At 41.1% G+C, this 72,089-nt stretch overlaps 1 protein-coding gene across 11 annotated transcripts; it reads right to left on the bottom strand.

Moving 5' to 3' along the window:
* Positions 1-40,989: 40,989 nt before the first annotated feature.
* On the bottom strand, positions 40,990-68,625 carry LOC147639593 (uncharacterized). 11 transcript variants are annotated; one of them, XM_086825780.1, is made up of 18 exons: positions 68,318-68,625; positions 67,335-67,722; positions 67,094-67,201; positions 66,929-66,978; positions 66,548-66,637; positions 66,331-66,414; positions 66,178-66,234; positions 66,011-66,099; positions 59,106-59,236; positions 58,871-59,004; positions 58,579-58,694; positions 58,437-58,488; positions 58,203-58,344; positions 57,876-58,066; positions 57,509-57,683; positions 56,503-57,412; positions 41,708-42,050; positions 40,990-41,559 (listed from the first exon to the last, which is right to left on the bottom strand). In XM_086825780.1, exons 1-18 carry the CDS (start codon positions 68,350-68,352, stop codon positions 41,250-41,252), a joined length of 3,405 nt encoding a protein of 1,134 aa, XP_086681906.1. In that variant the 5' UTR covers positions 68,353-68,625; the 3' UTR covers positions 40,990-41,249. The 11 variants fall into 11 exon arrangements, with proteins under 11 accessions (XP_086681906.1, XP_086681918.1, XP_086681897.1 ...); XM_086825792.1 differs by having other exon boundaries at positions 41,708-42,044; XM_086825771.1 differs by having other exon boundaries at positions 66,178-66,237; positions 68,318-68,624.
* Positions 68,626-72,089: the final 3,464 nt, after the last annotated feature.

Here is a 72,089-nt window from a genome sequence, read left to right as displayed (position 1 = left end):
TCTCTAAGGAGGAGGATGTGGTCTTTGTGGGGATCTTCACCTTTTCAAATGTGCTTGGAGTGTTTTTTCTTTCTGGATGTGGCACATTCATTGCTGTCTGGGACAGTGGATATCTTCCCATGTTGAACACTCAACACATTGAGGGATGGCATGCCTTCGATCGTGGAGTGAGAAATTGATTGCAAAGGACAATCCTTGAAGTAATGGTTGATCCCACTCCGTGACATTGTAGTGTCAATGGGAGGTTTTTCTTCTGAGGGCATTCAACCATTCTATGTGTTCCATGGCAAAGGAAACACTGAAGAGGTGGTTTCCTTGCAGGTGCACCTATGGTGTGCACAATTGGTTTAGGGTCCAATGGAGGCACAAGCAAGGGAATATTATGTGTTATGGGTCCCTCAGGGGTGTCGGAGCGCATGGGTTCCATGGGCTTGGTGAGGGACCAAGTTTTGATCTTTCATGATCAATTGGTGAGGGGAAATGGTTGGAATGGAAAGAAAGCCACTGTAGATGGTCGTGGTGGATCTATGTGTGAGTGGTCGGTTGGGGGCGGTGCCACCATGAATGCATGGTGCCCAAGAGGAGATGACAGCAATGTTACAAATGGGTTTTGGGTTTTCATTGGCTTGGTGGCCAATTGCATGGAATCACTTTCTCGCATATTTTTATCGAGAAATATCAGTGACACCCATTTGTAGGCTTGATCAAAGGTTAAGAGGTCCTTCAATTAACAGATAGTCGTGAAGTTTTGGATTGTGCAAACCCAAGAGAAAACGGTCCATTAATTGCTTGTCACTCAATCATTCCCTTTCTTCACAATGCAAATCGAGGTACTTAATGTTTGTGCCCGTAACTTTGACCAAAGTTCTCACACTGATACACATATATCTACCACGGCCTACATCATCAGTGGCTCAGAGGTTGTTTTACTCTATTGGGGTAGGTTACATTGGGGGTTGTGGGGTTCTCTCTCTCTCTCTCTCTCTCTCTCTCTCTCAGAAAAGAGCTTCTAACTCCTCTGTCTTAGGAATCTCCATAAAGTTTACCGATGTTGATCCTTCTTCATTTGGTTTATTGTAACAGTCTCTAGCCAAGTGTCATGGCTTCCCATAGTTTCGACAAGTGTTCCTTCCTCCTCCCCTACCTCACCCTCATCCTCGTGAGAGACCTCGTGTGAAGAATGTTTTCTCCTATCCAGTTGTTGCTGGGTCCAATGCTTTTTGTGCTCTTACTCTAGTAGAGCTCCTTCTATCTCATACAACTTCAAATCCGGTACATTCTTTAAGGTTGCCACAATGTTCTCATACTCTCCCTTGTCCACACTCTTTAGAAGCACTACTAATGCCTCATCATCTTCTACTTTCTTCCCAATGTCTGCAAGCTGTTGTTTGATGCTTTTGTATTTTTTCAAGTGTGTGGTTAGAGGTTCACTTTCCTTCATGTCAAGTTTATAAAATTGCATTAGTAGATTTATCTTTGAATTCTTTTCTTGAGTGCCAAACAATTTGTTAAGTTCATCCCATGCATCTTTAGCCCTTTTTATCCCTGCAATGTGGTGAATAACCATCATTTAGACTAAGTGAAATGAGTTATAATGCCTTCTCATTTCTTCTCTTCCACTCATCCTTCACATCCTCCTCTAGACATTCATCTCTTCCTTCAACTAGCTCCCATAGATTCTTTCTCATGAGCAAATACATGGTTTTTGTTTGCCATGTATGGAATTTCTCCCCGTTGAATTTAGCTACTTCTTGTGCAATACTCATGATGATGTGAAGGGGGTCTTACCTCTTGATCAATTCAAGATTCAAGGGCAATGTCTACCCTTTTACAACTCCAAGTTTACAAGCATGAATACACCAAAAATTGCATAATGCCAAGGATAGTTGGTTTTGTACTGGATGGTTGGGACATCAAACCAACTTCAAATTGCAATCTAAAGTGATAGAGGTCTATATCAGATAATTGCATAATGCCAAGGATAGTTGGTTTTGTACTGGATGGTTGGGACATCAAACCAACTTCAAATTGCAATCTAAAGTGATAGAGGTCTATATCAGATAATTGCACCAAACTTTAGTGATTAGTGTTAATTAATCAATTAGTGAGATTAATCCCATGTTTTGTGTACAAAAAATAGAGTGTACGAGGAGGCTAGATCTGGTGCCTTAGGGTTCAAATGAGCTCAAATCCTTTAAAGGAAATCAATATCAATTAATCTAGTAGAGGATCAAGTCCAAAACATAAGATTTAACTAAATAATGAATGCTTAATCTCTGTTTTACCTCAGTCACTTATTACAGATTTGATCTAGAGCTTGATGTAGCTTCTCCTTGACAAATTTCGAAATTCTTAGGCCACCAGCATGTTCAACATAGCCAAAAACCCAAGGCTAGCTCCAATGCTTCCAATTTGAAGGCGTGATGGTGATTTTTTGATTTTTCTCAGAAAAAATGGCTCCAATAAATTGACGCCTCTCGGTTGCGTTCGTCTTGGCGGTTTGAGCTTTTGAGGTGCCACACCTAAGTGCTAGGGTGTTGGCAAGAGGGCGTGTGAAGGTTGTAGGCAATAGACTTGTGTGGAGGGAAATATCTAGTGTGGGTGTTGCAGAAAGTGAAAAATGGCTTATAAGGTGATTAACACCTAATTAGTAATTAAGAGGGTGATTAGGCTTAAAACAACAGCTGAATCCTAAGCTAGGCTCTAATACCAACTTTGATTTTCAAGAAATGATGGGCTATGGTGGATCAAATGCAAGAATCATCATGATTAGGCAAGCAATTAGCAAGTGATTAAAATAAGATTAGTGTAAGGTTAAGCTAATAGCATAATGTAGGCTTGGATTCACAATAACCAACTAATTCTCATTAGGCCAATGCCTCAATTTATAGTGTTTACATCCACAAGGTGCCAAGCTACCACTCCCCAACCACTGATTTCTCCCTGATTTGTGCCACCTCCCCTACCTGGGGGGGGGACCTTTTCCCTGATTTGCTCCATTTGACCCTAGAATCTCTCCACACTCCTATATTCACTCATGCTACCCTTGAATCTCTCATCTAGTAGATTCTTCTCACCTTTTCACTGCTACCTACTCAATTACAGACTCCCTTTTACAATCTCTAGCTTAGAGCTAGTTCCCACACACACCCTATTCACTTGCCTATTTCAACACCTTTGTGTTGAGGGTCTAGGATTGGAACTATTGCACCACCTTGCAATTCTTTTTCCCAAAGCGTACGCTTAGGAATGAACAACTGCGGGCTTAGGAGTGAACTGCCACACTCATTGGCTCATCTGTGCACACTCATGGCTTAGGAGTGCATGTTTTTTTTCCAAAAATAAATTCCAAACCATACGTGTGTATGCTTAGGAGTGAACGACTGTGGGTTTAGAAGTGAACATCCATGGGTTAATGTGTGAATAGCTGTGGCTTAGGAGTGCACATATTTTTTACAAAAAAGGTTTTTTTAAAGCGTATGTTCATACGCTTAGGAGTGAATAGCCATGGGCTTAGGACTGAATGGGAGTGGGTTTATGTGTGAATGGCCGTAGCTTAGGAATGCACATTTTCTTTTAGATTTTTTTTGGGAAGCATATGTCCGTATGCTGAGGAGTGAACGGCCGATCATTGCATGCTTAAAAGTGAACGGCCATGGGGTTCATGTGTAAATGTGCATGTTTTTTTTAATTATTTTTTTTAAAATTTAACGTCTGTATGTCCGTATGCCACATGATTTCAAACCTAGGGTGGGTGAAGATTTGAATTTTGAGTGGGGCATAACTAAGATTCCCTCTTAATGAGTAGGTGAGAAGAGGCTAAAGTTAGAGGTTAACTCTAGATTAGTTGTTTTCAACTAATCTAGAGACACTCTAACTTAACTACTAAAAATTAGTTCACCTTAATCTCATTATTTATCATCCTTTAACCTTTTTCTTTGCTCTCTAATTACTCTTTAACCTTTTTCTTTGCTCTCTAATTACTCTTTAATGGGTGAGGAGTTTTGAGATGAGGATTGAATAGGTGGATTAGCAATGTCAAGGGTAATATGATGATGCTATCATCTCTAATTAACCCTTCTAATTAAGTCTCTAATTAACCCACTCAAAAGAGAGAAAATTAGGCAAATGAGACCCAATTAGTGCTAATTCTCACTAATTGTGACCTAATGGGAGTGGTCTAAGCATGGATTTAGGTCAAGATAAGTATTTAGAACACTAATATCACTGCAATTACAAGCAATTAGGCTCATTGTTTTGGTTTTTTGCTGAGAGTAATCAAATTAACTAGTCGATTAGTGATCATTAGAAAACTAAGAGATACTTTGTGATTTTTTGTGTTTTTTGGTTGGTTAGGGTTCTACCTTACATTCATAGCTTGTCTATATACACAAATATAACAAAAAACATGATTAAAATTTAAAATTAGCAAAAAAAACTCTAGGTTTAAGCAAAATCCCTCTCTTTTAAGCTCTCTAATCACTCAAATCTCTAGTTTTTTAGATTAAACACTTGCTAATCCTACTCCCAACCATAACCTAGATTAAACACTTGTTGCTAATCCTACTCCCAACCATAACCTATGCACAAAATCAAAACAAAAACAATAAAAATAACCAAAATAATCAATTAAAAAATTTAAAAAACCTAAAACTGAATGCCATAATTACTTGCTTGACACCAGGCAATGGAGACTTCGTCGGATTCGAACAAGGAAGGCTTTGATAAGAAGAGGATTGGCGCTCCCCAACGGAGCAGCACCTAAGATGTTAAGCTCACCCTAACCTATCATGGCGGAAAGTTTCCAGTCCACCAAGTTCGATCTATGCTCAAGAACTCCACCGTGCGTGTGGATAGCCACCGTGCGTGTGCCCGCGATCCTCCCTGTTGAACTATAGATAGAATACCTAATATTTACCTAATAGTTGCTTAGTCGGATATATGTATCTTTGCTCAGTCGGATTGTTGCTCAGTCGGAATTCTACTCAGTCGGATTATTGATCAGTCGGAGTTTGTTATGATCTGGTTAGTCGGATATTATCTGTTAATGTCTTGTGACATTCTAGTTACAACTGTTTAAAACTGACTGAAGTCACCTATTTATAGGGACTTCGTAGTCGTCTTTTTCAAGTAGTAAGTAGTAAGAGAAGAAGGAGAAAGCAATGTATGATTCATCTTGATCAATCAGATATGGTATTTCAGTTCTGTTCTGTTATTCTCTATCTTGTTTAGCAAATTTCTACTCAATTTGTGTTCTCTATGCTCAGTTTTATGTTTAGCCTGATGTGGGAATTTAAGTTAGTGTTACCTAATGGGGTTGTCTTTGCTGTGTCAGTAGTAGTTAGTTGTGTTGTGTTTGTGAACCCCAAACACATTGGCGATCCTGCTGGTCCCGTTCTGTTACGAGAAGGGAAATGAATGTCAGAGGGGGACAAAAGAGTAGGAAGGGTTTACTATACCAGGGCTCAGGCCCGAATTGGTAACCCTGACCCGTTTCATTATGCTGACGAGGGTGAAGATGATCAGGAACACCAAATCCCTGAAGAAATTGTTGTAGGCCAAGGGGGGGAAAGTTCAGTTGCACCAGAGAGGAGGCTCGTGGGGGGACTTCTAGGCGCCCTAATCCTGACAGGAAGGTCTGCAGGAGTTAGAAGGAGTCTTCAGTTCAACCCATTAAGGGGGGCTACCAGGCAAAGACCTAGGAAACCACCTCAGCCACCGATGGCTCAACAACTACCCAACCCCCCTAGGGTGAAAGCAGCTAAATTCAGTGGAGGATCTAAGGAGGATGCTGATTGTCATGTAGCTCAGTTTGAGACAAAATGGGAAGCAAATGGTTATACTGTGTTGTACAATGATGCAGTTAAATTGCAGCAATTTGCAACAACTCTAGAAGGGAAGGCCATGAGTTGGTTTAGCCAATATGGCATACCACACTTCCCAACATATGATGATCTTAGAATCGCTTTTTTACAGAGATTCAGGAGGGAAAAGACTCCAACAGACATTTTAAGAAAACTCCGAGACATCAGACAAAAGAAGATGCTTGTAGAGGACTATGCTCAGAAATTCAAAATTCTGGTTGAAAGGTTACAGGGAAATGAGAGACCCACCAATGAGATGCTGGCCGGTTATTTTCTGAAAGGATTGAGAAGTGGGCTGAAAAATGCAGTGGCTAGCATTGATATTGCAGGTGGAATTAATGATTTGGTAATTGCAGCAGCTAGAGTAGAGAAAAGACTTGGAAGCGGCAAGGGCAAACACACCAGAAAGAATGATTCGGATTCAGATGACCAGCCAGAGTCAGCATCAGATTCTGAGCAGGAGGATTCAGAAGTAGGGTCCGACAGTGAGGAAGAAGAGGTGAAGACAAAGAAAAAGCACAAGACCAAAGCAAAGCAATCCAAAGAGGAGGATTTGGTAAGTAAATTGAGAAAGATAGGTTATTCTGTTGCAGCACCAAAAGAAAAGAAGTTCTGTGAAATTTGTGATAAGGATGGGCATACGACAGCTTTATGTTGGTATAATCCCAAGAACAGGGGTCAGACTACACCTTATGCAGGAAGAGGCAGGGGTGAGGTTGCAGTAAACCAGGCTGTTCCAATTCGGGGCAGAGGAGGATTTCTGAGAGCAAGATCTGATAGACCACCATTACGGGAACAGGAAAACAATGAAGGAAGACAGGCAAGAGTCATGCCTTGTGTTTATTGTTCAGCACCAGATCATTGGATAGGGCCAAATTGTGCCTTATGGGTGAAACATAGAGAAGAAAGAGGTGTCCCAGTGCTTAGGTACAATCAGAATAACCAGCAGGGGCAGCAGCAACCACAGAATCAACCAGCAGCTCAAGCAAATGTAATCATGATTCAATTAGAAGATGAACAGGTACAGCTCAAGCAAGGTCAAAACATACCTGAGCAGCAAAGCAAAAAGCATACTGAGGATATTGAGGATATTGAGGTATTGGCTGTTACCAGGTCTAAACAGAAAGGACCAATTGATTGGAAGGAACAAAAAGGCATTAGGGACCAGGTACAAAGAAGAATTTTGAAGAATCAGGACAAGCAAGAAGAATCGGAGTTGGAGGATGAAGAAGAGTTAGTTCTGCATCAGTCAGAAAGTAATGTGAAGGTGAAGGATGAAAGGGATAAAGATTGGTTTGAGGTACTCATAAATTCTCCCTTGCAATTGTCATTAGATCAGTTGTTAGCTTTGGTTCCAGCATTTAAGGAAAGATTGCTTAAAAGACTTCAGGATCAGCAGTCAGGAGATAATCCGACTTTGGTTCCAGCAGTTAATAGCATTGATCCAGCAGATGTTGACTTTGTGGTTCCTGTCATTAAGGTTGAGTACCAGGGTAGGGTTTTTGATGAAGTTCTTTTGGATGGAGGATCAGGGGTTAACATTCTCCCTGAAAGTGTATACAAAGAAATGGGTGCAGCAAATTTAGCCCCAGCACCATTTCAGGTGAAAATGGCAGATCAAACCAGGGTGCAACCATTGGGAATTTTGAAGCAGCAGGAAATTGAAGTGGCAGGTATGGGATTCTTGGTAAATTTTGTGGTAATCAGAATGTCAGAATCACTATCACCTTATGAAATGTTACTGGGTAGGCCTTGGTTTAGAATGGCTAAAGTTAAACAGGATTGGGGATTGAATGTGGTGGTTCTGACCAAGGGGAAAAAGAAGATTACTGTAACCATGCAGGGTAAGAGAAATATGTCTCTTAAAGAAAAGCCATTGTTTGCACAGACAATTAATCTTGCTGAAGAAATAGAAGATGATGAGGAGGAACAGTTTTTAATGGCTAATCCAACAGTGGTGCCACTATTTGATGTTGATGTAGAGAGAATATTGCAGCCTGTGGAATATCAGACTCAGGAAGAGTCTGAGTTCTTGCCAGGTCAAGAGATTGAAGGGACAGTATTCAGACAGTTGCTGGAACAGCAAACTGAGATTGCTACCAAGGAACAGATGGAACACGAGCAAAAGGAGGCAGGAGAGATGGCTGTAAGGATTTATGACAAGAAGTATGGCACGTCCAGTCGGGTTAAAGAAGATGATCTTAAGGAATTGAATTTGGGTACAGATGCTGCACCAAGGATGGTGAAAGTAAGTGTGCAGGTGGAAGGACAATTTTTGGAGGATCTTTTGCAGTTGTTACAGGACTATATAGATGTCTTTGCTTGGGAGTATTCTCAGGTCAAGGGTATAGATCCTGCATTACATCAGCATCGGATTAATTTAAGAACAGATGCAGTTCCAGTGGTGCAGCAAAGGTATAGGATGAATCCGAATTTTGCATTGCAGGTGAAGGAAGAAATAGATAAGTTGTTAGCAGTAGGGTTCATTAAACCTGTGAGCCAGGTGACATGGTTATCTCCAATCATTGTGGTGCCTAAGAAAAATGGGAAGCTGAGAGTATGTGTTGATTACAGGAAACTCAATGCAGCAACCATAACAGATCCTTTTCCAATGCCATTTTGTGATGCAGTGTTAGATGCTGTAGCAGGTCATGAAATGTATAGCTTTCTGGATGGATTTTCAGGTTACAATCAGATTAGTGTTGCTGAGGAGGATCAGCATAAGACTGCTTTCATTACTGAGTTTGGTGCATATGATTTTACTGTCATGAGTTTTGGTTTGAAAAATGGACCACCATCCTTCAATTATGTGGCACATAAGGTTTTTGAGCCACATTTACAAGACTTCATGAGAGTATTTGTTGATGATTTCTCTGTTTTTGGTAAGAAGGACTTACATCTGATGCATCTAAAGTTGTGTTTAGAGAGGTGTAGGCAGTTCAGACTGGTCTTGAACCCTTTCAAGAGTGTGATTGCTGTGAAGAGTGGGATTTTGTTGGGCCATGTGATCTCACAGGAAGGCATGGCAATTGATGTGAAGAAGGTTGAGGCTATTCAAACAGCAAAGTCTCCTACTAATGTGAAGGAAGTAATGAGGTTTGTGGGTCAGATTAAATGGCATGCCAGGTACCTCAGATATTTAGCCAATATTTGTGCACCATTGACCCATTTAACTAAGAAGGATGTACCTTTTGTGTGGGCTGAGCCTCAAGAGAAGGCATTTCAATTGTTGAAGAAGATGGTAGCTGTTGCACCAGTTTTGCAGCCACCAGATTGGACTCTACCTTTCCATATTTTTGTTGATGCCTCAGATGTAGCAGTAGGGGCAATTCTGATGCAGGAGAAGGTGAAAGGATGGTACAGGCCTGTATTTTATGCCAGTCGGATATTATCATCTGCAGAAAGGAATTATGCTGTGACTGAAAGAGAAGCCTTGGGGATGGTATATTCCTTGAATAAATTCAGGCATTATTTGTTGGGGAACAGGGTAATATTTCATGTGGATCACCGAGCCCTGCTGTATCTGATTAAGAAGCCATTGTTGACAGGAAGATTAGCCAGGTGGATGCTTTTGTTACAGGAGTTTGACTTTGTGATTGTCCATACTCCAGGGAAAGAGCATGCTATTGCTGATTATTTTAGCAGGTTGGAAACTGGAGAAGCACCAAGTGGGGTGGATGATGATCTACCAGATGCCCCATTATTTGAAGTTCAGGCTGCTGAGTCGGATTCCTGGTATGATCAGTTTTTGACCTTTTTAACTGAGGGATTTATGCCAGTAAAATTTACTCCAGATCAGAGAAGGAAGTTTGCTTTGAAGAGTAGACCATTCTTAGTGATTGCTGGAGCATTGTACAAAAAGGGAATTGACCAGGTGATAAGAAGATGTGTACCTGAGTATGAACAGAAGGCAGTAATTCAGGAAGCACATTCCGGAACAGCAGGAGGACATTTCTCAGGGGATATTACAGGAAAGAAAATATTGCAGGCTGGTTTGTGGTGGCCTACAGTTTTGAAAGATGCCCATGAATATGCCAAGAGATGTGTGATTTGTCAAAAGCTTGGACAGCCAGATAATTCAGATAGGATATCAGATCATCCTATTTTGCCTTTGGAACCATTTCAGAAGTGGGGAATTGATTTTGTGGGACCTGTCAAGCCAACCACTCCAAGAGGTAACAGGTATATCCTTGTTGCTACTGATTATTGTACAAAATGGGCTGAAGCTGTAGCTCTGAAGGATAACAAGGCTGCAAGTGTTGCCAAGTTCTTGTATCACAACATCATGACCAGGTTTGGGTGTCCTGTAGAATTGGTCAGTGATAGGGGAACTCACTTTCTGAATGATGTAGTTTCTGAACTAACAAGAACTCATATGATTATGCACAAAAAGTCTACAGCTTATCATCCCCAGGCCAATGGACAAGCTGAGAGTACCAATAAGACATTGGTAAGGATCCTCAAGAAGATTGTGCAGGATAACCAGAAAGATTGGGACTTGAAGCTGGACTCTGCTTTGTGGTCTTATAGAACAGCTTTTAAAGTTACCACAGGGATGACACCATTCAGGTTGGTATATGGATTAGAAGCAGTTGTGCCTATGGAATTTGTGGTACCAAGTTTAAGAGTAACTGCTGAGAAAATGTCTCCAAGTTTGTCAGTGAAGTACAGGAGCAGGTATTTGATGCAGTTGGAGGAGGACAGATTAGTTAGTTCTTACATCACTGAGGTGATTCAAAGAAGAAGACAGGCTTGGGTGACTATGAATGTCAAATTTAAGGTGTTTCAGGTTGGTGATTGGGTGATGGTGTACAATTCCAGGTTGGGACCTCATCCTGGTAAGCTAACACTGAGATACAAAGGGCCTTATCAAATTGTTGAAGATCTGGGGCAAGGAACCTTTATTGTGGCTGATGTTTTTGGGACTAGGGTTGAGAAACCAATTAATGGGTTCAGGTTGAAAAAGTTTCAAGGAACACCACCACATTTGGATTGGGCAAGTTCAGCATTGATACAGGTAGCACAGGTGAAAATAGATCCAGAAGAAAGTCCGACAATACAGGGATATGGGTTTGCATCGGATTCGGACTCAGTCGGATTTTGCTGGGTCGGATCTCAGATAGTCGGAGTTTTTGAAAATTTTGCATGGTGCCTTGATTTGAGTGGTGAATGGACACTTACGGAGAGCATCATTTCGAGGCAGCCGGAGTTTGATCGCACTTTTCGCGCGTACCAGAGTGTGCGAGGTCCTTTCTTTCCAACATCCATGCAAGACCATTCGCGCATTTTCTCTGCGCTTTCCTTGCACTCGCCTATCACCATGCCGAAAGCTAAGAGCTCTGCAGGCATGCAACCACCAGCGGAGGACGAGCAGAGGGATGTTCTGAAGAAGAGGCTTCGAAGGAAGGGAGCACCCATGAGAGTTGAGGTTAGCAGCTCTGAGGAAGAGGAGCGTGTGGCTGAGGAAGACGATGAGGTTCCTACACCGTTGTCTACCGGCAAACTTACACAGTCGCTGATGGATCCCTACACCGATTTCAAAGTCGAGCTCGACAAGGCAGCACCCGGGAATGCAACATGGTTGAAGCAGGTCGGTTTGCGGGAGTTTGCAGGCTTGCCATGGGATGACTGGAGAAATAACTTCTATGCTAAAAGTCAGGTGGAGATACTCCGAAAAACAAAAGGCGCAATTTCTTCAAAGGTGAGTCTTACTGTGGAAATGGTTGCAGAAGTATTTCAATTACCCTATGTTTCGGATACTGTGATCCCAAAATGTCGTGATGAAGTCTTGAAAAAGGAGTTTGGTCCCAGAGAAGGGGGTAGACAGTATTATATGTTAAGGAATGTTAACTATGCTAGGAGGGAACAGCTCAAATGGTATCTTGAAAGACTGTGCTCTATTATCAAATTTGATTACATGTCAAAGGAAAATTATGCACCATTGTCTTGGGCAGAGAAAGGAGAGGAGGTTAGTTGGGCACATTGGTTATTTGACAAGCTTCATGGAGAAATATTTGGGTCGGACAAGAGAAAGACACAATCCAATAGCAGGTTGAGTGCTTATGTAGCTGCAATGTTTCAGTATGCACAGAAAGTGGAAGTGGGAGAGATTATGTTGCCAGATAAAGAAAAATACAGCAAAATAGAGAGAGAACAGCAGTCCGAGAAGGTGGTAGAGCAGAGGTCGGAATGTGATGAGTTGGAACCTGACAAGAAGGAGCTGTATCAGAGTATGCTTACAGTTGGGTACAGTCCGACAGAGGCCTTTAAGGTAATATATGGAGCTCCGAAAAAACCGTATGTTGAGGATGTAGAAGTGCAGCCTTTGATTGATGTATCAGGTTCACAAACACCCAAGATGTTGGGGAAGAGTTTCACACTGTCCAAGAAGAGGAAACTTGAATTGGGGGGAACCAAGTTAGTTGCAAAACTTGACTTTGGAGCACAGGTGGTGAATCAACCAGGGTTTGTAGTGAAGGATGTAAGTACTGCTCAGCAGTATCTGAAGGAACTTCAGTATTTCATCGAGAGTCAGCAGGAGAAGATTGAGCAGCAGCATCTTCTGAATGAGATAGTAACTTCAGACGATTACCAGGATAAAAGTGCGCAGGTGAAGCAGCTTGAGGAGGAATTAAAGCAGACAAAGGAGATGCATATTGCTGAAAAGGCTCAGTTATTGGAACAACATGCATTGGAGATAGCTAAGGTTAAGATGTCTTTAGGAATTTTCAAGGAATGGACAGCAAAAATGGATGATAGGGTTACATCCGAGTTGGATAAAATGGCTAAAGATAATGCAGAAATGAAGGTTGATAATGAAGTAATGCAATTGAGACTTCAGCCTTTACAGGTGTTGGAAAAACAGATGTTGATGAATGAAGAGTTGGATGTAAATGGAGTGCTGATGGCACAAGGGGATGTACAGATTCTGAAGCAACAAATGCATAGCACTATGCAGGATTCTTGGGGAATGATCAAGGAGAGGATGTCAACAATGATAAATTATCCCTATGAGGTTATGACAACAGGGTTTGTAACTCAGCATGAGGCAAGTTTGATAGAAGAGGTTGGACAGTTAAAGAAAGAACGTGAGTATTGGATTCAGCAGGTACAGGAACTGAAAGAGATGCAGAGTGTGAAGATTCAGAGTGATAGGACTGTGGAGGAGATCTTTCAGGACCTAGAAGTTCAGGTGGAAGTACCTATTATCAATTTAAGTGTACAAATAGCAAGTCAGAGTGAGCAGCCAGTGGAGACTTCAGTGGAAGATAAATCAGCAGAGATGACTGAGGTTTTGAAGGAGGTTCCAGTTGTTGAAGGGATGCAGGCTGAGCAGCAAAGTGATGTAGTACCTGACATTTGAAGAAGCAGCATCAAATTTTGTCATGTGGCCAGTATTTTCTGATCAAGGGATTGTGAATTCAAGTCCGATTTCCTTGAAATCAACCACCGGGCTGTGCCATGTGTTGAACTATAGATAGAATACCTAATATTTACCTAATAGTTGCTTAGTCGGATATATGTATCTTTGCTCAGTCGGATTGTTGCTCAGTCGGAATTCTACTCAGTCGGATTATTGATCAGTCGGAGTTTGTTATGATCTGGTTAGTCGGATATTATCTGTTAATGTCTTGTGACATTCTAGTTACAACTGTTTAAAACTGACTGAAGTCACCTATTTATAGGGACTTCGTAGTCGTCTTTTTCAAGTAGTAAGTAGTAAGAGAAGAAGGAGAAAGCAATGTATGATTCATCTTGATCAATCAGATATGGTATTTCAGTTCTGTTCTGTTATTCTCTATCTTGTTTAGCAAATTTCTACTCAATTTGTGTTCTCTATGCTCAGTTTATGTTTAGCCTGATGTGGGAATTTAAGTTAGTGTTACCTAATGGGGTTGTCTTTGCTGTGTCAGTAGTAGTTAGTTGTGTTGTGTGAACCCCAAACACTCCCACACTTGTTCCTCACACCGAGGTGGTTCCCAATCCTACAGGTGGTGCAACCTTTTTGGCAAAGATAAGGTGGGATCTCTGTAGCAGCAGAAGACAATCGCACAGTGATAGCCTAATCACTCAAGGAAGAGGGAGAGAAGAAGCAAGAGAGAACGAGCGATTAACACTAATCACACCCAAATCCTAACCCTAAGCATACCAAGAGAGAACGAGCGATTAGCACTAATCACATCCAAATCCTAACCCTAAGCATACCACACATGCTAGATTAGAGTTGCAAGAGAGAGGGAGAGAGATCACTCCACTTCTATTGCATAAATGGGAGAATGTCTTACAAAGAAGAGAAGTTGGCTTTTATAGTTCCAAGCCTTTTCCCACTAGGCCGCCTAGGAGTAAGTGATCGAGGTGCCCAAAACATAGTTACAAGAAGGCTTTTCTTTATGGTTTGGCCAGCTAACGGAGATCCTCTTGTATGCCCTTTGAAGCTCAAGATTTGGGAGCATCTTTAGGGTGTTTCCCTCTTCAAATTATGGAATTTACAATATAGTACGGGTGTCCATCATATAAGTGTGCGGACATAGTTGTCATGGAAATGTGTTAACCACGTGGTTAACAACGCCGGTGGCAGCGCAGTCCCTAACAAACCCCTTTCTTCAGGAAAAAAAAACAATAAAGCTTTGAATACTTAAATCTTCTCAAATTTTTTGTTTAAGTTTAGCAAAAAGTCTTTGAGAGTGAAATAGCCGATGTAAATGCAAAAAAAAGAGATGGAATTTTCAGATGGCCGACTGGTAGCACACGGAGAAACAAACTAATTTTTTATTATTTTTGAAATAAATTAATGGATAAAAGAATCTTCCTTAGCTGTTGAAATACCCAATTTCTACATTTTCAAGCTTTCAAAATTTTGATGATAGGAGAGTGATCCTCTTTCCTTGCTGAACACATCCATAAGGCTTGATCTTGAAGAGAATGAGGGAATGGAAAGGTGGTTTTGAAATCTTGAAGGTGATTTTAAAAATAGACAAGTGTTTTTCCACTTTGAGAAGACCATTGGAAAATAGATTTATGGGTTTTTGCTACCCATTGGACATAAATTGTCCTTTCTTGAAAAACCTAAGACTTTGTATGCTTTGAATGGAAAATTTTACCTTTGGCCAAGATCTTCTACTTCTTATCCACTAGCTCTTCACCACTTTAATCAATTGCACAATCACTCAATTACAATCACTCTTGGCTCTGATACCATTATTAAAATATTGAAGATAAATAGAACAAACAAAATATTAAATACACAATATTGGGTCCAATTTGTCCCCACAAAAGGAGTCCATGCTTCCTCTTGGTGTACTTAAATATATTTCATGGGTTGCTTTTGGTGCTCAAAATAGTATATTTACAAAAATGTCAACTTCTTCAAGAATAGTATTCTTCAAAAGTGGCTTGCTTCAAAAATAGCTTTCTTGAGCGTGCAAGCTAGGATTAAAATAGGTGTGAGCCTTGAACCTTATAAAAGTGCACGTCTGGAAAAATAAAATATGCATAAGGGAGCTTTCACATGTCCCAACAATTAACATATTCACATTGCTAATAAATATGAATAGCGTCCAAATAAATTAATGGTGTTTGTCGTCACAAAATCAAATATTATTTGTCCATATTCAAAAATTGGCCATCTCAAGATATTTTCCCGACTAACACTAGCTCTTCTCCATTATTTGGTCCAATGATCTGCACTTGCATCAACTAAGCCAATCAATCAATAAATTATTTGAATAAAAATAAACATCCATATGAAATTTAATATCAATGATATTGAGATGTCAAGCTCAACACGAGTTGACACTTATGATATGCCTGGGTGACTATTTTTACCACTTACATCACTAGCGTGTTTGATAAGTTGTTGATATGATAGATCTTTGCTAGTGACTCTACAACTAGACTATACCAGCTACTAGTCTACCATTGAGTTATGGCATACTTATCTTACCATCTCACTCACTTAGCGTATTCACATTATGGAATGCATGAACATAGTACTTTGCCATCTCACTCACTTAGCGTATTCACATTATGGAATGTATGAACATAGTACTTTAGTACTTATGTTGTATTTCCCTTATCTTTGGTAGAACCCTTTTGTTGAGAAGAATAAGAATAATAATTTTCAGCCTCTCATCTTGTGTGTTCTCTTCTAGGATTTATGTGAGTGTGTGTGTATGCTTGCAAGAGCTCAAGATCTCTTCCTCCCTGCATCTTGTCATGGTATCATAGCCTGGTTCATGCTAAGAAGCTGAGTGGCAAGCAAGAGAAGTACAAGAAGTGATACGAGGGTAAGAGGTTCACCTACTCTTCCCTCATTGTGTTGGTTACTATACTCTTGTCGTGAGCTCTTTGGGAGGCATTAGCAAACGAACTCCAATTGAGGAGCTATCTTCAAAGGAGTGGAGTTCTATACCATCCATTGGACAACATTTTGGCAACTGAAAATCTTGACCTCCGTTTTTCATTTCGCGGGCGTTCACATGCACTGCGAGTAAGTTTTGATTCTCTACAGAATTCTGTTTTTCATTTCGCGGGCGCTCACATGCACTGCGAGTAAGTTTTGATTCTCTACAGAATTCTGTTTTTGGAACTACAAGAAGAGAAATTGGCTGTGCAGACATTGTGTGTACTACAAAGAGGTCTTGAAGTGCTATTGGGTTTATGTATGCAAATTGAGGTCTCATTGGTTGTGACAGTTTGGGTGTAGTATAGTACTGCTACTACAGAGAATACAACACTTTATGCAGGATAAACAAGAGTGCTATTTTGGGTGTAGTATAGTACTGCTACTACAGAGAATACAACACTTTGTGCAGGATAAACAAGAGTGCTATTTTTGGTGAGTTTGTGTTGCAGATAAGATATCAAATGATGTAATTAACCACATTGTTGTAAAGAATCTTTACAAGAATAACTTCCATTCCTGGAGGTTTAGATTAATTTTTTTTTTTGGAAAGGAGTGGTACGCATGTACCTTATCTGGTCAGGGGTAGCATGGGTGTCCACCTAGCGGTACATATGGACCACATAGTGGGCGGTTGTCCTTTGGTTCTTGTGCGGCCATTGTACGGGCACCCTAGTAAGTGTCTATGATCTAAATTTTGGGGCGGGATCTCCAAATTTGGGACGCCAACCTCGATTTGCGTGCCAGATCGCCCCGAGAGATATTTTTTTTTGGTCTGGGATGTTCTCCTAGTCGTTGGGGTGCAGACCGTTCGTCAATCAGATGCCCGGCCGTGCATTTATTAAGGTTTAAAGGTCATCGCTTTTTAACAAAAAATGACTGAAATTTGCATATAAGCTTGATCCGGTGTCCGTTTTGGATGCTGTAAAATCCTATATTAGGGTAAAATTGAACGCAGATTCCAAATTTGGGCTAAGAATTTAAAGAGTCTAAGTAGAAATGACTCATTTAATAAAATCATTGATTTTTATACCATAAAAACTCATAAATTTATCTATTACATGAACATTTCTTTATTAGTTGAAGATGGGTATGTTACATCCTTTCCCCCTTAAAGAAATCGAGATGTCCTCATCTCGTCATGAATTGGGGATAATCCTTTAAGAGTGTAGCTTCATCTTCCCAAGTTGCATCCTCTTCAGGGTAATCTTTTCACTGTACTAGATGTTCTACAAGAGTTCTATTTCGGAGTTGCCTTTTCCTAGAATCTATGATGCTACTGGGCTGTAATTCAAGGACTCCTTGCGTAGGGATTACAACTTGTTCATCATCAAGAATATGATCGAGACTGGGTACATAAGGTTTTAACAAACTTACATGAAATACATTGTGGACGAGCTTATAGGCACTTTTACCTATACACTTGATAACTGTATAGGGACCACAATACCTAGGGCTGAGCTTCTTATATTTCCCAAGTGATAGAGAACTTCGTTTGGGTCGCACTCGTAGAAGAACTTTGTCTCCTTCCTTGAAGATCCTTCCAGACCTCTTGGTGTCAGTATAATGCTTTTGTCGATCTTGGGCAGCTTTAATATCCTTTTGGATTGCCTTGGTTTGTTCCTCCATCTCTTCAGCATTTTCCTGGATGCCTCAACTCTTATGATCGGATTAGAGAAATTTAGAGGAGACAAGCATTCTTGCCCATAGAGTGCTTTGAATGGTGACATTCCTATGCTCTGATACCAATTGTAAGGTTCCCCCCTTCTAAAATAGGGAAAACACTTAAGATAGTCCACTAAGTCTTAACTTGGAGAAAATTTCCTATTCATCGACACCTTGACCAATGTAGAGATTCAAGGATACGATTCATCGGTAAGACCTAGTCCTATCCCGCAGGGGGAGCGTGATCTTCTAAAAATCAAATAACCCATAGGGCAATTGATCATAAATCGGGCAACTACTAGACTTGATTTCTAGAGGCAACACTTTTTTCCTCATCCATGCAAGGCAAAGCCGCTGGCCTAGTCTTCTAGAATAGAGTTGCCCAAGAACTTATTTATCTAGCATAGGGCTTTCTCTTAATCTGTTGGAAAGCTACCCGACTAATCGGGTCCACCCATCCGTCCGTAGGATGGTGCCGTTAGGGCATTCCATCCTCCCACTTTCCACCCTACTCATGCGTCAATTCGTTTTCTAACTAATCCTACCACACTGTTTGACATAAATAAACATGAGCACTGGGATGTTGAAAATACAAGTGAATAGGGTGTGTGCGGGAACAAGCCCTTGGTTAGAGACTGTAAAAGAGAAGATGTAAATGTGAAAGAACCTGTGAAAAGATGAGAAGAATCTACTGGGAGAGAATAAAGGGTAGCATGAGAAGATTTAGGAAGTGTGGAGATATTCTGGGAAAAGTGAAGAGGTGGAGAGAATCAGGGAAAAGAGGTGGAGTGAATCGAGGTGGAGTGAATCATGGAGAAATCAGTGGGATTTGACACTTGATGTAAACTCTATAAATTAAGGCATTGCCCTAATGAGAATTTGCTGGTTTTTGAGTATCCATGCCTACATTAATCTATTTGCTAATTACCCACTAATTACATCTTAATTATTTATTAATCACTTTATTAATGATGTTGATTCTAGTGTTTGATCCACCATAGCTCATCACAATGCTCAAATTTCAACATGGTATCAGAGCCATGCCTAGAATCCATCAGGTTTATAAGTCCATTATCTAATTAATCAAGATTAGTAGATAATTAGAAAATAATCAATTTTAAGCTATTTTCAAGAAGCTTTCTGTACCCCCAGTCGATGGAGGAGCTCTAGCTCCTTACATACTTTAAATTAGGCCAAACCCTTCTAGCCCTAGCTAGGTATCTCACTTGCCTTCAAGCTGATCAAATCAGCGCAGCAAACCGTCGAAGCGTTTAGGAGAAATCGTCATTTTCGCTGGCACCAATTTTCTAGGGAGTTTTTGCCATTACTGCTTCATCAAATCAAATCTCTCCAATTCCTCTTAGCCTCGGGGGTTTTCAAGCATGCTCTACACGTTGGTGAAGACAGAATTCAGTTTCATCAAGTCTACAGTGAGATCCAAGCTCTTCATCAAATCTGCACAGGTGACTTTGGTAAAACAGAGATTAAGCTTTCAATATTTGGTCAAATCTTGTGTTTCTTGGCTTAATCCTCTATAGACTCATTGCTATTGATTCCTTTGAAAGCATTTGAGCTCATTTGAAGTCTAAGGCACCAGATCTGGACTCCCCACGCATACTCTGTTTTTTGCACACAAAATAGTGGATTAATTTATTAATTAGTGATTAATCAGTAAAATAATCAATGTATTTTGGTACAATTGAGAGTTCAAACTAACCATTAGGTATGTGATACAGATCCCTATAACTTCAGATTTCAATTCGAAGTTGGTTTAATACTCCAACCATTCCGTACAAATTGGTTACCCTTAATTTAATGTAATTTTTGGTGATTTTATGCTGATAAATTTGTTGTAATCATCTATTAAACACCAGATTGAGTTGTAAAAGGGTAGACACTGTCCTTGAATCTTGAAATTGAATCAAGAGGTAAGACCCCCTTCACATCACGATGAGTACAGCACAGGAAATAGCCAAATTTAATGGGGAGCAATTTTACACATGGCAGACAAAAACCATGTATTTGCTCATGAGGAAAAATCTGTGGGGATTAGTTGAGGGAAGAGATGAATGCCTAGAGAGAGGAGAAAATGAGTGGAAGAGTAGGAATGAAAAAGCATTGGGACTTATTGCACTCAGTTTAAATGATGAAATCATTCATCACATCATCACAGGGATACAATGGGCAAAAGATGCATGGGATGAACTCAATAAATTATTTGGCACACAAGCAAAAAATTCAAAGATAAATCTGTTAATGCAATTCTACAAATTGGACATGAAGGAAAGTGGACCTTTAATTACACACTTGAACAAATATAAAAGCATTAAGCAATAGCTGGCTGCTATTAGCAAAAAGGTAGAAGATGATGAGGCACTGCAGTGCTTCTGAAGAGTGTGGACAAAGGTGAATATGAAAATATTGTAGCATTACTAAAGAATGTACCTGAATTGAAGCTACACAAGATAGAAGCAGCGCTAATAGAGCAAGAGAGCAGAGGCAAAGAAAAGAAAGGGCTCGACTCAATAGCAGGAGAGGAAAAAGCATTCTTCACTCGAGGAGGATTCTTTCGAGGACGAGGATGAGGAAAAAGCATTCTTCACTCGAGGAGGATTCTTTCGAGGACGAGGATGAGGAAGAGGCAGAGTAGGAGGAAGGATCTTCACTTGCAACAATTGTGGAAAGCCACGTCACATGGCAAGAGACTGCTACAACAAACCGAGCGGAGAAGGAACGACATCGGCAAACTTCATGGGGGCTCCAAAGGAAGTGGAGTCAGATCATCTTTTCTGAGAGAGAGAGAGAGAGAGAGAGAGAGAGAGAGAGAGAGAGAGAGAGAGAGAGAGAGAGAGAGAGAGAGAGAGAGACCCCACAACCCAATGTAACCTACCCCAACAAAGTAAAACCACCTTTGAGCCACCGATGATGATGTAGGCCACGTGGTAGATGTATGTGTGAGCACTTTAGTCAAGGTCGCGCAACTATAGTAAGCCTTGGACACATAGAGAGAGAGAGTGTCAAGGACTATGAGTTTAGGGACTCGAGGCACTGGTCGCAGGCTATCAAGTAAGAGAGAAACTTGATATAGGGTCCAGGTGTGCTAAGATAACTTGAGGGGAGGTGTGTTAGACACTAGTCTCGCAGACTATCAAGTAAGGGGAGGCAAACTTGGTATAGGGTCTAGGTGTACTAGGAGTATTCACTTGAGGGGAGGTGTACTAGGAGTATTCACAGACTATCAAGTAAGGGGAGGCAAACTTGGTATAGGGTCTAGGTGTACTAGGAGTATTCACTTGAGGGGAGGTGTTGAAAATACAAGTGAATAGGGTGTGTGCGGGAACAAGCCCTTGGTTAGAGGCTGTAAAAGAGAAGATGTAAATGTGAAAGAACCTATGAAAAGGTGAGAAGAATCTACTTGGAGAGAATAAAGGGTAGCATGAGAAGATTTAGGAAGTGTGGAGATATTATGGGAAAAGTGAAGAGGTGGAGAGAATCAGGGAAAAGAGGTGGAGTGAATCATGGAGAAATCAGTGGGATTTGATGCTTGATGTAAACTCTATAAATTGAGGCATTGCCCCAATGAGAATTTGCTGGTTTTTGAGTATCCATACTTACATTAATCTATTTGCTAATTACCTACTAATTACATCTTAATTATTTACTAATCACTTTGTTAATGATGTTGATTCTAGTGTTTGATCCACCATAGCTCATCACAATGCTCAAATTTCAACATGGGAGTAGTGCTGTGGATAAAGGAAAGAAGAAGGTTGAAGGAATTGGAATTACAGGTTATGAGTCATCAAGTGCAGAGAGTTTGGATGAGGAGCTTGGCATACCTATTTTACGCACACCTGGTGCAAGGCAGGATAGATATGTGCCACCACATGCTAGAGTGCAAAGGAGAGAGGGAGGGAGTAAAAAAAACTCCCTCCTCTCCTTCTTCTCCCCTCTTTCCTCTCCTTCTTCTCCCCTCCATTCTCTTTCCTCCCTCTCTCTCTCTCTCTCTCTCTCTCTCTCTCTCTCTCTCCCCTCCATTCTCTTTCCTCCCCTCTCTCTCTCTCTCTCTCTCTCTCTCTCTCTCTCTCTCTCTCTTAAGAGGAGATTATCTTTAATCTTTGATTAAAGTTTTTAATTAAACAATACTTAATCATAATCATTAATTATGATTAATGTTTAAAAAATCATTTTAAGAGAATTTCTCACGGAAAAAAGAAGAAAAAATCAGATTTGAGAGGCGGAGAGGACCCCATGCACACGGGAGAGCATTTCATGCATCAACACGCTGTCCCCTACTAAACTTTAGTAGAAAATCAACAGAAATTTGATCGCAAACTCGTAGAGAAAACATGTAAAAATATATAAAAATATATTTTTAATCATAAAAATGCTCAAAAAATTCCTAAAAAATTAGAAAAAATTTCTAAAAATTTCTAGAAATCCAGGAAATTTATTCTACCAAAAATATCCACCATAAAATATGTGGTATTTTTGTAAAAAATTCTATTAATGCTTGATTTAAACCATAAAAAATAGGAAAAAATAGCATTAAACTCACAGAATTCCCCCGCAACGTCGATTCGTCCCATTGAATTGTAGTAACACACGTTCCAATCACCATATCAATGATCCACATGCAATTTATCAACACAAATCAACCAAAATAACATTTTTATTAGTAAATATTAAAATTTACTTCAACAATAAGTAAATAGAGATTGCTCCTCTGATACCACTGTTAAAACCCTAAGATCTCTCTAGATAATTGTTATGCATAAACATGCATAAATCAGGCATAAACTCAACCACCCCCCTCGAGTCCAAGGGATGCACACATGAATTATAAATGAAATACATCATGCCTCTACCTTGATGTCCCATACCATCAAGAGGTATAACTCCAATCCAATAGCATGTAGCTATAGTGTGAAATGGTAGATGAGTAGATATGGACCTCTTCACAAGAGACCATAGCATAAGCCTCCAAGCCCCGAAGCCCCCTTGAGTGTGCCCCATGCTCCTATTATATAGAAGGGCCCTCAAGTGACTCTTGACTTTCCATTCCCCATGTGTGACCCTTGGATGCTTGACCCTAACCTTAACCCTTAAGGTTAGTCCTAACCCATGCTCCACTAGAGCTTGTTCCCATGCTCCCATGCTCACAAGCCTAATGTGTATTAGCCTCCTAGTATATACACACATAATGTGTATATAACATAGCACACATAATGTACATATAACAGGGGGGGTTTGGGGGGGTGGGGGGTGGGGGGTGGGGGGTGGGGGGAGAGGGGGTCACTCATAAATATGTAAGTGTAGCACATGTGTTCAAAAGAAGTGGTTTTTTAAATCCCTTTTTGACACATTTTTTACATACAGAAGGGTACCATTTAAAAGGGGTATTTACAGATTGAATAGAAAAAGGGTGTGTTTCATTCATGAAAATTTTACAAATAAGGGGTTTTTTAATTAAGCCTTGAATGCACGTGATATAAAGAGTCTACATATCGTGAACCCCCCGAGTCAGCTTCTTAAGAGTGTTCCAATACCATGTAGCAATAGAAAAAATGATTTTACCAATCAAATTCATGTATTCCAATTGTTAATGAATCAACCTACAACATCAAGCTTTCACCAAAGTTTGATTTAGATCCTCCATTGGGGCTTCTTTAAAATCCATAGGAGCATATCTTGGGGATATGCTATGTGTGCATATATGTGGGATGTGGTGTAAGATCCCACCTACCCACCATGTTTTAAAAAATGTTCATTTTCTCAATGCAAAAGAATTCCACAAACTATTCTCAAACCAGGTACATGTCCCATATTCTCATTTTTCTCCATACGTACACATATAATTGTATTAGGAATCAAGTAGAAGCCCAAAAATTATCTTACACAATTTTTATAAGTTCCAAATCAATCCCTTCCTCTTGTAGTAGCAATGTGAAAATCATCTTCTCAAGAGCTTTCTTATACCAATTAGGAATAACAAATGATTTACCAATCAAATTCCTATGTTCCAATTGTCAAGTTTAACCCACAACATCAAGTTTCAACCAAGCTTATGGGCAAACTTCACATCCCAAACCTATATCCTTATCTTGTTCCATTCATTACTTGAGCTACAAAGCTCCAAATCACATCTACAAAAAAATAAGTTTTTTGCCCACCACATTAAAGTTAACTTCTAAGTTAACTTCTAAGTAGCATGGCACAAGTTATCACTATTCAGGCAATTTATAGATTTTTTTCTTCAACATGCAGTTTGCAAATCAGCACAATTCATTTGCATATTCACTTGTTGCAACAAGATTCAATGATGGAGAGCTTTAAATTTGCTTACTTTGGCTTCCAAATACCTATAATCTAGAGAAGGGAAGGGCTTATTTAACTCACCTCTTGGCCAAGATCTATGATTTGCTTTAATGGTGCTTCACGGCTTCAATGTGGTGACCTTCACACAGCTTCAATCTCTAGCTACTTAAAGTTTAGGATTTTTACTTAATGTGAGAGAAAAAGGAAACCTATGCTCTAATACCATGTAATAGAATGGGGATTTACAAATAATACTTGCATAAATCCTAATTATCTCTTACTAAACCATAGATAAGAATAGGAGAAGCTATTATTTAATTCCATTCTTCTTCACACACTCTCCATCTTCCAAAAATCCACGCATACACTCCGTCTTCTAAAATCCACACATACATAATAATAAGTTCATGCCATACTAATGTAACACCAAATGTCCTCACTCACACTTGGCCATTGGGTATGGATAATTATTGTCCCAGCACATGCTCCTACTACTAATGCACGCCATACATGCTACACCAGCCCTCTCTTGGTGAAATGAACAATGCTCGCCTTAACTTGTCTCAGTATCCAAGCTCATATCACGATAGACTACTCCAAGCTTTGTTAGTGGTAGCTATAGCACCACTCTCTTGCATCGTCCTTAAGCTATCACCATCAGGTTTCCATTCTCCATACAAGGATACTCACCCCTCTCTACTCTCACACTCAAGAATCCAAGTATAAGAGAAACATGCACAAAGAATGTAGCTCTCTCTGTTTAGTATACACTCAATGCCCTCCTCTCAACATGTATCTCACTTTGATGTATAATGGACATTTGTTAGGCCCCCATTATGAGAGGAGTAGCCATGGTGCATATGTCTTTAATGGGAACCCGGGCTTAGATACCGATGGGGTCATTATTGTGACCATTGATGATGGTTAGGAGATGGTCATCAGGGATATGAGTGTTAGTTGGGGTCTAGGGAATATTCCCTAGAATATTCTCTCGAATACGAGGTCCATCATTAGTGGGCAGTGGGTCAATGGGCCGCGTTCTTGATACACGGGCGATGACCGTGTCTATGTAGTGTAACCGCCCTCGTTGTATACGCGTCTACCACACCGCCAACAAACAACAATACTATACATGGACATGGTTGCCATGAGCTAAGGCATCCAATGCTTGTGAGTATCCAATGCTTGTGAGTATCCACCTCCTTCTACACCTCTCGTACATACTCCATCCAGAGTTTGTCTAAATCGCAATCTAAGCTCTACTTGAGAGCACATGGGTGGACAATGCCATCACTTGTACCTCTTTCGTATAATCAGAATTTTAAATTCTCTCCATTGTGTCTATTGCATTGTCTATTGTTCTTTGTCTATTGCATTGTCTATTGTTCTTTGTCTTGCTATCTCTTTCCGTTGTTCCATATTCTTATACTCTCTCCTCTCAACACTCCCTCTCTCTCTCACACACCATAGACACAAGAGAGAAAAGAGATATCTTGACTAGAATTAATTGGCAAAAAGGGGGATTCTGTCTTTCATTATGAGAATCATATTCTTATACTCTCTCCTCTCAACTCTCTCTCTCTCACACACACCATAGACACAAGAGAGCAAAGAGATATCTTGACTAGAATTAATTGGCAAAAGGGGGATTCTGTCTTTCATTATGAGAATCATGTTATGTATATAATTGGCTCTTATTCACACTTGGGCACCCAAAACTTAATGAAAGATTAACTAGAATATTACAAGTTACATAGTTTTGTGGCATAGCTAACTATTCTCATAATTACAACATTTAGAGTGTTGTTTCATGACACTTATTATGCTATCTCTCATATGTAATGAAGAGATTCTAAGTTAACCCAAAATGGACTTAACATCCCCCCTACCTACTCATCCAAATTTTGTTCTCGAAATCTATTGTTGCCACAAGGCTTGCTAGTTCATATGTTCTTTATAGTGGCTTTTTCGTGCCTAGAGTGTTGAGAATGCAAGCTCATCGTCGTGATCTAGTGGATAGAGGTAGCGTGTGGACACCAATCTAGTAGTGTGTGTGTGTGGACAATAATGGCCGTTTTTCTAGCCGGCCAAGTGTGTGAACATTAGACTTAGGTTATTTCAGTGAGAACTTATCATCGGGATCTAGTGGATAGAGGTAGCATGTTGACACCAATCTAATAGTGTGTGTGTGGATAGTAATGGCCGCTTTTCTAGCTGGCTAAGTGTGTGAACATTAGACTTAGGTTATTTCAGTGTGTGAACTTATCACGAGTGTAATGTGTTGTGTTTTGGGGTGTGCAATGAAGGAAAACTATGAAGTTTCACTATCATGTAGATGTTGATGGTTTGAGATAATGAGAGCTTATTAGGGTTTTCCTCTCTACCCTTGTGTTTATCTCCTCTCTCTTTTCATGGTATCAGAGCTTGGTGCTCTCGATTAGGGTTTTGTGGGTGAGTGAAGAAGAGGAAACTTTTGTTTTGGAGCTATCCATTGGATCTTGGAGCTTGGAGAAAAGAGAAGCTTGGAGTACACACCTACTCAACAAATTTGAAAGCTAAGGATCATGGGTAAGCAATGCTAAACACCCTTGAGCAGATTTTAGGTGATTTAACACAAGCAAAGCAAGATTTGAGTTACCCAAAGCAAGTGGAAATTCTATTTTTTGCAAGCTTTAATGGAAAGCTTGAGAGCTTGAATGCAAAGAGGAAATTTCATGTAATAGGTGAAAGGCATATGTATGTGGCATTGGTGAATGGAATAGCAACTCATATGCAAACCCTAAATTGATTTTGGAGCAAATCTTTGCATTGTGGAAGTGGGAAAATCAATGTTTTGGAAGTCTCACCAAAATAGAGAATACATGCCAAAAATTGATGTCATTGGAAGTGTTTATTGCACAAATCGGAAGCATTAATGTGTTGGGAGCATGCATAGGTAATTTGCTAAGGATTCTATGCAATCATTGATAATTAACAAGCTTCCAAAAAGCCCTAGGAGTAGGCGACGTGTTAAAGGAGTAGTTTTTTGAGATTCTACACATGTTTGATGCCCTCCAGAGTCACATGAGGTGTTTGAATGCACATGGAGCTTAGCAAACGTGTGAATATTCATGTGGAGGAGCTTTTGCAACATTCAATTGAGTACATAGAGCAATAAGGAGCTGATTTGGAGCAGGTTTGTAGAGAGATTAACTTGTAATTAATGAATAAAGCATCGCTAAAATACTAATTACTCTCTCCACTTTCACAATCGGGCTAATTCCTCACATACGGAGTTAGAAGACAGTGATACAAATCTAATGAATGCATGGGCCTTAGTGATGGGATTAGTGACTATATTTACAGGTTTACATCAAAACAGAGAACAACTTTTGGCAAGTGTTTGGCATGTAATGAGGTCGGATGATGCCCATATGCAACATGGAGGATGTATGGATGTAAATGTATATGGTTTACACTTGGTTTGATCATTTCTTAGTGATTTTAAGGATTGGAAAGCTCTGTTCATACATAATCAAGCTCAAATTCTACTTGGGTGAACTTTTATGCAGTGTGAGCTCATTGGAGTGTTTTGGAAAGTGGAGGACTATTTTGGATGCACTTCTCAGATTTTGTGAGCGGTGCCAAGTTATTTTCAGCTTATGAAAACAATGGTTTTGAGTCTTAGATTTTGTCGCTATAAAAATTGTGGAATGTGCGGACAACATTGGTGAATAAGTATAGATATGTATGTGTGTTTGAGTTGATTAGTTGAAACACTCAATGAACATTGTGCATAGCGAAATGAGTGACAATCCAAACAAGATTATTGGGGAAAATCTTGATAGACACAACTTCCATGTTTGGAAGTATTGCATGAAAAACTTCCTTAAAGGGGAAAATCTTGATAGACACAACTTCCATGTTTGGAAGTATTGCATGAAAAACTTCCTTAAAGGCAAAGAACTATGGAACTTAGTGACAGGGAGACAGAGCTAAGGGTTCCCCTAGTGAATGCAACACTCACCTAGCTTACAGCACACAAGAATTGGATAGAGAGGGCTTTCAAAGTGTTGCATTATTTCTTGATTTGTGTGACAAATACCATGTTATGCCATATTTAAGACAAATATAATCCCAAGGATGCATGGGATACTTTTGTGAAGCTGTATGATATGAGTACACAATTGAAGAAGATGAAATTGAAGAAAAAGATACATGGTGTGGTTTGAAATAACAAGAGCATAAATGATTATATGCAGGAGATCAAAGAATCTGTTGATGCACTTTCTGCCATTAGTGCTCCCATGGAAGATGATGACTTGGTTGCCATTACATTAAATGGTTTGGGAAAGGATTACAAAGCATTTGAGATCTCTATTAGAGCTAGAGGTGGATACTCCCTAGATTTTGATCAGTTGATCTCGTTGCTTATTGTGGAGGAGATGAAACTTGGTTTTGGTAACTCATCTAGTACTATTGGACATGCAAGGGACCAAGCATTCTACACTCATGGAGGTGCTAGAGGTAGGGGGAGAGCTAGTCCAAGAGGACGTACAGGTGGACGTGGTTGGCATGATAGGTCAGCACAACAACAACAGGATTCACATCCTTCCTTTTGGTACACATGATGGGGTAGAGGTTTTTACCCTCATGCTAGAGGGAGGCAGGGTGAAAACTATGTCTGAGGTGTTGTATGTGCCATCGATTACAAAGAGTTTGGCATCAGTGGGACAAATGGTTGAACAAGGATTTTAAGTGAGATTTAGTAAACATGGTTGCTTTGTTGAGGATTTCAAGCATGGCTGCAAATTGATTGCCAAAGGTCAAAAAGAAGGAAGATTGTTCAAGCTAGATGCAAGCATTCCAAAATTGAAGTCAGCCATGTTTTCTCATAGTCATTGGGATAGTGCCAGACATTGATATTTGGCATAAAAGGATTGTTCATGTAAACATTCAAAAGCTAAAATCTATGCAAACAAAGGCATTGTTGGTGGTCTACCTAGATTCAAATATGATGGGAGTACACATGTTTGTGATACATGCCAATTTGGGAAACAAGAAAGGTTGTCATTCCCATGGATAGTCAAATGAGTACTTGAGGTTGTGCAAAGTGATATATGGAGTCCCACACGCAAACCGAATCAATAAATGGGAGCAAGTATTATACATTTATTGATGATTTCAACAGGATGACATGGATCTACTTTCTGAAAGAGAAGAGTGAAGCCTTGGCATTAGGAGAAATTGTTGAAATTAGAGGAATGTGATGAGCTATGGTGGATCAAATACTAGAATCAACATCATTAACAAAGTGATTTAGTAGATAATTAAGATGTAATTAGTGGGTAATTAATAAATAGATTAATGTAGGCATGGATACTCAAAAACCAACAAATTCTTATTAGGACAATGCCTCAATTTATAGAGTTTACATCAAGCATCAAATCCCACTGATTTCTCCATGATTCACTCCACCTCTTTTCCCTGATTCTCTCCACCTCTTCACTTTTCCCAGAATATCTCCACACTTCCTAAATCTTCTCATGCTACCCTTTATTCTCTCCCAGTAGATTCTTCTCACCTTTTCACAGGTTCTTTCACATTTACTCATCCTCTTTTACAGCCTCTAACCAAGGGCCTGTTCCCGCACACACCCTATTCACTTGTATATTTCAACACCTCCCCTCAAGTGAATACTCCTAGTACACCTAGACCCTATACCAAGTTTGCCTCCCCTTACTTGATAGTCCGCGACTAGTGCCTACACCTCCCCTCAAGTTATCTTAGCACACCTAGACCCTATATCATATTTTTCTCTTACTTGATAGCCTGCGACCAGTGCCTCGAGTCCCTAAACTCATAGTCCTTGACACTCTCTCTCTCTATGTGTCCAAGGCTTACTATAGTTGCCCACGACCTTGACTAAAGTGCTCACACATACATCTATCTACCACATGGCCTACATCAACAGGTGGTTTTACTTTATTGGGGCAGGTTACATTGGGTTGTGGGGTCTCTCTCTCTCTCTCTCTCAGAGATTTTCACATGGCTCCTCACTCTTTGGAGCCTCACATCTTCTTTTTTCTTCAGTCTTCTTGCCGTGGTGGGTGGCAGCTTCTCTCCACGCGTCCATGTCTTCTTTCAGTCTTCTTGGGGCAGCTTCTTTTCTCGTGTCCATGTCTTCCTTGAATGCTTCCTTTAGATTTTCTTGGTGTGGATCTTCTTCTTGGAAAGAGATATTCTTCTTCTTTCATGGCTAGGGCCATGAGCTTGTCTGTTAGGTCTTTTTGCTCCATGTGAGCAACATGTTTCAATGTTTTGCTGACAGTTCTTTTGGGTTTTTGATGTTTATCTTGTATCATTATGCAATGCAAACCCAAATTTATGCGGGAGGTCTTACTTCTTGCCTTATTCTGGACAAGGGCAGTGTCTGTTCCCATATTTACACTGATGCAATATGCCCAATACATAATGCGTATAGCATTCATTCTCATGCACATTCCAAATGCAACTCTGGCTGTGAATAATCTTGATTTTGAGTGAGATTTATAGGCATTAACCAAGGGTTAAATGTAAAATGATAATTATCATAATTTTATCAACACAATTTTACCAGAAATTACATTAAATCAAGGGTAACCAATTTGTATGGAATGGTTGGAGTATCAAACCAACTCCAAATTGCAATATGAAGTTATAGGGATCTGTATCAGATACCTAATGGTTAGTTTGAACCCTTAATTGTACCAAAATATAGTGATTAGTACTGATTAATCATTGATTAGTAAATTAATCCACTATTTTGTGTGCAAAAAACAGAGTATGCGGGGAGTCCAGATTTGGTGCCTTAGACTTCAAATGAGCTCAAATGCTTTCAAAGGCATTAATACAATGAGTCTAGTAGAGGATTAAGCCAATAAACACAAGATTTGACCAAATATTGAAAGCTTAATCTCTGTTTTACCAAAGTCACCTGCAAATGCTTTCAAAGGCATTAATACAATGAGTCTAGTAGAGGATTAAGCCAATAAACACAAGATTTGACCAAATATTGAAAGCTTAATCTCTGTTTTACCAAAGTCACCTGCAGATTTGATGAAGAGCTTGGATCTCACGGAGACTTGATGAAACTGAATTCTATCTTCACCAGCTTGTAGAGCATGCTTGAAAACACCTTGGGCTAAGAGGAATTAGAGGCATTTGAACTGAGCAAGCAGAAATCTCAAAACTCCTTAAAAAAAACGACGGCTGCTAAATTGTCGATTTCTCCTCAACACGTCGGCGGTTTGCTGCATTTCTTGCATAGGCTGGAGCCCAATGATGTTGGCTAGCTATGGCTGGAAGGATTTGGCCTAATGTGTTGTGTGCAAGGAGAGGGAGCTCCTCCACTAGTTGGGGGTGCAGAGCCTAGTTGAAAAAAGAGGAAAAATTATAATTTTTTACTAATCCTAATTAGCAAAATAATTAGCAAGATAATGAGCTCACAAAATGATGGATTCTAGGCATGGATCTGATACCATGTTGAAATTAGAGGAATGTGATGAGCTATGGTGGATCAAACACTAGAATCAACATCATTAACAAAGTGTTTTTTAGCAAATAATTAAGACGTAATTAGTGGGTAATTAACAAATAAATTAATGTAGGCATGGATACTCAAAAACCAGCAAATTATCATTAGGGCAATGCCTCAATTTATAGAGTTTACATCAAGCATCAAATCCCACTGATTTCTCCATGATTCACTCCACCTCTTTTCCCTGATTCTCTCCACCTCTTCACTTTCCCTGATTCTCTCCACCTCTTCACTTTTCCCACAATATCTCCCAGAATATCTCCACACTTCCTAAATCTTCTCATGCTATCCTTTATTCTTTCCCAGTAGATTCTTCTCACCTTTTCACAGGTTCTTTCACATTTACTCATCCTCTTTTATAGCCTCTAACCAAGGGCTTGTTCCCGCACACACTCTATTCACTTGTATATTTCAACAGAAATATGGACTCTCCATTTTGCCCCTTAAGGAGTGAATAAAAAAAGATTAGCCTGACCAATGCGAGAGCTGGGATTCTAGATCCATGTAACATGGATCTTTTTGTCATATCTTTGCCCAAATCTCTTAAGACAATAAAATAACAGAGCCCATATCTTAAAAAAATACAAAAATGTCAGATTTCATGTCATAAACTATTCTTTCATGTCAGATGTACCTTATGGTCAGCACATGGAATTTTAAAAACCGAATTTTATTTTTTCCATTTTTTATGTTTAACTTTTTACGTTCCCTCCTTTTGCATTTTACTACCTTTTTATTTTTTTCCTTTTTTTGGCAAAATTCAATTTTGCCATATCTTCTGCAACTCTGTTCTTTCTTCACGAAAATTTATAGGTATGTTGTTCTCCTCCTCCATAGCTCTCTCCTCCTAAAATTTCATCTCATTTGGACAAAACGTCTGTGAGTTATGCCCGTTTTCTCATATGAACTTTCTCTTCTTTGCACTAAGATAGCTACCTTGATGTGAAGTGGCATCAAATTCTTGTGAGTAATTATCATATGTTTAGGGTTTGTCTATGTTTTGTCTTGATGTAAGTAATGATAATAGGTTTAGGATTTGTTTATATTTTGTCTTGATGTTTTGTTGTTTATTTTCATAGGAGAAAGGTTGTGAGTAACAAGGTTGTGTAAATCAAAGCAGTAAGTTGCTTTTTATTTCTTGTTGTTTTAATCTTTATTTGTTGCTTACAATCTTCTTTGCACAGTAATGATTTTAAGTGGCATAAAATACCATAATAATGATTATAGATTTAGGATTTGTTTATTTTTTATCTTGATGTGTTGCTGTTTATTTTCATAGGAGCAACAAGGTTGTGAGTAGTAAGTTGTTGTTTATTTCTTGTTGTTTTAATCTTTATTTGTTGATTACAATCTTCTCTACATAGTGTTGATTTCAAGTGGCATAAAATACAACAGTAATGATCATAGGTTTAGGGTTTGTCTATTTTTTGTCTTGATGTGAGTAATGATCATAGGTTTAGGGTTTGTTAATGTTTTGTCTTGATGTGTTTATGTTTATTTTCATAGGAGCAACAAGGTAGTGTAAATCAAAGCAACAAGGTTGTGAGCAAAAAGGTTATGTAAATCAAAGCAGTAAGTTGTTTATTTCTTCTTGTTTTAATCTTTATTTGTTGCTTCAATCTAACATATATATTTATTAATCATGCAATCTAGCGTTATTAATTTAGATGTCTTCAAGGAGGAGAAATATCAATAATATTCACACAGTGGAGGTGTTTAACAAGAGAGATGATGAAGGTAACTGGATCCCTGATCAATACAGTAAGTTAAATTGGATTTTAATGCGACCAACAAGTACTTGTGGCAATTTCAAGGTCAAGCTCAAAGATGTCACAGACCCTAGCAAGCAATGGAAAGGTAGAATCATAGAGTTCAGGAGGTGCACAAATGGTATGAGTATAATAACAGAGGCTTTCATTCAACATATTTATATACACAAAGAGATTCGAGTGCATCATGATAACTTCAATGAAAGATATAAGCCTAAAAGTAAGTTTATATCTTTGTGCTTTGTGTTCTTGTGCTTTGAGTCCATGGTTATTAGATAGAGTTTTAATTACAAGCATGTTTGTTGCTTGGAGCTTTATATCCATCCACTCTACATGAATGGCAGAATGTAGAATGTTTTAGTGGGGAAAGCTAAATGTTTTACATGTAGAGATAGGTGCCTTGATCTATGACAACAAGAGTGCAAGAGAATTGGCATCTCAGAATGTTTACTTTTATGATTCAGTGTATGATGTGGAGAGACATAGTTTGGAATATATTTCACTACCACAGTTATCTAGCGGCAAGGAATGGTATAATCCTAGCTTAGACATGTCAGAAGCATGTAGGATAAAGATAAAAACTGATGTTCATGCTGCCATGAAACCATCCACCCACAAGCTCTAGAGATGTACATCTAAGCTGGTTTGTACCATTTGGTTTGTTTGCATGTGTAAAAACGGTGTATCTTTTGACAACTGCCTTCAAATATTTCCGTGACAGCTTAGTTGTACTTCTTTTATACCCTTTTTTAATGCACTTTATGCTCTCTTTAATGCACATTACTCACGTTGATGAGTAATGTGCATTAAAGAGAGCTTAGTTGTACTTCTTTTATACCCTTTTTTAATGCACTTTATGCTCTCTTTAATGCACATTACTCATGTTGATGAGGCATATATGGAAAGATTCTTCCCACAGGAAGTGAATGGGCATGCCTTAAGAAGGTACGATTATGCTTTTGTGAAGTCAATGACCATTCACTTCTCAGAGAAGCAAACTATGCCCAATTTTTCTCTGGTTTTTTATTGATTTCACCCCCTCAATCATGATTTTTTGGTTTTTTTAAATGGATGGTTTAGGCTAGTCCCAATCTACCCAAGGATGCATAGAATTCCTAATTAATCATAATATCCTAAAATAAATTATGATATTAAGCTAATATGAAATTTTTAACTAATTGAAGAGAAAAAAACCAAAATTAATGGAATCAAGAGCAAGATTAGGGCAGTGCCTTAACAAGGTACAATCATCCCTTTGTGAAGTCAACGTCCATTCAGTTCTGAGAGAGAAGCAAGCCGAGACTGAACTACGCCCAGTTTGTCTCTAGTTTTTTACTGATTTCACCCTCTCAATAATGACTTTTTGGATGGTTTAGGCTAGTCCCAAGCTACCCAATGATGCATAGAATGCCTAATTAATACTAATATCCTAAGATTTATTGTGAGGTTAAGCTAATATGAAATTTTTAACTAATTGAAGAAAAAACCAAAATTAATGGAATTAAGAGTAAGATTAGGGAACTTACTTGTAGCTCCCACTTTTGGTGTAGCCTCCAAAGCTCCTCATCTCCATTGTACTCCATTGTATGAAGAAAAACAAAATCAAACAAATCAAACATACATCTTAACCAACTCCTTATGGTGGATTTACACTCCATCTTGGCAAATCAAGACCCTAGCGAAGGAATAGAATGTGGAGGACCCTAAGCTTAGTGCTTTCCTTGGCAATGACACCAAAGATGTTCACCTAAATGAGCATCCTTCCTTCCATGAGAGAGGAACAAGAGAAGAGAAGAGAAAAGAGACAATGCAAGGGTTGGTTTGAGAGAGGAACAAGAGAAGAGAAAAGAGACAATGCAAGGGTTGGTTTGGGAACACATACATGGACAACCCTAATGAGTATTGACTCCTTGATGATATGAAGCCACTAGGGGCTCACTCCACCACTTGTGTCACCCAAGTGAAGCTTTCCTTAAGCTAGGTGTGGAGCAATGAGAGTAGGAGCTATGGAGAGCTCAACTCCTACTTAATGCCTTCATGCGGTTGTTGCTGGTGGGATGATTCTTGAAGCTACCCCCTCCTTATTTCCATGGCTATCCTTAACATTTTTGATGTCAATCTTGCCATGGTGGGGGCTGTATAGGTTAGGGTATGATAGGTGAGGGGAGCTAGGCCTGGAGGCTAGTATCCCATATATGAGCCACACCTCACTGGTGGGCTAGTGTGTGCTTCATATGGATCCATATGGTATTTGGGATACTCTGCGAGATGGGTAGCTGTTGTACATGGGTCCCATGCGCTGGCTGGCACATTCTAGGTGGATGTCATGATATCTCGGTAGCTCACATGGCTCCCCAAACTGTTGGATCAATCGGGATTGGGTTACTTGGGCTCTGTCCCACCTCTGGCCTAGGATCTAGCGAAGGTGTTACAGTTCTCTTAAGTTGACAATACATGCCCGTGTCCCTAGGATGGGGCTCTTTCGATTGTGAGTTTCCCAAGATAAAGTTTCTCATTCTCGAGGCAAGACTCCTTTGCGAATGTACAGGGGATCCTGGGTCTTACTCATGAGTCAAAGGTCTGTCCATGCACTGGCCAACCAGTCCTCCTATCTCTAAGTCGAGGGTGGTGCATCTCGTGTGCTTGGATGTTCTTCACTTTCACTGGTGCTATCAAGGATTGACACCATTTGACTCCACAATGTGTTGATCGAAGGTTCAGATCTCACAAGTGATTGTGTGTAGGATGGTTCAATGTGTTGCCCAACAAGCATTTGTTCGTACCAATTTCCCTAAGTGTAGGTGCATAAATGTGTTAACAATGCAAAATCACAGTCTAGACAAGGAAAGTTTTTCCCTCTCGGAGCTTAGGAACGGCCGTTCATTCACAAAGGAACGATCTCTCGTGAAGGTACATGTGTGGCTTAGTGAGAGTTGTGGCCATACGTTAACAAGAGGTATGGTCATGAGTTAAGAATAGGAACGATTCTTCATACCTTAGGGAGTTATGGTCATGGATAAACAGAGCAACGGGCATTCACTAGGGGAGGAATGATCGTTTACTTAGGAAATGTATGACCACATCTTGAATCAACAGAAAGATTTTTCAATGAGGGAAATGGACATTCACTTGGAAAAGTAAGACCGTTCACTTGTGAAGGAATGGACGTACATCTGTGATGGTATGGACATACACTCACACATTGGCACGTATCTGAAGTGTGCAAAAACGGTGTATCTTCTGAGACAACCGCCTTCAAATATTCCCCTGACAACTTAGCTATACTTCTTTTATACCCTTTTTTAATGCACTTTATGCTCTCTTTAATGCACATTACTCACATTGATGAGGCATGTATATAAAGATTCTGCCCGCAGGAATTGAACGGGCATGCCTTAAGAAGGTACGATTGTACCTTTGTGAAGTCAACAAGCATTCACTTCTGAGAGAAGCAAACCGAGACTAAGCTATGCCCAGTTTTTCTTTGGTTTTTCACTAATTTCACCCCCTCTATAATGATTTTTGGGGTTTTTTTTAATGGATGGTTTAGGCTAGTTCCTAGCTACCCAATGATGCATAGAATGCCTAATTAATCCTAATATTCTAAAATACATTATGATATTAAGCTAATATGAAATTTTTTAACTAATTAAAGAAAAAAACCAAAATTAATGAAATCAAGAGCAAGATGAGGGCACTTACTTGTAGCTCCCGCTTTTGGTGTAGGCTCTGAAGCTCCTCGTGCTCCATTGTACTCCATTGTACGAAGAAAAACAAAATCAAACATACATCTTATAACCAACTCCTACTACCGGTGTATTTGCATTCCATCTCGGCAAATCAAGACTCTAGCTAAGGAATAAAATGTGGAGTACCCTAAGCTAAGTGCTTTCCCTGGCAACAACGGCACCAAATATGTTCACCTAAATGAGCATCCTTCCTTGCATGGGAGAGAAACAAGAGAAGAGAAGAGAAAAGAGACAATGCAAGGGTTGGTTTGAGAAAACACACACTAGCCAACCCTAATGAGGGTTGACTCCTCAATATGAAGCTGCTAGGGGCTCACTCCACCACTTGTGTCACCCTAGTGAAGTTTTCCTTAAGCTATGTGTGGAGTAATGAGAGAAGGAGCTATGGAGAGCTCAACCTCTGGCCGGCGTTACACATGTAAGCTCGATCATCCCATACATCTTTTACATGAAGTGCTCAGCACAGTTTTGCATAAAAATGAATTACATGAAGCATAACCATGCTTAAAATAATGTTAACAATCATGGTTAATAATGAAAACTTCTTTGGCTTTAGCCATGGCAAACATGAGCACAACGGGGCTAGGGCAGTTGTGAAGAGAGCTTTGACACATCAGTAGTTAAAGGTCAATGAAGCTACATTAAAATGTGTAGTAGATGTGGTAGCTTTTGGTAGAGCGCTAAGATTTCTCATGGAGCTCTTTCTTGCTACCTATCCAAGCACAGGGAGATTTCCCATATTCTCTAGGAGATCAAGAAAGGAGATGTGGATAGGGAGAGAAAGTGGGACTCTAAAGATATCCCTAGGTCATGCTCCCTACATTGTGTTCATGGGCATTCACCACATAATAGCCTTGCACTAGCGTCGATACGATTATCATGCTATTGCAATACCTATATGCAAGGGTTTGTGGAGAAGATGCATCAATAAAACACATCTGCCAAGCTAGGACTATCACATTTTGGTTCCTATAGATCATGTAAGTGATGATGTAAGTAGTAATGAAGAGGAAATATAAGAGCACACATATATACTGGTCATCATAATACACTATCCAATGCACTTTTCCTAGGAGATAATTTTACAGTCAATGTCGAGAAAAATAATATTGAAGGTGCAAACTTCTGTTAAAATCCCTAATGTGCGATTGGTCATAGTGATTAGCATAGATTAAGCATAAAGATTAAGGTGGCACACAAGAAACTCCATGACTAGAGAGAGAGAGAGAGAGAGAGAGAGAGAGAGAGAGAGAGAGAGAGAGAGAGAGAGAGAGATTGCACACTCAACAATAGCTCTTTTGCATATCACAATGAACCATACAATGAGGCCTCTAATATAGATGGCGCTCATCTCACGTTACATGTGTGCATCCATGTGGCACACTCTTTTCCACTCTTTTTGGTCAACACTCAGACACCACAAAATATTATGCACCTTTGATGTGCATTCCCACATACACACAACACCGAAGCTTACATTTCTCTCAACACCCTTAAGTGAGGTATTCTCACTCACCCATCACCCACATGACAATAGGAATTGTGCCTTTCAGCAAATTGGAGTGTTCAACAAGTGTGTGTTCATGTGTCTACCATCCTACACAAAGTCCACTTTGAGGCCACTTTCTCACAGCGGAACCACTGAGTCCAATTTGAATATAAATGTTCAAATGGGAACCAACCCATGAAGTGCGACGTCTATGCATGTACAACTCAACACAAATACATCCATTTCAAGCATCCTCCAAAAGTGGTCATATAATAATAAAATCCATGGCTTATAATCAGCAAGACGATATTTGCCTAAGTTTTTAGGGCTAATGAGAGATTTTCCAAAAAAACAAGTTTCAAAACTGTCCCAAGAATTTGCATGTGAATGGAGGCATATGCTTAGATTTATTTACGCCATGCAAATTTAAAACCCTTTATCTCTTAGGTTTTTTTTACCACCACCTGAAAATTAAAAAAAAAACCTTATCACTTCTCTCTCATCGCTATTGCTGCTTTGCACTCGAGTTTGCTGAGCATCTAACTGTTCCCTCAGCATTCCCTTTGCTACCCTCTCGACTATCTTCTCACTGCTCCAGATATGTTTTTCTTTCTCAGTCTTAGTAAATTTTTTATCAGTCTTAGTAATGATAATTTTAAAGTTGGAGTTATCTTTGAGGTCATATGGACCTTATTTGATCTTGTGAAAGATTAATGAGATTGCTCACATATTGCACTTCCTCTCGTATAGAGATATAATCTACATCTTGTCTTTCATGTCAAAAGATTGAAAGAACTGTTGGATGCAAGATATATCTTAGTCTCTTACCAAGAGTTTGTAAAACTTGATGATCTATCTACTTATGCTCTCCGCGAGTCAATTATAGTATCATAGAAAACAAACCTTTAAAAATACGATGGTTTTTGACCTTTTGATTGATTGTGGATGAAGATAACACTTGAAAGAATGTTAAGTCTCTAAATAGGAGGGGAAGAATATTATCTATTACATATTAACCATGGACAACCAAGGCACAAGGAGAAGAGAGGAGAAATCTTGGATTTCTAAAAAAAATCCCTTCAATTGAGCCTTTGTATTCTGGCTTCCATTCCTTTCTTAATGTCTTTTACATACCACCACAACACGCAAGTTTTAATGTCTTTTACATACTGCACAACAGCACGCGGGTTGAGTCGTGTTTTATTATGATTGAAATCGTTAGTGATAGGCATCTCAAGTTCACTAGACATTTCTAGCAAGAGATGTCCAAGAAACATAGGCAGCTCAAGTTCACTAGACATTTCTAGCAAGAGATGTCCAAGAAAATAAACCGTAAGCTAAGTCTTAAGTCGTATGAGACATGCAGAGCATGTGTGAATCAAATAATGGAGGACATGCTTTCATGAGACACTTTGATTGAGAACAAAATTTTCCATTAGTAGAGTCTCCTTACATTAGTACTAAGCTTTCTACTACTATAAGATGGGCCCTTTTATGTTGATATATAGGTTTCAACCTAGAGCTTTGTCAATAATTGAGAAGTTCTGTGTTGAGGTTGCGATTGATTTCTTGAAACAACGATAACAGAAGTTACAATTTTACAAGAGAGAGCATCAAAAGTACGTACGATAAGAATAGACTTCTATGCTAAGCAAAAGCGATCGACTAGATTTCTTAAAAAAGGCTTATAAGCTTACTGACAACTCCTTAAATTTCTAGATACAAGACATTACGTGATGAATTTAAGAATTTTATGAGGTATAAATTTATCAGTCTTAGTAATGATAATTTTAAAGTCCGAGTTATCTTTGAGGTCATATGGACCTTATTTGATCTTGTAAAAGACTAATGAGATTGCTCACGTATTGCAAGTCCTCTCAGATGGAGATATAATCTACATCTTGTCTTTCAAGTCAAAAGATTGAAAGAGGTGTGCAAGAGATATCTTAGTCTCTTACCAAGAATTTGAAAAACTTGATGATCTATCTACTTATGCTCTCCATGAGTCAATTGTAGTATCATAGAAAACAAACCTTTAAAAATACGATGGTTTTTGACCTTTTGATTGATTGTGGATGAAGATAACACTTGAAAGAATGTTAAAGTCTCTAAATAGGAGGGGAAGAATATTATCTATTACATATTAACTCTATGAACAACCAAAGCACAAGGAGAAGAGAGAAAAGAGAAATCTTGGATTTCTAAAAAAAATCCCTTCAATTTTGAGCCTTTGTATTTCTGGCTTCCATTCCTTCCTTAATATCTTTTACATATGGCAGCAACACGTGGGTTGAGTCGTAGTGTTTTATTATGTGGACATAACGAGATCAATGTTGAGGCTCTATGACTAGTATGTTAGTGTAAACTCAATTATCGAAGTTTTATATGGATGTCCTCTTGATTTGTATGTGACCATTTATTGTAACCTGGTTACATCAGCGCAGCACGTAGACGAGGTCGCCCGCAAGGAGGATCTCCCCGCGCGGGGGGTTGGTGTAGACGTAGGAGACGATGGAGTTGCAGGAGCCGGCGGCGCGGTACAGCCCCAGCGCCAACGACTGCTGCTCCTGCAGCATTCCCACCACTAGTCCCTCAAAAGTGCGCCCCTCGTACGATTTGGGCAGCGCCACCTGCTCCAACCTCGCCCCCGTCAGACGCTCCCCACCCGCCATCTCCACCACCTCCCTGCCCGATATCAGCTTCTCCGTGATGGCCACTGTGTTCCGGTTGAAGAAGAGCGCGTACCTACATGCAACCAGTAAGCTCCATTAAAGAAAGGTGCAAACAATTAGCATATATGCTACATTTCCTGCATATGCTTCTCATGCAACTGGTATGTGCCCTTTTTGCATTGTGAACCTTGTTAAGCTCAGGTGGGCATTGTAAAGCTTACAGCAAGAAGGTTACAGATGCTGAACAAAAGCCTTTGCCTTCTACATACGCCGGGGCAAACAGGAACGTTGCAGGGCGATTGCGATTGTACAGTAGGGGATCAAAGCACTGTGGGTTGATGCGAAGTTTTGGGCGCAAGTAGTGTATCTCGATCTCGCGATGTACCTCCACAATGATGCGATCCCGCACAGGGTGTAGTAACCTCTCTACTGTGGCTGTGATCACAACATTGTCCACATCCAAAAGGACAGACGATGAAGGTGTCAGCCCACTGTCCTCGCTTGTGGGTTCTTTACCCCCATCATCCCTGCCTCTATGTGATAAAACCACCACCTTCTCTGTCACTTTCACATGTAAAGCACATCAGCGTATCTAGTGTAATCTCCCTTAAAACTTCAAATATTCATGAATGTGACATTAGCAAGCAGTTCCATGTCTCAAGCTTTCCGACTATTTGAGACTATACTCAGAACCCATCTTTGTGCTCTGATGTGTACCTTTGTTTATTGTGTAGTAGCCGGGTGTGACATGCTTTGTAATCAAGTAAAAAACATCAGATACAAAGGTTCCCTTCACCATTGGAGCGGATGGAGTGGTTATTGAGGTACACATGATGGAATGCTTGAGAGTCTACCAGGTTTGCTGGTAAAAAGAAAATATAGCAAGAGCAGAGAGGTCTATGTGCATACAGCATAGGACCTACCAACCCTGACACCTCATGGGGTGTGGATTTTTGTGGTCAAGACAGACAAGCGCCCCCTTTACACACACACACAGCCTCCTGATGGGTCCAGTTTTTATTTGTATGAACCATTTTTGAACTTAATCGATGAGGAAGGAGACAACTTCATCTCAACAATACATATCTCACCAAACGGATTCCATTTTAAATAGAACGCTCTTGACCCCACATGCTTGTTAGTTGGCAATGACTTGGGGGATTATAAGCCCAAATTATCATTGTAAAGGTTTCAATCCTCATCAAAGGATAATTCGAGGATATAAAGGTTTAAGTTGGGTTTAGCTTTTAGGATAGCCTCTCATTTAGGTCAAATCTATGATTAATTAGTGCAGTTTTGAGTCTCTGTTAGAACCCCAATTAAGTCTTAATCCTCTTCTCTGCGCAAGGCAATCATCTCTTCAGTCACCCTTCTGCAATTACTGTTATGTGCAGCAGCATAGTCTCTTCACAATTGAAGATCTAAACCAACAAGGCAAAACCTGCAAGACGGAGTAGGCTAGCACAAACCCTTCATTAATTGCTCTCCAATTTTCAACCATGACTGACCCCACATGCTTGTTAGTTGGCAAGACCACCAGAACTACATCAAATTCAGCCCTACATATGCCAGGTGACTTTCAGCCCTCTTCAGCCGGTGGCTTCACCTCTTCACCAACTTGATGTTTCTAGTTTGATAAGAGTGAGCCTAGGCTTCCGTAGTCCTTGTTTCAGCAGTTGACTTCTCTTTTGGTGCTTTTCTGGGAAGTTTCAGCCAGGAATATGGGTGGGAAGGCTTTGTGGAAGTTTGGACTGTCTTGTGAACAGTTGACTAATTATGGGAAGTTTTGGGCTGCCTAAGCATGTGCAGACCAGCCTGGCCAATGGGCCAACGTTTGGGCTCCTTTTTTAGTCTAGTATGAACGCATTTAGTAATTTTGATGGCATTGTTTTTGGGCTTCCAAAAGGCTGGCTGACTGGAGTTAGTTGGACTAGAGTTTTGCTTATAAATAGCAAGGCAAGGGTCATTATTGAGTCTTCAAGGTTGGATAAGCAAGCCTCAGCCTTTGCAACCATAGCACAGTAGGTTCCAGCCCTATCAGCTTTTGAACAATAGTTAAAGTTAGTAGCACATCATTCAAGAACCCACATCTAGTCCAGATTTTGTGGAAACATGTGTATATATATTGGCATATATGATATGAGTAGTGCCACATGTGAACATCTGTTGCATGCGCGGAAGCCTTGTTGTACTGATCCACAGCCCTAAGCATACTTAAGAACATTGATGCTAATTAACTTATGATTAAGACACAAGAGAGAAGAAGAGAGAGATTAGTGTTCAGGGTTTTCTTGTATTTCTATGGTACAAAAAGGTAATTGATGCTTGTACATGATTGAGGCTTGTGGTTAGCCCCATAGGGGTTGATCCTAGCCCTTCTACATGATGTTCTACTGAATGCTGGATGACTTATGAATGAACTGAATTACTGAATCAGTGAATTACGACTTGTGTTATGCTGAAAATGATTAGATGCTTATATATGTGGGAGATGCTGCAGTCGGCCAGTAGAGCCCCTGTCAGCCTGTTTGTGTGGACAAGTTCTATGCTGCACTTACAATCCTGTGCTGCCCACACCTGTTGCTGCCTTCAGTAGCTCTGGCCGCCTGCTGTGGGACCTCTGATGGCTACCGACAGGGTTCCCAGCCCCTTCATGCTGATTATGCTGATGGTGCTGCTACTTATGATGATCATGTTGATGACCATGCTGATGATGATGATGTAGATGCTGCTAAAGGTGATGTTCCTGATGCTTCTCGTGATGATGATGGTTCTAATGATAAGGATGTTTTTGCTACTGATGCTGACACTATATGTTGTCCTCACTGCTACACTAATCAAGGATTAAGACTGTTCCTACACAGGGTTAGCCATGGCACGGGCGTGCACGTGACATTCACTTCTACTAAACTTGATGACGGGGTGGACACTCTTTCATCCTTCCTCCCTGGACTTGACTTTGAATTGCTACTGCTTATTGACTTTGACTGATATTTTTGGTCTGAACACCTTCACTCCTGATATCCACTTCCAAGTATTTGATGAAGAACTAAGCATCTCTTCATTGTTGTCCCCATGTCTGCTTTCCCTTAACCTTGACACAGCGTCGGGTCACCTACTGGAACTGATCATGCCTATTGTTAGGCCTTTGGAAATGATCTAAGGGCTTATTGAGGTATTGGGTCTACGTACCTAATCTCAGGGACTGCTCCTCTAGCTTCGCCTGTTTTGCAGACCACTCCATCAGCCACCCTACTGTATCGTTCTTGCTGGAACTATGCACCTTCCTTGGGACATAGCTTAGTGGGCTGAGCCGGAATGCTCTGATACCAATGTTGCATACGCGGAAGCCTTGCTGTATTGATCCACAGCCCTAAGCATACTTATGAACATCGATGCTAATTAACTTATGATTAAGACACATGAGAGAGAAGAAGAGAGAGACTAGTGTTCCGGGTTTTCTTGTATTTTTATGGTACAAAAACGTAACTGATGCTTGTACATGATTAAGACTTGTGGTTAGCTCCATAGGGGTTGACCCTAGCCCTTCTACATGATGTTCTACTAAATGCTAGATGACTTATGAATGAACTGAATTACTGAATTATGACTTGTGTTATGCTCAAAATGATTAGATGCTTATATATGTGGGAGATGCTGCAGTCGGCCAGCAGAGCCCCTGTTGGCTTGTTTGTGACAAGTTCTATGTTGAAAGTCTGCACTTAATGCTGTGCTTACATTCCTGTTGCTGCCTTCAGTAGCTTTGGTTGCCTGTTGCTGTGGGACCCCTGATGGTTGCCGACAGTAGCTCTACTGGCTGTCGACAGGTTCCTAGCCCCTTCATGCTAATTATGTTGATGGTGCTGCTACTTATGATGATCATGATGATCATGTTGATGACCATGATGATCATGATGATCATGTTGATGACCATGCTGATGATGATGATGTAGATGTTGCTAAAGGTGATGTTCCTGATGCTTTTGGTGATGATGATGGTTCTAATAATAAGGATGTTTCTGCTACTGATGCTGACACTATGATGTCCTCACTGCTACACTAATCAAGGATTAAGACTGTTCCTGCACAAGGTTAGCCATGGCACAGGCATGCACGTGACAACATGGGCTAACCAAGGGCACTTTTTCCTTTGGGTTTTTTCCCTTGGAGATCTGGTGTGAAAGGACACCATCTACTTGAGTTGTATTATGATATTATGGAGTTGACCTACTAGCTCTACACATTCCAATGCAATCTACTCTTTGCATCTCACCATCATCTTGTGTATTGTGTGGACCTGCTATGCCTAACTCTAATTCTGTTGTTGTTGCAGCTCCCCTCTTGGGCCAACAACGATATATTTGGGGTTTTGGCCCAAGAGGACAAACTGGATGGTAGTAACTACTCCCTATGGAGTTTCATCGTCCGAATCCTTCTTGTGGGCAAACGTTTATGGGGTTTATGTATCAGGTGAAGATGTATGCCTTACGAACATAGCACCTAACACACTTGGCCGTAGAAGAGATGGGATACTCACGAGGCCCAAGCGATGGCTTCAATTGCTTTCTCAGTAAAGCGATCAATCATACCGCTTATTAGGTCTTGCAGGACCTCACAACGAGCATGTACTTGAAACCATGTACCAGGTGAAGAATGAGGCTAGGGTTGCATATCTCAAGAAGGAACTTGAGAACCTGGACATGAATAATGGTGACAATATGGTTGATTATCTTACGAAGATCTAGGATCTTTGGAAGCAATTGCTCAATATTGATGAGGTCATTCCTGAAAAGGAGTTGGTCTCCAGGACACTATCATCACTGCCAGAAACTTACTTGAAGTGTCAATGAAAGACACGACCCATGTTACTATGATAGTGGTGCTTCTAAACACGTTATCTCAAAGGAATTTGTTTACGAAGCTTATGGTTGTCCCTGAACGCAAACGGGTAACATGTTCAAACAATTCCTCTTATCTAGTTTAGGGTGTTGGTGAGGTGATCCTCACAACAGCAAATGGTGTAGACTAATGTCTTCTAGATGTATTGCATGTGCCTGGGATTAAGAAGAACTTGTTGGTCTCCTCTTTTACTAAAAGAGGATATGCAGTGAACTTTGAGAACGACAATGTCAAAATACGCAGCAGAAATGATAACCAAATTTGAGACCACGAGAGCAAGTAGAGTGCAGAAAATAGACAGCACAAGAGAAGGAGAGAGATAGGCGTATAACTCTTCTCTATACACAAGATCCTGAGGAAAAATTGAATGAATACAATGTGGGGCAATGGGGCCTATTTATATAGCCCCATCATGCAGTTGGCCAGCGCTAGCAGCCCTCACGAGACTGGGCACATCCAGTCGGCCAGCAAAAAAAAACACCACGACCACTTTTGATCAGGTCGGCCAGCCCACGTGTCCAAGAGTGCAATCGGCCAGCATCAGAAGCTCCTGCCAGCCTGTGGCAGCCACCCACATCATGGAAAAAATGGAGAAAAATGGGAAAAAAATACGGGGAGTGAGGAAAAATGATAAAACACCTATACAGGGTGTGCACACCCACAATAGAGGCCCTGGTGTCTGATAAAGACAGGAGATGACTTCTAACACCCCCTCTCAGCTCCTGGCCTTGAAATCAACCCAAGGCAGCTGGAGTGCCGCCTGAGCGTAGCGTGAGGTAGAGATTTCGTGAAGAGGTCTGCCGCATTGTCCTCCGTCGAACAATAAAGGAGCAAGATGTCACCAGCCAAGATCTTCTCGCGTACAAAGTGATACTGTATCTCTATGTGCTTGGTCCGGGCATGGAAGACCGGGTTCCGAGCAATAGCTATACAACTTTGGTTATCGCACTGGATGACTGTGGGCTCCTTTTGTGGAAAACCCAATCTCGCCTAGCAGCCTCCGCAACCACACAACCTCGCAAGCAGCACCACAAGCAGCCCAATACTCTGTCTCTGTCAAAGATAGGGCAATAGTTGGCTGCCTCTTACTGCTCCAAGAAACTGCTCCTGAGCCGAGGGTAAAACTGTACCTGAAGTGGATCTCCTCCCTAATCTGAGTCACTCCAACCTTGGAGTTTGACTCCATCCCCTCCTGTGTAAGAGAGTCCTAGATCCTTCGTACTCTACAGATACCGCAAGATCCACAATCCTGCGTCCCAATGGGACTTCAATGGCGTCTGCATAAAAGAGCTCAACAGCCCCACGGAGAAGAGCTCAACAGCCCCACGGAGAAGCTCAAGTCCAATTTGGCGTCTGCATAAAAGAGCTCAACAGCCCCACGGAGAAGCTCAAGTCCAATTTGGTGTTCAGCAACCAGATCAATGAACCAACCAACTTCTGATACTGTGAGGCATCAACTGGCTCACAAGGATCATTAATGGTTAACTTTGTGTTTGGGTCCATTGGCGAAGTAATAGGCTTGCAGTTCTCGATCCCAAAGGCCTCAAGCAACTCATGAACATACCGCTGCTGAGAGACAAAAAACCCCCTCTGGGTCTACCAGATCTCCAATCCCAAGAAGAAGTGGAGTAAGCCTAAGTCGGTCATCTCAAACACCTTTGACAAGGCAGCCTTCGTCACGCCCATGTGCTCCACATGACCGCCGGTGAGAATGAGATCATCCACATAAAGGATGATAATCGTAACCATGCCACGTTCCCGAAAGAGATACAGGTTAGGATTTGCAACCGATCTCTGAAATCCAGTCCGAACAAAGAAGGAATCAATCTTCTGATTCCAAGCCCTGGGAGCCTGCTTAAGACCATACAATGCCTTACGTAACCTGTAAACCATCCCTTCTGATCCTGGAACAAAAAAGCCTGGAGGCTACTCAACATAAGGCTACTCAACATACACCTCCTCCTGCAGGTCACCGTTAAGGAACGCAGATTTTACATCCATTTGATATACGGGCCACCTCTGAGAAGAAGCAAGGGCAAGAACGGTCTGAATCGTGGACTTCCGTGCTGTAAGTGTGCAAAGGTATCCTCGTAGTCGATGCCTGGCCGCTGAGCATAACCTTTAAAGTTTAGCCACAAGTCTAGCTTTGTGTTTGTCCACTGACCCATCTGATGCATATTTGGTCTTAAAGACCCATTTGACACCAATGTTTGACCGTTTCCACGGCCTTGGTACCAACTCCCATGTGTTGTTCTTCTCGATGGCATCAAGTTCCACCTGCATGGCTTTCCTCCAAGTATCGCTTCCTTGACGGAAGTGGGCTCCTTGTCCCGCATAATACGAGACATCAGAGCATAGTTTACCTGAAGAAGCTCCGCTGTATTGCTTTTGTCTCGGACTTTGTGTGATCTTCGAGGGCCATCCTCTGTGGTCCACTCGGAGCGTAACTCCGTGACACCTGACTCCCGAAGGGTGTCCGACAACCACCTAGGTACTCGAACAGATCGTGGAGCCCCTTGCTGTTTGCGGGGGCTCTACTCCAGCTGCAGGCTCAACCTCCTGTGTTGACTGAGGTTGATCAACTGGAGCAATGGTCTGGGAATCATCATCAATGGTCTGGGAATCATCATCAGACTCTTCTGGATCTCCAAGAAGTGGCAGCTCCTCGACAGTGGATATTGGAACATGCTCATCAAAGACCACATCCCGGCTGACAACAATCTCGTTCTTGTCTGGATCATACAATCTGTATCCCTTGGAAATAGAATTATACCCCACAAATATAAGCTTGCAGGATTTGGAGTCAAGCTTCCCTCTCTGCTTCTTCGGAATATGTACATATGCATCGCTCCCAAAAACACGGAAGTGCGAGACATCACGTTTCCTGCCAAAGTATGCCTCAAACGGAGTCATGTTGGGTACTGAAGTCGTCGGAGATCGGTTGAGGGTATGGACAGCCGTTGCCACAGTCTCTCCCCAAAGTGGACGAGGAAGATCATGATGCTCCAGCATGGTCATCGCCATCTCCACCACAGTCCTGTTTTTGCATTCTACAACTCCATTCTCTGAAGGCGATCTGGTATTGGCCAGTTCCCTCTTGATGCCATGGTCTGCACAAAATCTGAGAAATACAGTCGAGGAGAATTCACTCCCTTTGTCAGCCCTGAGAGTCTTTACCTGCAATCCAGACTCTTTTTCCACCATCACGTGCTAATCCTTGAACCGTGCAAAAGTTTGCTCCTTCTGTGAAAGAAAGTAGACCCACATGAATCTGGTACAGTCATCAACAAGCAGCATAAAATAGAGAGATCCTCCCAATGATGGTGTCTGCTAAGGTCCACACAAGTCAGTGTGAATCAACTCCAACGGTTTCGAAGCCGCCTGGTAGCCTGCTTCGGAAAGGATTCCCTGTGCTTGCTTTCCACGAATGCAAGAACTGCAACGTTCTTGAAGAATCAGCACTCTTCTCATTCCGCTTAGAACACTTCCTCCAATAGTGGCCTTTCTCGCCACAATCATTGCAAGATCGTTCGGCCTTCAGCTTCTCTCGTTTTGTGTCGGGCTTCTTCTCAGAAGACTTCTCTGGTGAAGCCTTCCCTTTGCCCTTGTTGTTATTCCGACCTTTCGACCGTTGGCGAGTTAAGGCCTCCGAACCTCCGCCGTGAGGGGGGTTCGTGAAACGTTCCTCCTGGTCCAAGACCATGGGCACAAGCTCCTCCCAGGTAATGGTGCTGAGCCTGCCACTCGTAATCAAACAGGAGTAGAAAGCGGAATACCGAGCAGGCAAGTGGGACAGCAAAGTAATGGCCATGTCTTCAGATGATATCTCCTTCCTAGCCTGGAGGACTTCCTGCTGAAGGGCCTGCAGCTTGTTAATATGCTCCCACATTGTCGATGACTTCTGCACTTCCAAGGAGATCCTCTTCATGGGTGATACCCTGTTATAAAGAGAAGCCAAGTGCTGCCATATGCCTCTGGCCAGCGTCATGTGCTTTACGTGATTGATTACTTGTGGTGTGCAATTGAGGAAAATAAATGACCGGACCCTGGCGTTGACACGATCCCACATCACTGCCTGTGCCTCGCGGTCCTTCTTCATTGACAGTAACTCCATAGTTACCACGGAATGGGAACGTTCCGAGAACGTCGGATGCTGGAACAGGAGCGGGAACGGGAATGGGAGCGGATCGGGAACGTCGCGGAACGCCACGTCATATGACATGTCCGCATTTAGGACTAAAATGACAAAACATTTAAAATATCCACTCAGCCCTGAACTTGTTAAGCAAACGCAAGTTTGCATTAACAAATACAAGGTCATTTGCCTTCTGGACACCAAGCCTGTTCCTCTTGTTGCTTGCAATGTTCCCAAAACTGCTCCATAAGCGCTCACATGGCGAGGAGCTAGCACCCTGGCTAAGCACTCGAATAGCCAATCTTTGCAGCAATGGTGTATCTGCCCCATAATCCTTCCACCACCGTGCACTGGATATCTTGAACCTATCATTCTGTGCATCCTGCAAAGCGAAGAGGCCTCTCTTTTGTCGATAGAAGGAAAGGTCTTCACGAACCCTCCTCCTATCATCTGCACTGGGTACAAGCTTTCTCAAGATATCCTCCCAACCCTGCACAACCTCTGCATCTGTCTCTTGTCCTTTGCCTTGAAATTCTGGATCCACCACAAATGCAGCAGCCTCTAATGCAGAGTGATACTCTGTCCACCTGCCTGTCTCGCAAGACGAGATAGCTCCTATTTCCTACCCCCATCCAAAGTCTGTAGAGATAGGATTCTCTCAATCATCCTGTCCATCCCCTCATACACCTTGCCAATGCAAGGCTCATCTCCATCAAGAAGCCTCAACATAAGAATGATTGGCCGCACAACCTGCAACAATACCTCAATAGTGTCCCTAAAAGTGTCATCAAGAACAATGGACCTGCATCGAATACCTGCCAACCACTGAGGTACGCTCTCGCCATGCATCCCACTCCTCACAAACTACAAGCTGCCTCAAATGATTCTTCACTTCAAAAAGACGCTTTAGCATAAGGAAATTATATGCAAAGCGTGTATCTGAAAATCATCAAACATGAACAAAGCGGCTGATCTTTGAGCTGTTCCCAAGCTTTACATACAACCCTATCTTTGCTATCATGTGAAGTGTTGCCCTGCATATCTGGAACCATATGCACATTAGGCTTTGATGCATTTGCATTATCACGCTTCTTCTTGTTTAGGCATGCCTTTGCAATATGCTCGGTGCTACCACAAGTAAAGCATTTTCCGTCACTCATGTATTGCTTTTTCTGTTCCGGAGTGAGACCATAGTCTCTCAGTTTGAAGGGACGCTTCTTGGTAGTGTTATTTTGAGCCTTTGGACCATTTTTATCTTGGTTTTGGTCCTTTTTAGGTGGCTGTTCATCATTTTGCAGGGTTTGGACAACCCTCTCTTTGCCTTGAAATGAGGGTTTAGCCTTATTGGATCGACTCAATTTGAGTTCCAATTGCTCGATGGCGGTGGCGGTGGCGGCTATTAATTGGTGTAAGGTATGACCAAGATACATTTGTAGTCTTGCTTTGTACACGGGTTGCAATCCCGATTGAAACCTTCTCTTCCTTTCCGCCTCGGTGACATGCATAAATGGAGAAACCTCCAAAAGCACTTTCCAAAACTTTTGTACATATGCATTTACCGATTCCCCCTCATTTTGCTTTACCCAATCCCACTTCATTGTTATCTCATTCAATGCATTGGGAGGCAAGAATTGAGCATAGAATCTCTCCTTGAACTCTTCCCATGATCTAACAGGATTCAGTGAGAGCTTCCTTACATGTCGGATCATGGATTTCTGAGTGAAATCCTCATTACTGAAAGCAATATCAAACTGGGCAATAAAAGCAAGTGCCTTTGATGCATCATATTCCCCATGATATGTGTCAAACTTCACAGATTTGTCTCCGGCTTTGAAGTCATGAGACTTTGATGCATGTGTGTGCATCTCAACATGTTTTCCTCCATGTTTGTCCATTGGAACAACCTCTATGACTGGCATCATTTTAGGACCAAAAGGTGATGCATAAGGCATAGATACATGTGCCCTATAAGCATGAGGCATGGCTGGCCCCTCAACATGCATTGATACATTTTCAGTCATAACTTCTTCCTCACGAGCACACTCGAAGGCATGAGTGGCATGAGAGATACGCGGAATACCTACACCAACAGAAAATTGCAGCCCATGTTGCATGTGTTGTGCATGCACATTTTCAGCCGGCAATGGCATTTGACATACATTTTGACCACTGCCATAAACATTGTATCCTTCACGGGCTACATAAGGTATTCCTGCATGGCGTGAAGTCATTGATTGTTCCTCTCCCATCGCATGGAGATTCATCCTCTTAGACATAAGTTCTTGTTCGGACACTTGTGGGGATTCCAAGACATGTGGGATGGTTGCCTTTTCTGCATAGGCATCCTCGGTACGAGCCAAGTATGCACGTGCTGCATCCTTCGGTTGCATGTGCAACTCTTGAGCAATCATTGCCATTGCATGATCCATATAAGATTCAGCTTTCTTGGCCTTCAAACAGTCATGTACCAATGAATCCTCATAGCGGCGGTAGAGATTCAATTCTTCTTGTTGTGCATGGAGAAGAGCCTGCATACGAGTAAGTTCAGCCCTCAAGACTATGGACTCTTCTTCCTGCATCTTCTCTTTGCCACGGGACGGCTGTCCCACATATTCATGTTCCCTATTGTGCACCACATGAGTTTGCTCATCCTGTAAAAGGCATGCATTTTATTGTCCCTGCCTCTTGTATTAGCATCTCCAACATTCATTGTATGGCTATCCATAATGTTCTAAGTGTAGAGATGGCTAGTGTTCACGGTGATCGTCTCTCATGATAGAAGTGAAAGAGAACCGTATGCTCTGATACCAATGTAACTTGGTTGAACACAATGCTAATCAACACACTTAAATACACTAAGATTTGATGGACACTTGTTCAAATACAAGAAGTAAATTGCTGAATTGACAAGAGACACACAATGAGCCGGAACGGCCGACCTCTCCCTCAAATAAAGTATATTGATCTTGGGAGAATCAAGTACATAGTGTCATGGGCATTTCTGACCACATTTCCATACCAATGCATATAAATACAGTATTGAAAACAAGTGGTTGTCGATGTAGACTTGCAACCCACATTACCCTCTCAAGTGCCCATGTTCCCTACCATCTGCTCTCTATTGTTCCACCAACAAATGGTAGCAACACTCTGCAAGAGAGCACGTAGGACAAGAGAACACTACACAGGGTATGTGATCTTGTAATCCGGTTCCTCCCTCCTGCTACTTGCTCCTATATTTAAGCATAAAAGCTTACCAATAGCAAGTAGAGTCGATGACAGCGGAAGTCTTCACGATGGAAGTCCTTGGAGTGTTGAGATCTTTGATTTGTCGTCTTTCTTCGCGACAAAAGTCTTCAAGAGGATGAAGGGAATCTTGGGAAAGATTCTCCTATGGTTCAACTTGAGAAAGGAGAGCTGAAATCAGGGTTTTCAGCAAAAAGACCAAAAATTACAGCAATAAAGAGCTGTTTTGCTGAATTTCAATCATTGGGAGTGTGTAGGAGAGTGATTAGCATCCGGAAACACTCTAGGAAGCTTGAAAATCACCTTAGCAAGCTTGGAAATGGAGTTGGGAAGGAGAATGTGCAGAAAATGCAGCCCAACAGCCCTCATGAAGGAGGCGCCAAACTCTAGAGAGAGGAAGAGGAGTGAGGTGGTGAGTTGTCCAGTGTAGGTGGCAGACAGGTGCTTGTGGAGCAAGCTAGAGTGGACACATGGCTGGTTACTCCCTTTGTACAAAGGGGATAAGGTCTGGGCGGTGGACATTGGGTTATGTCCACCTCGGGACATCAGTGTGTGTGAACACCGGATTGGTCATAATTTATAAGTGAGTTTTGGCTGTCCAAAACTTAATGAAGTGTGTACACACTCACTTATAAGGCTAAGTTTATGACCAATACTTACCACCTGTCACATGCCACATAACCATGTCAGCAGACAGTTTCACACGCACGGTTTGCGGGCGGGCGTCCCCTTTCCCGGAACTACAGATTGGTCAAGCAAGCATGAAAACAGCATGCAATTTCAATTGCAAGCAAGCACATAAAGATGCTATGCAATGCAGCATTGGTATGGACAATCCCCGTTCATGAGACTATACCAAAATAGACGTGCTCCAGGCAAGTACACGAGGTACCACACCCAATGGAACACCAATTCACCAAGCATTTCCGGGCATGTATACGGAGGCACAAGTCCCAACGGAAAGCCAAGTCTACAGTATCACATGAGTGGCATCAATCCCCGGCATAAACAACTGCCATGGACACCAGTCCAATGTACATACATGATAAGAAAGCACGGGTGGACCAATTGGGTGGCCAAATGGTGACAGAGTTGCACACAATTGAGAAGAAGAATCTGACAGTGTTTGTTTATACTGTAAAAATCAGAGGTATATGTGATCATTAGTGAGCCAGTTGAAGACAAAGAGATGGTAGAGATATGCATTAGAGGTCTTGGAAGAGACTTCAAGATGTTGAGAACATCTATTGTCTCAAGATCGGTTGCCGAACTTTGAGGAACTTGTGGCAAAGACGATTCCTGAAGAATAGATATTTGGGGGAAGCTCATCAAAAGAAAATTGGAGTGTTGAAAGTTCTCTGTACTCTGGTGATGAAAAAGCCAGAGGAAGAGGTCATCAAGGCCAAAGAGGTTGCAACTTTGGAAAAGAAAAAGGTAACAATAGCCATGAGGACTCTTCAAGTAGGGGGAGTCAAAGGAACACTCAAAGAGGCCAAGGTGGAAGATAATTCTCAAATCCAAGAGGCTATAATGGCGGAAGAGGACAAAACAACAAAGATGCTTGCAACTATTGTGGCAAGATGAGACATTGGGCTCGAGATTGCTATTCAAAGCAAAGAGATATGAGGAATGACACATTGAAGCAAGGGAATTATGCCTTGATAGAAGGAGAGAGAAACGAAGAAGACGAACATAACTTGTTTGCTATGCGTCATCGGTCAATGGTAGTGTCTTTGGAAAAAGACAAGTGGTACATAGATTCCGCATGTACAAATCACATGATTGGAAGAGAAACTTGTTTGTATCAAAGCAAGAAGTAACTAAGTTCTTTATGTTCAAGATATTACAAAGAACTTGGTGTTAGTTGGGCGAATTGTAGAGCAAAATATGCAAGATCCAAGTGGGTGTACAGTGCAAGAGTATCTTGGATGCAATGACTACGTCAGAGGTATATGCATATACAAGAAACTCATCTATGTCAGAGGTTGAGCTTTGGCACAAAAGACTTGGTCACATAAGTATCTCTAGATTGAAAGAGAGAGCATACAAATGATTGGCAAGGAGATTGCCAAATCTTAAAGGACAAGCATTGTTTGGACTATTTGAGCCTTGTGAAAAAGCAAAGTCATCAAAAAAGCCTTTCAACAAAGAAGGATACATCCATCAAAAGCCTTTGGAACTTATATACACATGGATCTATGGGGACCAACACAAACTCAAAGCATTGGAGGAGCAAGCTATTACATAACCTTCATTGATGATTATTCAAGGAAGGTTTGGATATATTTTTTGAAGCCTAAAAGCGAAGCTTTTGATAAGTTTCAATAGTTCAAAGTAGAGGTGGAAAAGCAAAGTGGTCTCAAGATCAAAACCTTGAGAAGTGACAGTGGAGGAGAATATATGTCATGGGAATTTGACAAATACTTAAAGCAACAAGGTATCAAAAGGCAGTTGACTACAAGATACACGCCACAAAGGAATGGAGTGGCAAAAAGGAAGAATTGGCACATTGTAGATAGGAAGGTCTAGGGAGTAGCTGGTCACCAAATTTAGGGGGTTACTATGGGGAGCATTTACAAACAACGGGGAAGAGTACTTGGGCAAATGGGCAGAGGAAGTGGAAAAGGAGGACAGCCAACCTTTCTGCTTACTGCCGATGTCACTAGGAGCTATTTCTACCTCCTTAAACCATGAGAACTCATAAGCTGGCCTTGAACATGAGTACAAAAGACTTGCCTGCTTGTAGCACTCCGGCACGCACGAGGTCAATCTCATAAATCGGCGACCCCTGGACAAAATAGACATCATTGAACATGCCGACACAGCCCCAGTCTGCAGTAGTAGGCTGGTGGGGATGCATGATTACAATTGGTGGATTAGGCAGAAAGGGAGTCCTCAAGTGTGCCACAAAGCAGAAGAGGTTTGCAGGCCATTTTCCCTGCATACATAACAGCACATGAGGCTTGTTCAAGTTTACAAGTGTCAGGGTCCTCTCTTCCAAATTCTTCCTGATGACATCGGCTCTCTTTTCCAGGATTGAATGATCAGGCTTTTCAGGTTTCATAGGAGGCCATTGTGTTATCAGATCTACAGCTTCTTTCAATGAATAGACCTTCTGTGTCTCACTATTTTTCTGTATCTGCTTGCACCTTGTCTCTTGCAGTGTTTCGTCCATTGCATCAGGCTCTACTTCACGAAGGGTTGAAGCACAAACAATCTCCCGTAGCTGTGTTTGTAGCTCTGCTCTGTGGCCAGAGCTCATCATGCCAAAGCTCATGGACCCAAAAGCCTGCCTCTGCCTCTCTCTTTTTTTCTCTAACCCGAAGGAATCTGATCCATTGTCAAACCTGTGACTCCTGTGCCTTTTCTGCATCACGTCATGAATCAACAAGTCATCCCTATCATAGGATGTTTTGAACTTGTTGCACTTGTACAGCTTTGTATACCAAGCTGGCAAAGATTCCTTTCCGTATCTTGAAATTTTCTCTGCTACAGCAAGGTCCTCAGCAATCACTAATCCGATGTCAGTTCGTTGTAGTAGGCGTCGCCTTGGAAAGAGCACAACCTCACGTGTGTTCTCATCACCTATAGAGATGTCGAGGCCAAAAAGAATGATTTCAAATTTGAGATACACAATCTCTGCAACCTGACAAATGGGCAGCAGCAGCATCAAGCACATGTCACTGGCAGATACCAAAGGAGTTTAATCGGCTCATATGAAAAGCTGAAAAAAAAAAGTTACCTCCTCAAAGGTCAATTCATGTTCGTAAAAACAGGGTGGTAAGATGACAGGATATATCTCTTGTTGCTGCCCATGGCAGTATTGCTGCATCCAATGCCCCAGCACAGGATTGCACACCTTTAACCCCGACTTAAAAAGATTGATAACCAGTGTAGAAATGCCTTTTATTTGACAACTGCCACGCAGATAAACATGCTTTTTTAGAATTAAGAACTCCCTTGGTTTGTCGACTCACTTGACTCACATGCCTACCAAGCCTTGCGCACATACAAGTATGCATCATTAATTTTAGATTTTAACATGCAAAGGTATCTTTTTTTAGCAATGTTGTAAGTGTCTTAATGCACAATAGCTTTGATTTAATCACCTGCGAGCAAGAAGCTGGTAGCAGATGGCTTCTGGGCACACAATCTCAATCCCACCATCCACATCATCCCATATGGGATTATTTTGGTTCTCTGGTTTCAACATTTCAACTATCACCCGTACCTTGGAGCCGCAGTATCGATGCACTGACAATGTACGCATGATTTGTGCTGCATCCTCAGCATCTGGATCCTGAGGCTCTCATGACATCAACTCTCCCACACGGTTGCATTCTCAAAACTAAACTATTGTCACCACTTTTCATCAGTGCCAATTAACCTGCATATCCGACATCTTTTTGTTTCATGGACAGGTTTAAAGGCCTTACCTGTGCCAGGTGATCAGCCATCAAGAAGAAGGCTGATGCGACGTTGGCACTCACACGATCAAGATCAGAGTCTTTTAGGGGTGTGCCTTCGATAAACTCGACACGGCCTTTGTACTCTTTCAACAAAACTTTCATCTCAAACCTGCAACAGAGACAAACAAACATAAGGCAGGCATGTTCAAGTATATATACTACTTTAAGTACACTGGTTTCAGCTCTTGATCAGGAGTTTACGAAGGCTTGAAAGGAGCCATGATGACCACTCGAAGAGGGAAAGCTCGCGTGTCTGCACACAACATATTGTGGCCCTCAAAACTTTGGTGTAGCAAAACTTAGAAGGACAAAAGATTGGCAGAGGTCCAAGCTTATGGCGGACCTTTAGCGTGGGAAGGATGATAGAATTCGGAAAGGAAGTCCTCTACAGCTCGATAGGATAGGTTCCCACTCACAATAATGAATCGAGAGTCCACAGCATACTTCCCTCCGTAAGGCCTGCAAAATCAAGTGCGTCTGTGGGTATGCATGAAGTAGAACACACACAAACCAGAACAGAACATTGAATTGGAAGCACTTGGTTACCAAAATCAAGTGCGTCTATGGGTATGCATGAAGTAGAACACACACAAACCAGAACAGAACATTGAATTGGAAGCACTTAGTTACCAAACCTTCTCGATGCAAGTTCCAGTATCTTGTTGACTTTCACTGGAATGAAGAGGACAGCTGCTACAATGATGAGAATTGCAACACCGCGACCCCAATCTGATTTCAAGGTAATGTCACCGTACCCCACAGTCGAGACCTACCCGATCGTCAGCAAACAATTGAAGTTAAGTATTGTGGTAGAAAAATCCAATAGGTGTAAGCATATGCAAATGGAGGGTAGTTCTAACAGCCACTAACCGTAACAATGACAAAGTAAAAAGCTTCATAGAAGCTTAGGCAGCCGTAGGCAGGGTAGCCATTGGATTCCCTGACACATTGTGAACTGGCTCGCCACTCAACCCATTGCAACACTCCAGCTGCTAGGATAACTGCAATTGCATTTGACAGTGCCCCAGTGAAAAACGCTGCTTGCATTCAAGCCTTAGTCGGCACTGAGCACCGTAACATCAGCAGTTCATGCAGCTCGATGTGATTAAATGACTTTCTAGTGCCAGGCATGGAGCATGCCTGGAATGGCTAAAAATGACTAACCTTGGTATCTAAAAGATAGTATACTAAATCTTTTTTTTAATGTCAAAGACAATATCTGTACTCACCAAAATGTGCTTTGTGGTCTGATGGTAGAGTCTATACCTTTTGCTTTTTGAGTTGTATATCCTATAAAAATGTATTTTACCACCTTATTATCCAGCAGCCAGCTTAATGCGTTGTTGCTTAGGCATAAGAGCATAAGTAAGACAACGAAAAACACACAATTGAAACACAGAGCTTCCTACCATTCTAAGCTTCATAAGCAGTAATTGTCTACAAGGCCTTGGTGGGACATGTGTTTACGTAATTGCGTCCAATCAAAAAACACGAGGCAAATCTTGGTCTTTAACCATGCAACATGCAACATGCCATATCTCTATTAGAGATATGTTCTTCTTCTCAGCCACATCGTTTTACCGAGGTACGTGAGACATTGTGCATTAATGTTTTATGCCTCTTTCAACCATATATACATGAAACTCCTTTGACATATACACTTGTACAAGAGTGCCAACTTTACATGTAAACACATTTTCAGCCATAGAAACAAAGTGTCTGAACCATGTAAAAACATTTGACTTTTCTTTCAACGGATTCACCCAGGTGTACTTGGAGTAGTCATCAATAAATATTGCAAACTAGAAATCACCCAATTGACGGTGTCCTCATAGAATCACATACATCACTATGTATAAGTTGTAATTTTTAAATAGCCCTTACTAGTCCATCTTTCGTGTGAATAATGTGCATTGCATCTTGCTCGAAATGCACCCCACATACATGTTTGAAAAATGCCTTGATCTTTGGTAACTTTGACACCATCTCTTGCCTTTTAAGGCGCAACAAACTGCCAAAATTTAAGTGACTAAAGCGGGCATGCTATAGCTCCGTAACCAAAGTACCACGAGGTTACTAAACGACCCAAGACCACCAGCAATCCCAAATGGAATGAAAACCCAGATTTTATTAGACTAACATCGACTTTCACATGAAGTGAATTCTCTGTACCTTACACACTGTGAGCTCATACCACTATATGCAGCATGAAGAGGGCACCCTCTGCAAAAAATTAGTTTACAATTCCAAGCAATTCCATCCTCTGCAACAAGAAGGGAGACCTTCAGGTGATGAAAGTAAACGCTCTCCCACCTATGTTGAAGCACGCACTAATTGTTCCCTCAAGATGGCTGCAAAAGACTTCTTCCTCGGGGAGACATCCTCCTGAGCAAGCATAACATGCCTCCGACAAACTCCTGATTCAATCACAGTCTAGATTTTATCGTTTGTGCCATCAGCAAGATAAGAGAGCACCCAACATGCATCTATCAGTACGTCCTGATCAATCGTTCAAGAGCAAGAAGAGAAACCTTGGTACCAACCGTTCAGCAAGCCTCTTCATAGGCTCTTCTACAGTGGCCTGCTTTCAAAGCCTTCCAACATCTCAGATGACAACAACAACCAACATGTCCTCAACTCCAAGGCTCTCTCTAACCACCAACAGGTCATCTCCCAGCCAGCCTTTTGATGATTGTACTCTTGAAGGGTCTCCTCTCATCTCCTATTTCCAGCTTCCACACCAACCGCCTCACGGCCACATAGCTCAAAAAAACCCAGACTGTCGGCCTCAGAGAAAAGCAAGCAACATCCAACATGTCCTCATCCCCCAAAGCTCCTCCCGTCTTCTAACTCCGGCTTCAGCAGTGGTCCCTTCATAGCATCCTTGCATATGCCCCAAAAACTATCGGCTTCCAGAATGCTGAAACACGTCATCGGCCAACTCTATATAGCTGCCTACTACCATGCAAAACTTCTAGTCACCTTCCACCCACGTTGGTTCATGCAATAAGCCTCCTAAGGTTTACACCTATGAGCTTCTCGAGCTTTTGATATATATAAAAACTTAAATGCTTTGGTCCCCATCAGGGTTTTCACACACTTGCCATTATGTCCATGCTTTGGTTAGCCCATAGGAGATGCACACCTTGATGCTTGTCCACAACAGGAGGCTCCGTCCCTACATCACAAGTCCATTAACCTTTCACGCCATGCCTTCTTGCCATCCAAGTCGAGCAAATCGACCACACATTGATACCCTTTTTCTTGACCGAAAAAAAACCTATCAATGTGATAGTAATTGAACAAGCATTATGTGCCAATCTCTCACGCCAATCCAACATGTAAATACCATAGCTAAGAGAACCACAGTGATGTTTCCATCACTCCGGTTGTGAACTGTGCACCTATCATCAACAGATGTGACCACTAGGCCTGCCCTAGCAATGGCAAAGACTGACAGGAAGTACTTTTTAATGCTTTGCACAAACAAGACTTTTGAGAGTGATTTTTAGCAATGGCAAAGACTGACAGGAAGTACTTTTTAATGCTTTGCACAAACAAGACTTTTGAGAGTGATTTTTATACCGTTTGCAACGACGACTAACCTTACCAACTCTTTTCACTAGATATAAGGAGTTGTTTACACATGTGGCTATGTCTCCTTGAGGAGCAAACTCAAGGGAGGAAAATAAATTACAATGAGAAGCATTGTGCTTACTAGCACCACTATCAAAGTACTAGATATGCAGATTTGCCAACACTGATATGCATACATCATGAACAGAAGGATCATAATTGCAATGCACAATGAATGCCCGATCATCATGTGCATAGTCGCTGACACCTTTTTAGCACTTTGTTATGATGCATCGACAACCATGCTTGACTCTTTCTTCTTCCTTTTCTATAGTCTTTTTCTACATTCATTGATATGATGGGTTGGCTTTTGACATTGCCTTTCTTCTTGTGCTTATCCCCCCCCGTCCTCGACATTCTTGCTCGAAGACTGGGTTGAATTTACCTTTGGCTTATAGTTGCCCTAAGAAAAGGCCTTGCCTTTACCTTTTTGACTTGCAAATACCTAATCTCACACATGCATGTTAGTTCCATTTTGCTGAGATTGCTCTTCTTTGCAAGAGCACTTCAACCAACTCATCAAACGAAAGGGCCTTGGGGTTTTACCTTTTATCAGGAGCGGAAGCAAGGATGCAAAACCTTGGTATGAATGTAAAGCTCTGAGAACAATAGATATCAATGAACTATCTGGATAGGGCTCATCAATACATGCAAGCAGCTCATTAAGATCTTTAATCCTTGTGTGAGAAACTCATCCATTAAATCTTCCTCATTTATATGCTGGGACTCTAATTGCTTGTGCAAGTAGGCCAGGCGTGCCTCGTTACGCACCTGGTAAAGCGTAAAAAGTGTATCTCAAGCTTGCTTGGCCGTTTTACATGAGTGAATATAAAGAATAATGCTTCTCTTCATAGAAAGTGCCACCAATGTATGTGCTTGTGCATCCCTACCATCCCACTTGGCTCGTTCCACTGTGGAGGGTGCGGCGGCAGATACTACAGTTACATATAAACTATTGTCACCATCTAAATTTCTGGTACTATCCGGTGCTAGCAAGATAAGGCACGCCTCAATGCCAATGCCGACATTCCAAAGCCCTTTGGCAACTAATACATGATACATTATATATGACCACAGTGAGTAGTTGGTCATGTTAAGTTTATGCTCGATAAAAAGCATCCCAAATACATCAGTGCCTACTATTTTAGCCTAAAAATAATGTATCTCTAACATAAAATGCAAACAACCCAACTACACACATATACTATCACTGAATACAACCGAGATGATTGCCTCTAGACCATTGATGATGACGAAGAAAACTTGCAAAGTGTATGAAAAATGACAATGTAGAGTTTAGAAATATTACTAGCAACATAAATCAATGATAATGATGCGAATGCTACCTAAGTTATCGATGATGAGTCCCCAAAGCTACAATGTCGATGATAGCAACAGCCATGTCTACACACCAAATGTTGTGTAGTGCACAAAACCCAAAATTGAACAAATGCAGTTAGAACTGACACTCCCCTGAATGTCTGCAAAAATCTTATAGCATACGAACGAGGCTCAAAATGTGCTCAAAACGCCCCAAAATGTTGTTAACACAGTTAACGACATACTATAGCTAGCGTATACCTTCTTCACCTAAAAGGATATCTCAATTTGAGATAATCAAAAGAGCAGCCCAAGGAGAAGATGACTAAGGGGTGTGAGATAATCAAAAGAGCAGCTCAAGGAGAATATGACTAAGGGGTGAGAGCCAAGAGAACCTAGTCTGATATCAATTGTTCAAGTGGAAACGAAGGTAGCAACACACACACACTGATACAACAAACAAGGAGAGATAGAAAGAAGCACAACACTCAAAATAGATTAATTGGAATGAGTGACGCACAAGTTAAGTGACAGGACAAGGTCACTTACACGCACTCATAAGAGTGCATTCAGATGCTTGAGAAAAAAAACCTCCTAAAGAGATAAAAAGTACCCCAACCCATTATTAGCCTACGTCTACACATCACTACCATATAAATGGATATAGATACTATATGGGGAAGACAAAATGGTTGCAAGTATCAACATTACATTTCACACAAGTCTATCACAAATTTTGTGTGGAACGAGGCTAGAGCGCCCCACTACTTGATAGTACCAACGATGCCATATTATGCAATTGATACCATCCACTAAGCTCTCATCATTTGAGAATGTGTAGTGACATGATGGATTTGAGTTTGAGAGAACATGCAAGGTATGCTCCGTGGGAGTGTACGACATGAGTTCCATACTTTTTTTGCCCCACTTTTGCTTCTTTTCATGCATGCTTCATTCACATCCTTGAGAGATGTATTGACATCTCTACATTTCTTTCACAAAAGGAGAAGACTGTTGCCATGCCGCTTTTATCAAATAAGTGTTAGTTACATCAACATGAGCTACTCACAAGATATCAACATAAAGTGCATGCTTTTTCTTCTTGTAGTGCATGCTTCGTTCACATCCTTGAGAGATGTATTGACATCTCTACATTTCTTAAAGGGGAAGACCATTGTCATGCCGCTTTTATCAAAAAGGTGTTAGTTAATCAACATGAACTACTCACAAGATATCAACATGAAGTGCTCACATCCACGTAACACCCAAGTCATGATAGTGGAAGGTATTAAGCACAGGGCAATACAAGGGTGTGGCATCTTGTCAAACCTTTTCATAAAACCATAGTTGCCCATAGTTACATGGATTGGAAACGGCCTGAAACTAGAAAATGAAAACAAGTCTTTTAACATAATATAGTATTCATGAAGGACAAAATCAAAGAGATGAGGAAAAAAATTGTGAGGGAAACCTTGAGAAGTGGAAATTGACAAAACAACGGAGAAACAATGGCTCTTTCTTGTGTCTATGGTAAGACCGTTGCGGAGAGAGAGTAAGGTAGGAAATTGAGAATGGAATTATTGCAATCTCATGCGGCACCGAAGAACAACTCAACATTGAGCTTCACTAGTAGCACAACGTTAGCATGAAGGCTCGTGCGCAAGTGTGATTGTTTGCAAGAAGAGAGAGCTCTCTCGCACACACACAAGTGGGATTTTTGCACGAAAAGAGATGACCTATTTACCGTGAAGATTGCTACAAGACTAAAAAGCCCTATTCCAAGGCCTATGTATGTTTATTTAAAAAAACATGCCATTGCCTCATTTGTGAGGAGTGAGGGGGATACAACTCAACTTTATTGCTCTACTAAGGGCTAGTTCGTCTAGCAAGTGTGGGTTGCATGTTTTCAAAAAAGCCCTATTCCAAGGTTTTTTTTAAAGTCATGCAATTACCTAGTCCAATGAGGAGTGAAGGTGGTTCAACTCAAATTTTTTACCCTAAGAGGCTATGTTTATTGTTGTAGGAGCTAGTTCATCTATTATTTGTGGGTGGGTAGGTGGGACCAATGCTTAAATACATGGCTTGTACTATAATTTTCATCTCGGTTCGAATTTGACGAGGGTACCAACACCAACCTACAACTCTTGCAACCAGTGTTCGAAAAAAATAATTTTGCCAAAAAGTTAAAAACCTTCATTAGAAATTTGGGAAATTATTAATTGAAGAATTTCTCAAATTTTGGAGGTTGTCCTTCTAAAATTTCCCAAATCTTGCAGGTTTTTGTACCTTCAAGTTAAAAATTTGAAGGTAATTTTCAGAAGTTGCAGGTGCAAATTACACTAAACCCGGTTTTTTTCGAACACTGCTTGCAACCCTCCTCCCACCACGGGCTGCAACCCTGCTCCCCCTTGCACACCTGTCCAGCCCTGCAACGTGGTCAACCCTCCACCACACACCACCTCCTCCCCTTGAACAACCCTCGCCGCACCCCTGGCTCCCACACGCCAACAGTGTTTAAACGATCAGAGAGGAGAGAGAAAGAGAGAGACAGACCAACATAGCACAAAAAAGCACGCGCCCAACAAAACCTTCCCGAGCATGCCCAGAGAAGAGAGCCCGACGCGTCACATCAAGAACCTTAACCTTAAATTTTTTTTCCCTTCACCCTTAACAAAACAGGATGTCTCCGCCTGAAAAACTAAATAAATCGAATACCACATTTTATTTTGGGTGCATATCTGTGTAAAGATGAGTTAACAAAAGGGCAAAAAAATATTTGATAATTGCATCCCACGTGGCCCAAAAATCATTTTACTTACAGATTCCGAGGGAATAGGCAATTAGCGTGAAGATTTCTTGGCTGACTGCTCCCCCAGGAAGCGCCCATGATGACAACAATGGCACCGTCCTAGCCAGCATCAAAATAATGTTATCTCGATCAAGCTAAACGTTGCCACCACAATAACTGTATATATATGCCACTAACCTTAAAACCCGAAAAACCAAGAAAACCTGAGGGATTGCTGCATCCGCCATTACTCCGCTGCTACCAGATAAATAATTTACACCTTAAACATGCACTATCGCGCATTTTAACAAATTCTGGTGCTGTGAGGTTAGATAATATAAAGGGAATCACCTCAGTATGAAACACATCGGAAGAATACTTATCAAGTCGACGATTCCATTGAGAGACAGGGCGTAATACAGCCGAACTGGTGCACTGGGTTGATATAAACACAAGGCAAGAACGCGTGTATTATCATTTGAGCACAGCTCTGTGTGCGTGTGAGTGTGCGCGCGAGCGCGAGAGAGAGAGAGAGTTTTTTCATGTTACAAGGCAACTATTGCCTTGCCTGTACAGCTTGATGAGATAATCAAGCAGAAAGAAAAAGCTGCAGCCGAGTTCAACGACAGGAATCCAGTAAGGGCTATGGGCCGTATACCTGAATAAAACAAGGGAAACAAAATAAAATGTTCGACAAATGTGCGCAGTTTTTTTTTTCTTCTTCTTCTTCAAAGGTACAGGAAATTTAGAAACACACCCCAGCCTAGCGGCCCAGCAGGGATTTTTTTTTTTCTTCAAAAGTACAAGAAATTTAGAAACACACACCCAACATCCGTGAGGTGGAGGCGGCCCCAGGGATACTAGGACTCTACGTGCGCAGTTTTTTTGTTTAAATGATATTTAAAAAAACAAGAAAATAAGAAATAAAAGCTTCTTGATTTCAACTCACGTTGTGCGCACGTAGAGTCCTAGCAACAGCAAAGATGCAATGCCCTCTAGCTGCGTAAAAGCAAAAGGGACCCCGAAAAAAATAAAAAGGAAATCAACAGAATTGGCTAAAATTAGATCCTAAACGGGTGGCAAAAGCTTATAAAATTTGTGTGAAATTGCGTACCACTAGTGAGATTGTACTCAGAAAAGGACCGCGAATGCCTGCCCTGACTTTGGTTGAAAAAGGCACTTTCCCATACAGGAAGGAGTCATGGTAGGTGGTCAAAACATCCTTAGCCATGGGAAATAATGCAATTAAAAATAAAGGGGAAAATATGAAATAAAAAATAGAGGGTAAATGGGCAGCATTCGTGTGTGGCGCGTGTGTATATATGTGAGAGAGAGAGAGAGAGAGAGACTCTTACCTCGCTAACTGCAATGTCCTTGCCTGGCGTCTGCTTTTTGAGCCGTGAGAGAGGGAGGGGGGCGGTCGCACGTGCAATGAGTTTGGAGAGGACGGGTAGGCCGCGGGTGGAAGATGATGCCCAGCAGAGAAGCTTGTGGCCAGTGCCGTCATCATTGTCCACCGCTTCACGCTCCTCCGCCGAGAGATGTTGCTGCCTGCTGGCCGGGATCAGCAGCGTCGTTTCACACGGCCTCTGTATTACCACCTCGCCCTCGTCCGCCCGCCCATCTCCATCTTCATCTTCTACTTTCACGCTCTCGAAGCCCGGCACTAGCACCTGCACTGTGTCCACAGATTCATCTCCTGACAGTTGCCCCGCCTCACCTTTCTTGGAGCTCCCAGGGCGCCTGGTAATAAATGACGTTACACCACACATCAGGATCCAGAAACCTCTTTTTTCTTGAGAGAAACATTATTAAATTATAAGCACGAGACTTAACAATCTAATAATTTGGGGACAACACAGAAGCAGCCTCCAGCCCCAGCAAAAAATGGAAATACAAGGATCATTTAAGCAAAGCATACTATCTCATATGACTGTTGAGACAGCTGAGCTCATTTATAGGGTTGCACTGCACAGCAGTGTACAGGTAGGAGAATTTGTAAACAAAGTACAGCACCTCTAAGAGATAAGAGGAGCAAGATAGTGTGCAAAGGGTTCCTCCAATAACAGCAGCCAGGGACTTAATTTGTGAAGGAGCAACGATGGGCTATAGATCCAACATGAGGAATGGAGAAGGTAGATCCTGGGGAGACCTTCCACACCATCACGGGATTTCCTCCATAATTTAGACCACCACCTTCTAGGTCTAATGGCATCGTCAGATAATCTCTCTCACTCATTGTAATTTAAACTCTTAAGAGTTCATTTTGAGTTTTTTTTTTTAATGCCTCTTTGGCATCGATCCCAGAGTGGCCAGAGTGGAATGTAAATGGATGTACGTGATCTGTCCCATAGGTCGGATTCTGCCTCCCATGGAGGTTAATATAACTTTCTTTCTTTCTCTCTCTCACTCTCTCTCACACACAGGCAGTACACAAAATCTGACCTGAAGCTTTTCAAGCGCTTGGGCGTGTAGGTGTAGAGTGCTGTAGTGGGTGCACCATTTACCGAAGAAGGAGAAGCCATACCATCCAACTTGGCTGACAAGCCCCTCCCCCTCCCCCTCCCCCCCGCAGACACCTAGTCTATCAAAATAGAAAAAGATGGTGCCGCTGGCTTGAATCCTGAGAAGAAAGATCATTATATTGTCAATTGGATAGGCAGAAGCGCTTCATACGGCGCTGCCACAACAATGCCCATCAGTGTGTGCATCACTTTGTACCCTACTACGTGGGCCGCTCCAGCAAAGCACTGTAGGTGGCGACTCATCACTCGATCCATTCTGTTCTGGGTCCCGCATTTAACATTTTTATTCTTTATCCGAATCATTAAAGTCCGGAATATAAATTTATTAGATTCTGAATAAATAAAGCAATTTTATTCCTAACGTACACGAAAATGCTCATTTTCTTTCTGATGCTTTGTGTTTCTTCTGCTCTTTTTTGTTTTTCACGAGGTTTTCGTTCGCTTCTCGCCTTGGTCGTCGGCACCGCCCTTCACAACACACTGTGACACTGAGTTAAGAGAGAGAGAGAGAGAGAGTCAGAGGCAACCACCACCCCTACTTCACCAACAGCTATCCCTACTCCATATCATTATACTCCAATGCTCATCATACTCTAATGGTTACCCCTAATTCACATCATACTCCAACACCCATCCCGCCACGCCCTATTCTGAGCGCCACTTCTCATAGCCAATCTCCCTATGCTCGCAGTCTTGCCACACCACACATGCTGGTGTACTCATACAGTCTCTTCGATGATGGATCTATTATTGAGGATCAGAGGGGTGGACATGACATGACACGACACGTATGCGTCAGCTTTTCTCAGTGCAATTTGGTCACAATGTCCTCACCAAGTGGACACACCAAATTCCACTACTGAGGAAAAAAATTACATCATTGATCAACTCTACAAAGAGTTCCATGCGCCATGTGAGAGAGACCAATTTAGCAGCAAGTGGATGCTTAGATGTATGAGGGACCTCATGAGACACCATCGGTCTAAGATTTGTGATAACTTTCAAGAGGGCAAACTGAAGCCCTCTTATCTCAACTTAGCTGACTGGAAGGCTAAGCTATGTGAGACCCCTGGACAAGTTCAAGAAACAAGCGGGGGGTAGTTATAGAGAGCGTATAGCTAGAGCACACTTGTAGAAGGTTTGAGGTCATCTCATCTTGGTAGCGGTTGTCATAGACGCTTCTGTTCATACTTTATAAGTAAAGATCTCTCTTTTTATTATATACGATATCTCTAAGCCATGTTGAATGTGTGTACAGGGATGTAGTCATCCATGGCTACACACAAGATGAGTACACCATGCATGGGCTCATAGAACCACTATGTTGTTTAACAAGATGGAGCATGAAGGCCATGAACTAAATTTGAACCATGTTGTCAACCACGTGAGTATCCAATGGTGTGTTGTAATTTCAATGTTTATAATATTCAACAAATTATGGTTTGGGACTATAAACCTTATATTCGTCCACGTATGCAGAGGGGCCAGGTGAAAATAGTGAAGGAGAAGGTGGGGATGGTGATAACGAGTAGGGTAGGCCCCTCGAGGCTATACATACATTTTTTGTATTTATGCTTGTATTTTTGTAACAACATAACTTGTATTTTTGTATAAATATTTACGCATAAAGTAATAAAATTGGCATTATTTCATGTAATGTTTGACTTTTTAAATGATATTTGTCTTTCTATATACTAGGGTAAACCTTCTATGACCACCAAGCTAGGTGAAAGTGGCAGAATGGGATAGGTTGCGCCATTCTCGCCCAATTTATCCCATTCTGCCTTTAAAACATTGTTCACAGCGTTGGTAGGTATATCCATCGGTAAAAGCATTGGTATATTTGCTGGTGTCAATAAAAGTATTGGTATATTTGCTAGTGCTAGTATTGTCGTTCAGTAAAGGTGTCAATATAATTATCGGTATATATAACGTCTATATCAACGTTCTCAGAGCATACAGAGAATCAATATAATCATCGGGTCTCAACAAAGTTAACGATGGTGTTCTGTGACACTACAATAGTACAAGGAAATGAGGTCCAACTAAATAAATGATGGGTTTTGAAAAGTGCCATGATCGTCGCTTCTGGAGTGAAGTTACAAGCAGCGATATTTTTTTGGGTAAGATCACTAGTAGGAGAATTGGTTACCAACAAAACGTAAAAAAGAAATTTAAAAAAAATCAAGTACAGAGCATGAGAAACGCTTCACTTTTGCTTTTTACATCATGATGTTTTGCGCTACAGATTAAAAGTTATGTCCGATTCAAGATAGACATAGCTTCAAACTATATTTTGCATGAATAAGCAAACCAAAGCAAAGTATGGAGCATTGTTTATACTCTATATAGATCATGATTACACCATTGCACTGAAACTGTTATCCATATAGCTTGCTTACCTTACCTTAAGTAAGGCGGGCATGCAAAACTGCTTGTCCACATTTACCATTTTGGAGAGCAAGATTGAGTAGCAATCTTTCTCTCTTAATGCCCATATGCATGTACAAGAGCATAAATGCTTTCCTGGATTGCATAATGAGAGGTGGCAAGCCAAATTGCTTCCCATTTCTCTTAGAGCGGCAAGTCTGAAGCATAAAGACACTATGGACTTGCATCTAGGAGAGGTGGCAAGCATGCAAGCCTATGGAGATTATGAGCAAGCCTATGGCAAGCATAGGTAAGCATAGCTATGTGATGCGTTCCTACCCAACTCCCACACATGGAGCACTGCACATACAGGACATATACATGGGCCATGTGGCCTTGATAAGGATAAAAATTTAATAACAAAATAGTAAACACTACAACATGATGATAGTATAATAGCATTTTTAGCAGCATTATTATAACTAAAGTCTTGGAAAATATTGGGATCTACAGACGCTGCTATAGTTGTTGTATAGTAGGAGTGCTGCTCGGTAGTGTTAACATCGGCGAAATTTCATTGTTGAGCAGTGAAATAATGTTGCTGCTTTGGGCAGTGTTATTTCACTATTATAAACACTGCTCAGCAGAGCAAAAATAAACCTTTAAAAAAAGTTGGGTAAACTGGAAAGTTCTCATAGAACTTTGTATTTTGCCTCAACTTAAAAAAAACTTGTTTGTCCAAACTTTTTTTAAATAAAGAGATAGTAGAAAGAAGTGGATAAAAACATTAACAAAAAGATATATTCTCACTGAGTTAAAACGATTACAAAATACTAATAAGGCTTTTAGCCATATACAAAATATTTAGCTAAAGAAATGACTAATCATCATCCTCATCCTCATCTTTATCGTCATCGTCATCGACATATATAATGTAAAACTTTACAAATACAAATAAAAAAGACAATTGCAATTCATACTTGGTTAATTATATTACAATATAAGTTTGGCAAAATTATGTAAGGGTATGAGTCAAAACTTGGTCATATACAAAATAAAGCATAACAAAAATCGATAGAGTTAGCGGCTATAGTGAGGGGTCCACATCTCACACATTTACATTATTACTGTCCCTTGTAGCTTCACCCTCTTCTCTTACATTTCCATTACTTCTCACTTGCACATTTACACTCTTGTAGTAACATGATCCTAAAA

This window comes from Cibotium barometz, chromosome 3 (assembly GCF_041138505.1).
Source record: "Cibotium barometz isolate CiBa-2024 chromosome 3, ASM4113850v1, whole genome shotgun sequence".
Taxonomy (NCBI): Eukaryota; Viridiplantae; Streptophyta; class Polypodiopsida; order Cyatheales; family Cibotiaceae; genus Cibotium; species Cibotium barometz.
This window is presented reverse-complemented; position numbering and strand designations above follow the sequence as displayed.

Coding starts and splice junctions, on each gene's coding strand:
- LOC147639593 (XM_086825740.1), bottom strand. CDS start 68,504: ATGGCTTCTCCTTCTTCGGTAAATGGTGCACCCACTACAGCACTCTAC. Junction 67,202..67,334: donor AGGACATTGCAGTTAGCGAG/GTAAGAGTCTCT, acceptor CCCATGGCTAAG/GATGTTTTGACCACCTACCA. Junction 57,413..57,508: donor ATGAATTGACCTTTGAGGAG/GTAACTTTTTTT, acceptor CCCATTTGTCAG/GTTGCAGAGATTGTGTATCT.